The following is a 72,089-nucleotide window of genomic DNA, read 5'->3' on the forward strand; positions in this document are numbered from 1 at the left end:
TTTTCTCTTTTTTTTTTCTTTTTCTTCGATCGGTTTTTCCTCCATATGATGTGCTGTTTTTGAACTTGATCGGTGTTATCATCGGGGTTATAGTGCAAAATACTTGTATGATGTATCTTTTCTTCGTACTAGTTTGCTTGTACAAAATGGCAGGTGGATAACTGTCCATAGTATATTTTGCTTGAGAGAAAGATTCATGTTTTTTAATGAGTCTGATATATAGGCCACATTGGACCATGGCCGATACCCAGATATCACTATTAGTTCAATATATTGGCTTGTATACTTTTTTAATTAGGGTGGCTCCCCCATTTGGTGGTAAATGCAAAGCAGTCAAAAATTATATATATCAGGCTGATATGGCCAATAAATCGGTCTGACAGTCATTTATCAGTTGATATATTTTTTTTATATCAGTTGATATATTTTTTTTATATCAGTTGATATATATATATATATATATATATATATGAGAAAACGGTTCCTACACATATGTGTAGAGAGTTCTCTACACACTAGCTTAAATTACTGTGGGGGTCCACATTGTTTGGGTGATCCAAGCCATCCATTTTAAAGGCCCTCACATAGATTGGGTGTCTACAAAAGAATCAGATCCATAGGATCATCCCAACCCTATGATTTGTGGAGGTAAAATGGATGTCTTTAGACCTTCACAAATTAGTCCATTTTTTGCTTCCACAATTCGAATGGTTAGGATGATCCTATGGATCTGATTTTTTATGGACACCCTATCTATGTGAGCGCCTTAAAAATGAATGGTTTGGATCACCCAAATAATGTGGCCCCCACTGTATTTTAAGCTAGTGTGTAGATAACTTATCTACACATATGTGTAGGAACCGTTCTCTCATATGAGAAAACGGTTCCTACACATATGTGTAGAGAGTTCTCTACACACTAGCTTAAATTACTGTGGGGGTCCACATTGTTTGGGTGATCCAAGCCATCCATTTTAAAGGCCCTCACATAGATTGGGTGTCTACAAAAGAATCAGATCCATAGGATCATCCCAACCCTATGATTTGTGGAGGTAAAATGGATGTCTTTAGACCTTCACAAATTAGTCCATTTTTTGCTTCCACAATTCGAATGGTTAGGATGATCCTATGGATCTGATTTTTTATGGACACCCTATCTATGTGAGCGCCTTAAAAATGAATGGTTTGGATCACCCAAATAATGTGGCCCCCACTGTATTTTAAGCTAGTGTGTAGATAACTTATCTACACATATGTGTAGGAACCGTTCTCTCATATGAGAAAACGGTTCCTACACATATGTGTAGAGAGTTCTCTACACACTAGCTTAAATTACTGTGGGGGTCCACATTGTTTGGGTGATCCAAGCCATCCATTTTAAAGGCCCTCACATAGATTGGGTGTCTACAAAAGAATCAGATCCATAGGATCATCCCAACCCTATGATTTGTGGAGGTAAAATGGATGTCTTTAGACCTTCACAAATTAGTCCATTTTTTGCTTCCACAATTCGAATGGTTAGGATGATCCTATGGATCTGATTTTTTATGGACACCCTATCTATGTGAGCGCCTTAAAAATGAATGGTTTGGATCACCCAAATAATGTGGCCCCCACTGTATTTTAAGCTAGTGTGTAGATAACTTATCTACACATATGTGTAGGAACCGTTCTCTCATATGAGAAAACGGTTCCTACACATATGTGTAGAGAGTTCTCTACACACTAGCTTAAAATACAGTGGGGGCCCACATTGTTTGGGTGATCCAAGCCATCCATTTTAAAGGCCATCACATAGATAGGGTGTCTACAAAAAATCAGATCCATAGGATCATCCCAACCCTACGATTTGTGGAGGTAAAATGGATGTCTTTAAACCTTTACAAATTAGTCCATTTTTTGCCTCCACAGTTCGAATGGTTAGGATGATCCTATGGATCTGATTTTTTGTGGACACCCTATCTATGTGAGGGCCTTAAAAATGGATGGTTTGGATCACCCAAATAATGTGGCCCCCACTGTATTTTAAGCTAGTGTGTAGATAACTTTTCTACACATATGTGTAGGAACCGTTTTCTCATATATATATATATATATATATATATATATTAGTTGAGTTGAGTTGAGCTGGCGTCAGGTTAGCAGCCGGCCGTAAACTTTGCCACTCTAACCCCAACTAGTTTGGGACAAAGGCATAGTTGAGTTGAGCCTGACGCCCTTCAGTTTGGTCCGAGAGTTGTTTCTGAGTTAGGTCTTTAAGAAACAGAATGCTCTCTTTCGGATCCGTTGGTGATGAATTTTCTGGTCATCATTCTCATGGCTGGTTGCTTCCGTGATCGATCACAGCCTGCAAACCTTTAGCAAATTGGTACACAATGTCTTGGATGAAGTTTATTGATCTTTGTTGCAGATCAGTCCATGGCCCGTCATATTTTGATCAGTATATTTACAGTTTATTAAAAAGGTCACAGGGATTATCTAAGCTAGAGTGAAAACTGGATTTTGGGCCTCAAAGAAATGCAGAAAATCTCAAAGCCAGAGGAAATCAAATGAGAAATCTTATGCACCGTCGTATTTTGATATAATCAGCTTCTCGTGTGTAAAACAAATGGGTTTATGCTGTGCACCTTCGTAAATATCAACTTCTCTTGCATGCATAGTTAAATGACCAGGGTGTGAAAAACAAAGGGGCTTATTGTGTTTATGCTATGCACCCTCCTAAACATCAACTTCTCTTGCCTGCATAGTTAAATGACTAGGGCATTTACCTGGGGTTAAAAGAGGCGGAGAGAGAGAGGCTTTGTTTTCCAACTTTAAGATTAGAAGTTCAATCCAGCTTACCTACCAAAAAAAAGAAAAAGAGAGGGATCTGTGAATTGAAACTCTACTGACTGACAATCTGAGTTAACTCTCGGGGATTCTGACCCAGCCCTCCAGCCCAAAAAGGTTCCAATTCCCGCAAATGTCAGCTAGACCTGTAATTCACTTATTAGGTCCAAAGGGGGTGAATAACGACTGAAAAGGGGTGAATTTATCAGCGCCCATTTTATTTTCACTGGTGAACTCAATTCTCTCCTTTGCTTTCCTTCTCAGCCCCTCACACAGTTTGGCCCATGAATATTCCATGGAATATTTTTTCATGGTTGCAAACATGGCCTTCTATGAATCTTTTTCTAAAGCGCTGAGTCTGTTTTGCTACCAGCTCTTTTCCAATAATACATGATGATCGTGCATATAAACGCTTTGAAATAATGCAGTGAAAGTATCAAGGGGGGGTTTGAATAAGGCTAGGTGTACTAAACCTCTATGGTACTGGTATAGCCCAAGCTATATATACAAGTGTTTTGACCAGATAAAAAATCAAGGGCTAGGTGGTTTGGCACCTAGCCCTTGCTATTTTGACGGTCGAGCATCATATAAATTCTCTATTGACAGATAATTGAAATAGGATATTTATAAGCAAATTCTAATCAAAATTATCTAAAAATAACCTCTCCGAACAGACATCTTCTGATCAATAGTTATCATAGTAGGTTCAGAATTTCACGCTCACAACAAGGGCATCTGTCAGAATAGTGCTCAACAATCACACAATCTCAAAGAGCAATGAGGTCTCCGAGTTCCTATAGATAATAAAGCTGGGTTAGCATGGTGCTTAAAGCTGGATGTCAATAGAGCTCAAAGCTCCTTTGTCCGGCCAAACATTAGCAACTATAGAGCTAGCTAGTTTCAAAGCTGGAATTAATTTAGAGTTGGAAATGGAGAGAAGAACAGATTCTGGACAAATGAGTGACGTGGCAACATCTCAGTGTGGCTACAGTTGGTGGTTGAACTTGCTATTGGAAAAAAAACGTAGTAGTGGCTTATATGCCATGAAAAGGCTTCAATTCCGACGAATTTTCAATGTTCTTGGAGAGCTTGTTGGTAATTTATCACTGATTTTCCAATATTATTCAACATGGGTATGGATAAAAACATTAGTGTGGATTTTTTTTTTATAGAAAGAATGAGAAAGTGTATTGGAGTGTTAGATTTACAATAAATTTCTTCGACTGGGAGGTTTGACTTAGGTACAGATTTTTTATCAAGGATTTAATCAAACTTTATTGGGAGGATTGATGTCTACAAAAAAGTGTGGAGATGGTCTTTAACTGGCAGATTTATGTGCATTCTTTCTATATCCATCATTCTGGACAGGCCCGTCCCTCCTCCTTAGAGAGCTTGAAATCCCCAAGCTCCCCCCAGTGTCGAGGCTTGTATTGGAGATGGTCCTTAGTGTGGACCATTCCGGCATAAACAAAGGATTCCAGTTAACCATTGTGTGTTATGTTTCGAAGATGCTGAGTGAGTTGATCATTTGTTAATTCAGTGTAGGTTCACTAGTGCGATTTGGTATTTCGTTCTTAGCTTGTTTGGAGTAAGTTGGGTTCTTCCTAGTCATAAAGCGGATTCATTTGAAGCTTGGGTCTTCCCACTCAAACCTGTATAAAACTAATCTTAGATCCTAATTATTTTGCCTTAAGTGGTAGCGGCCATTCAGGGACATTACAACAATTGTTTGTAATATCTTATGTGGGTAATCATTCATCTAAGATCGAGATTTAGATTTAAGAAAATGATTATGGGGCCGTTTGGATATGTGGATTTTAAAATTCGGGATTTCTTTAAAATTGTAGATAAGAGACAAGAGAAGAAGCTGACCAGCTGATGCAGTGCCAACATGTCAGCCATGTCATGCCTAGATGGTTTTGGTGGAGTTCCAAGGTGCAGTCCCTCATTAATGTTGCTGGCCCGTTTTGAACCTGATTTTTGAGCTTTTAAATGGAAGAATTATGGAAAGTGGTAAACTACAAAATTGTAGGTCTCTTTGAGATCTTTCCAACAAGCATTTGTGCTTGAAAATTAGACAAGAGGGTAGAAAGTTATGGCAGTTTTTTATGGACTATGTCTGTGGGTTTCCAAAACAGTCAAAGTTAGTGAGTTCCTATGCAATTAATATTATGTTTGTCCCTAAGCTAGCTAGTGGGGGAGCTTGAACGAATTTGCTTTGGTTTTCTTTTATATAAAAAGTTAGAAACTATCTTGAGAGGAGATTTTGGATGCTGATTAACTTATGTAATTAATGGAATATCAATTGGGTTGAGCTTTGCTCCTATTTTCTTCTTCTTCTCTTGTTGTGTTCTTGATTTTTATTTTTCTTCTTCTTCCTTCTTAAGCACCCGCGTTACCAGCCGTCGTTTTTTACTCATTTTTTTCTTATCGCCCTTCTTTCCGTCAGTAAGAGAGTAGCATATCCTCCCATATTTCCAAGTTTTAGAAATCTCGGGATGTAGGAGAGATTTTTAAAACCTGGATTTCTCACTTAAAATCCTAGAAACCCTGTCAGGACAGCATACAACAGCTTGATCATAAACCCTCTTTTACATTGTTTTTAAACTAAAAACCTGGATTATAAAATCCGTGTATCCAAACGGCCCCTAAGAGTGAAATGGCTGGAGTTGTCCGTCGACTACGATATGAATAAATGGTATAAGGGTAATTAGTGCATCTCAACCTCGATGGTTAGTGTGTAGCCCAAATTCCACTACATTAGTTAAGTCAATACTATAGTTGGTTGAATAAATTAAGCCAAAATAGAGTTTTATTGTGGGTCCAACTTTAGGAGACCTTTTTCTATAAATATGAGGTTGGTCTCGAACATGTCGGGGACTGCTGCCTGAAAAAAAAGAATGATCTCATTTATATAGTCAGACAGCAGTACCTTCGGGATCAATCACGATAATCAATTTTAAGGTGCCACCTGGGTAGATGTTGATCTTGTAGAACAACGTGAAGTGACTCGAAACTAAGGTCATCTTAAACTAGGGCCACTTGGTTAGCATGGCCTAAGGTTATCTAAAGATAGGGCCCACCTTTGACTGAGTTGCTAGCTACTTTTTTAGGAATGCTCTATCCACTCTAACCCTCTGTCTGACTGTCTCTCCGCCCGTCTGTTATAACGAGGACGAATATTCCATGAAACAAATAATTTTTCCTAGTTTTGTTAAACATGACCTAATGTGCGTTGTTGGTTGACTTTCTCGTTACCAACTGCTGTTAGAAAACTCCGACGTGTCTCGCCAGCAACTCTCAATAACAAAAAGCAGATGATAAATTCGCACCCCTGTAGGATAACTCGCATCCCTCTTAAATGTTAAACTTAAAAGGCACCTTACAAGGGGTGCGAATTATCCTACAGGTAGTGTGAATTTATCATTCCTCTAAGAAAATTGATTAATAAAGCGACTAAGCAGGGACCAAGGAGTGGCATTATCAAACAAACAAGTACAGACACCCTTTCATTTGTTAAAAATAAAATAACCCTTTTAACGCGTGCCAGAGAGAGAGAGAGAGAGAGAGAGAGAGAGGAGTTGGTTGTTATTCCAAAAAATTACGGTTACGAAAACCAGAATATCTCCTCCTCCTCATTCTCCCCCTACCTCCTTTCCCATTCTCATTCTACGCTAAGGAAAATATAAAAACAAAAAAAAAACCTAAGGGGGAGTAAAAACTAGGGTTTCTAACGAGAGATGGGAACGCTCCAGAGCTGGAGAAAAGCCTATGGAGCGCTCAAAGATTCCACAAAAGTTGGCCTTGCTAAGGTCAATAGCGAATTCAAGGTCCGAATTCTCCCTCATTCTTTCGAATTTTTTCCATTTTTTTCCTTTTTATATCTTTGAATTCCATTTTTTTTAAAAAAAATTTGGTGAAAGGATTTGGATATTGCTATCGTCAAGGCAACGAATCACGCCGAACGTCCGCCAAAGGAACGGCACATTAGAAGTGAGTAATTAGGGTTTGATTTTAGTTTTTTTTTTTTTTTTTTTTTTGTAATTATTTCTCTTGATTGATTTTATTTTCTTTCTGAAATTTTGTTGAATTTGGTGGTGAGGTAGTAGATCTTAGCAGAATTATGGATCTTTGGATCAATGAATGTGATTCGATGCTGGATTTTAGTGTTTATGGATCTAATGATTTTTATTGTATCCACTGATACGTACCTCTTATGGTGTATGTGCTGTAGTTACAAAGTAGTTATTAGATGGTTATTTATGTTAGGGTTATGGGTGTTACTTTGTTTAGGAGAGTCATGGCTCCTCTTGAATTGAGCCGTTAGGAGGTCCGGTTGCCTCCAATCAACCATCCTCTCATCTTTTCTTTATTTTTTCCTTTATTATTTGCGTTGCGGCCTATTAGGCACTTAACAGCCACATTCTTCACCATTTCTGGAGGAAATGCAATTTTTTTAAGCTATGCCGAAATGCAATTTTATTTACCTTAATATATATATATATATATATATATATATATATATATATATATAGAGGAAAGTGTTTCTACTCGGTCCCCTAGATAAGCTTATCTACTCCTCCCTTTAAAAAAATACAGTGGGCCCACGCTGTTTGGATGATCTAAAGCATTCATTTGATAGGTCTTAACATAGATAGGGTGTGCCCAAAAAATCAGCACCAAAGGGTCATCCTAGCCCTTCGTTTTGTAGTGCCTTGTGGTGCCCAGAATGGACACATATAAACGTCCACGTTTATATGCGTCCATTTTGGACACGGTGTGCCCAACAAAACGAAGGGCTAGGATGACCCTTTGGTGCTGATTTTTTGGGCACACCCTATCTATGTTAAGACCTATCAAATGAATGCTTTGGATCATCCAAACAGCGTGGGCCCACTGTATTTTTTTAAAGGGAGGAGTAGATAAGCTTATCTAGGGGACCGAGTAGAAACACTTTCCTCATATATATATATATATATATATATATATGAGGAAGATGATTGTGAGCTTGAAGCTCATATAGCTTATATGAGCTTGAGGGCCCAAACACATGTGGGCCCACATTGTTAGCATGATCCAAAGCATTCATTTGAAAGGCCCTTACATAGATGGGCTATGTACAAAAAATCAGCTCCATAGGATCATCCTAACCCATCCAAAAGTAGAGGGCAAAATGGACAGACACTGTTTGCCACAAATCTGCCCATTTTTGCCCTCCGCTTTTGGAGGGGTTAGGATGATCCAATAGAGCTGATTTTTGGTACACACCATATCTATGATGGGGCCTTGCAAATGAATGGTTTGGATCACCACAAAAATGTGGGACACATGTGTTTGGGCCCTCAAGCTCATATAAGCTATATGAGCTTCAAGCTCACAAAATTATATATATATATATATATATATATATATATATATATATATAATTTTCTGGTCCTTTTTTCGCTTATTCATGAATTTCTATTTTTTCCTTCACTATGGCCTTGTTTGGATTGCAGGAATTTCGTGGAAAAGTTTGGAAAGTAACATGTTTCTAAGATTTCTTACTTGTTTTTTACTTACTAAAAAAGATGACATGAACCAATCCTAATCAATTTTTACTTAGAGATACCTTCACTTTAAATTAACCATAATCGTATTATGGAAGGAAAAAAAATTTCCCTTCAGCTATGTTTTTCTTTCAATCCAAACATGGCCTGTGTTCTTTTACAATTATTTGGTTCTAACTTTGGTTATCGATTTTTTTCTTTTTGCAGAAATATTTGCTGCTACCACTGTAGATCGTCCACGTGCAGATGTAGCTTACTGCATACATGCACTTGCAAGAAGATTGGCCAAGACGCGTAACTGGACGGTATTCTTTCACCTTCATATAAATATTATTGACCTGCATATCTTTGATTTGATAGGTTAATTAAAGCACTTCCTTCATTTTCATGCCCCTTCTTGATGTTTTAAATTTATAAGGTTTTAATATGTCTAAAACAGCATACATACATACATACATATGTTAAAAGATAAAAGTGTAGAAGATAGGCTCTGTTTGGATAGGCTTTGCTACCTTGTAGATTACTGGTGTAAGTAGTCAATAGGGAGGAGACAAACATTTGATCCCCAGAACTTACCTCGTAAAATAGTGATAAGTAGTGTTTGGTTGCCAACCTTGTAGAGTAGTGGGAGGGGGGGGTGTCATTACCAATATAGAATGAGTAGAGAAGAGAAGAGAGAGAGAGAGAGAGTAAAATTTTCCATGAAGAATTCCACCATTTTTTTAGAAATTTGGTGTGGAAGGTATAAGTGGGGAACATGGATGCCTCGTCACCAGACAAGAAATAATTACCTTTGACTCTTGTCTGGTAGTCTCTAGGGACTGTGATGCTAAATTGGCAATCAAACACCATAAAGTTACCCAAAAAAATGCATTTTTTTTGCTTGGGACATCCTTGAGGATGCCATGCATGTGGCAACCTAACAGTCCAGGGAAGGGAGGAGTGGAGGCAAGAATTTCAGATTATAACTTTTCTTGTGTTTCTTGCTTACTTTGATGAGCAACATTAACAACTATTTATAGACTTACAAAACCCTCTTTGCCATACAGGTGAAATCTCCTTATAATTGTTAACTCTTAAACTTCCTCATGCCTTTAGACACTTAGACTTCTACTTATCTCTACACTCTAGGTTTTCACATCATCCTAGCATCTTTTTATGAAAGCATAATACAAGAATACAAAAGCACACGTATTTGGAAACTGAAAAACACTTTTTGAAAGAACATTACATTTCAACACTCCACCTTAATGCACGTTCCTTGCACTCCTAACTGATGTCTGGTACGTAACTTTTCTCTCATCAATGCCTTTGTGAAGATGTCCATCGATTCATCACTATCTTGCAGTAATTTAATTGATTTTCGTACTGTCATGTACTTTTTCGGTCATCAATGGGAAAAGCCCAATCATTGTCAGTGTATCTAAATAACTTTGCATCTAATGTAGGTACTCTTTTTGCTGCTTCGAAGTGGATTTGACTATGACTGCATATATATATATATATATATATATATATATATATATATATATATATATATAAGAGAGAGAGAGAGAGAGATCACTTATCTCCAGCCAAACCTCTTATGACATAGCAAAGATTCATCACATACTTATTCTTTTAAAGAAAAATCTCACGCTTATCTATATTCAATACGAAAATTCATGTTATTCTTCTCATTTACTTTAATTGTCGTCCGAATTTTATTTTCCTTAATCATATATGATACATTAGTTATTTTTAAAATTTATATCCATTTTGAATGGTAACATCAGTAGCACATCAATTTTTTTTTTTTTTTGGAATGGTAACATTAGGAGCGCTTCATCTATAACTAATATGGATTCATAGGCAACAGAATCCGTAGTCCTTCAGCAGGCTCATGCTACACATTGTTTGCATGGATCTGTATCAATTATTATTTGTGTTGGCCCTGGTGTCATATTTATCTTTGACAATGTTGAACACTAATTTCATGGTCAAACTTAAGGTTTTGAGTATTGAGATTGCTCACTAATATCTGAATCTGCCTTATTTGTTAATTGCCCATATCTGTTAGGACTCAAGATATCCAGTGTTCATTGTTGTCGTAGACTTTTAATTTCTTTCTGATACAATTCCACAGGTTGCATTGAAAACATTGATCGTTATCCACAGGACATTGAGAGAGGGAGATCCTACTTTCAGAGAAGAGCTATTGAACTACTCATACAGAGGACATGTTCTTCAAATCTCTAATTTCAAGGATGACTCAAGTGCTCTTGGTAATTCATTTCTGCCCAAATATTTGCACAGAAACTTACACATTCCACCATATATTGAAAAATGGACATGCTCCTAGAAATTTGGATTTATTAGGACTTTCTTCTCAGATGGGTTGGATTTTATCCCATGCAGCTCGGGATTGCTCTGCTTGGGTTCGCACATATGCACTTTTTCTCGAGGAACGACTTGAGTGTTTTAGAATTATAAAATATGACATCGAAACGGAGCGTTTAAGAAAATCTGCATCAGGCGCGACCAAGGTGTGCATCCCTTGTCGTCATTGTATCAGTGTTATATACGATCCTGTAATCGTGGTCACTGCACTATCATTAATGTTTCCTTTCTATTATCAGGGACATAGTAAAACAAGGGATTTGGGTGGGGATGACCTATTGGAGCAGTTGCCTGCATTACAACAGCTATTGTACCGACTTATTGGATGCCAGGTAATCATTGATGTTGAATATTTTTTGCCATTTGCATTTTTGTATTAAGAATCAGCCCGAGCATTCTGCAATTTATTGATTGCCGGATTGCCCTGTTTTCTAGATTGAGCCTCCTAATTCTCTTCATATTTTGCAGCCCGAAGGAGCAGCTTTCCACAACTATCTTATACAATATGCCTTAGCTCTGGTATGCTTTTATTTATGTCCCTATGGCTATAATTCTAGTAATGTTATATTTAATATTGTGTATTGCTTCACTCTCTAGATTTGCATTGCCGTGCTGGACTTTTCATAAAACATGTATTCCAACGTGCTAAATAAAAATTTGTATTTCAGTTACAACCTAAAACATTGAAGAAAGTTTTGGGGCTTGTAAAGCCCAGCGACACTTTAACCTTGTTCTTTCTTGAATTGGCAACTAAATTGACTACTAGTAGCATAGGATTCAGAACTGAGTAAAGTGGAAAGGAACAAATGGAAAATTGATTCATGAAAGTTTTTAAGTTTTTTCTTTAGGATTGGGGACTGATAGCATTACCGGTGTAGCGGCAATGTCCTAGAATGAATGTAGAACCTAATAGTTGTATTATCTTAAAGCACGCACTCCAAAATCTGCTTGAGATCGGGAAGGCCTCATTACCCCAGTGTCCTAATGTTACAACAAGCTCGCCGCCACTTCATGCAGTCCCTCTGCCTACTAATCTCAACATGATAGAGAGGGCAGGTGAATATGTAGATCGGGTCTTATTCTATCCCAGTATCCCTCATATGAGGAATCCACCGGTTGTGGTAAATCTAACCCGTCTACAAAATGGCCACATGTACCCTTATCTCATAGAAAATGACTGTAAAATTTATGATTTTCTAAAAATATCATAAATCTATATGTAATGCAGATGGATTTTTGCAGTGTTATATAATTTTACATCCAAACAAAGCTGTAAGTCTTGATTTTTTTTCCTTGTATCATTTTCATGTGCATGAACTCAATTATTTTACAATACCTTACATAAGTAAAATTTGTATGTATATTCAATGGGTTTGTTTGGTTACATCAGTGCATTTTGTTGAGGGTCAAGGCCTGATTCCTATTTCCTCAGTTTCTTATTCCGACCTACAACAGGAAGTCACATAAGATCACTAATTTTGTGTTTGTATCTATGAATCTGGGTGCAACTTTTATATCAAAACCCATTTTCCCAGAAACCATTACATTCCCTGTAAGGCTTTCCATTTTTGGTTATGCAGGTATTGAAAGAGAGCTTTAAAATCTATTGTGCCATCAATGATGGCATTATCAATCTCGTGGATCTGGTATGGTGATCTTGACATGCCATTGTCCTACTTGACTTTTGAAGTGGGATTAAGATCTTAGCTTTCAAGCATATTTAATGGTTGGTGTACTTCGCTGCAGTTCTTTGAGATGTCAAGACATGATGCTGTCAGAGCCCTCAATATCTATAAAAGATCTGGCCAACAGGTTTCATAATCTTTCACTTTTATATATATATATATATATATATAAAGGAATATGTTCGTGCGCTCAAGCTCTATTAAGGAAGGGTGCGCTTGAGTGCACCAATCACATGGGTCCCACAATTTCTGTGAGGATCCAAACCATTCATTTGCAAGGGCCTATCATAGATAGGGTGTGTACCAAAAATCAGCTCCATTGAATCATCCTAACCCCTCCAAAAGTGGAGGGCAAAAATGGGCAGATTTGTGGTCTGTCCATTTTGACCTCCACAAATGGATGGGTTAGGATGATCCTATGGAGCTGATTTTTTGTACACACCCTATCTATGTAAGGCCCTTTCTAGTGAATGCTTTGGATCATCCTAACAATGTGGGCCTCAATGGTTTTTGAGCTCAAGCTCACGAATATGTTCCAACGCTCAAGCTCACAATCCTTTTCCTCATATATATATATATATATATTGAATGGTTTTAATCCTTCACTTTTGTTTGGAATGCTTATTTCTGAATATAATGATTCTCAGCAGCTAGCTGTTTTTTTTTTTTTTTTGAGAATGGTCTAGTCTTTCACTTTTGTATGGAATGCTTATTTCTAAATATATTGATTCTCAGCAGCTAACTGGTTCGTTCTTTCATCAGGCCGAAAATCTTTCTGATTTTTATGAGTTCTGCAAAGGTCTGGACCTGGCTAGGAACTTTCAGTTCCCAACTCTCAGAGGGGTATCTTTTTTTCTTATTTATTCAAATTTGGTCTAATGTTGATAATCTTTTGATATAGTTTCTATAGTTCTTCGTACATTCTGATGGTTTTCTACAGCCACCTCCTTCATTTCTTGCAACAATGGAAGAATACATAAGAGAAGCACCTCAGGCTGGTTCTGTTTCAAATAGGAGATCGGTGAGTGCTCCCAAATTCATTCATGGTATGCATTTGTTGGGTCTTTGAGCACAATAGAGTTAGAATTCACACTATAGAGTTGTGGAAAGTTTTTACTCTAAGACTACAACATGCCTGCATTTTGTTTTTATCTTTTTCGATAGGTAACAAGGATTGAAACCCAAAATCTCTGTTTCTTGTTGGTGAAAATGAATCAGTAATGTAGATATCTCCATTCCACTTGTTGCATTGTAATAATTTATATATCCACTAGTTAATCTTGGATGCGAGTATTTGGACTGGTACTGGTAGGCATCAAGTTAGTTTCCTTAACTGGGGACTACCTACTAAAATGGCTGTTGGCTAAAGTCATCTGCAATTTTTTAATGGCTCGTCATCATAATTAGTGGCTGCCTGCAATGGGCTTTGCCTAAATACCACACGAAAGGGTATGGATTCAGAGTGTGCCGTATAATTTCTTGCTTTAGTTTTGTTTAAAATTTATACTTCTTAGATGGGAATCTTTCACAAATAAAGGGGACATGTTGCAATCATATCAATGTTGATGACCATGTTAAATCCTTACAATAATGAGTTGTATTATCGAATGAAACAAAAGTTAAATGAAGACTGTTACTCAAAAACAGTTTACATGACATGGGCTCAATTATCTTAATAAGCAAGTCCTGCACATCGAGCAATGAACAAAGATACAAATCAAAGACATAGTCAAACCATGGAAGAGCGTACGAAGGGTATCTGATGCCTTGGAGATAAGGAGGTAACTACAATGAGCTGATAATCCTAAGTATAAAAACTTAGCTTCTATTCTTCTATCTTTTGAACAGATATGGCTCTCTTTTGTAGAGCCCAAAGCTAGTTCTGACATTTTAACCTATTGAGAATTAGGACATAAGGTTAAAATGTGTTTGGTGACACTGTTCAGACCTGTGCTGTGGAAAAAGAACCATCAAAGTCTCACTTCCTAGATCTCTCGTTGAATAAGAAGGATACAATGGTCACCTATTTGTATATAGATGGTGATGTTGATTATGAATAACTAAACGCATGGGATCAATTATCAACAAGTGATAACATGGAGTTTCAAGTGACCTTGGGTAGAGCCATGTTCCCAATTGGCAGGTTAAAAACTTACAAGTATGGACTAGCATGACCTAGAGCTTTGATGGGTCACTCCTTTGCCTAGCATTGATTGGAGGACATATCCCCATGGATATTAAAATATGCTTTGGAGGAGGGATTTAAAGTTCTATCATATTTTATAATTCAATTTAAAAAAATCATATTTTATAATGCAGGGGTAAGGCTGCATACATCTAGCCCTCCCCAGACTCCGCAATGGCGGGAGCCTCGTGCACTGGGCCTCCCATATTTTATAATACCTTAATTGCATTTTCTCTGGATATTGTTTCTCAACAATGAGAATCATCCAATGTATTATGCACTTTTTACATTTTGTAGATACAATGTATCCATATGGATAGGGACCCTTTCTCAATAATGGAAATCATTGCAATTTGCAAGTGCATCGTCTGATCTCTCATTCAGTTTCTAGAAAGTTTGACCCCATTTGGACTCATTGTTGCATCAACTCTAAGAAATTTATCATCTTCTGCTGCGTGTCAGTGTCCAATCAAAATTCTTCTTCATTTTAGTGAATTCTGAACAGGTTTCTTTGGACAACCATTTTCGTCCTTTATTGCGAAAGGACAGCCACATCTTGGAAAATGATATTGGAAGGATTGACCATCAACAATTATCTGTATTGGAGGTAGTTAAATCATAATTTTGAAGAACCATTCTGGCGTCTGGTGTCATCCCCTTTTTTGCTCACTTTCATGTCCTAGATAGTTGTGGGGTCGTAGGTGAGGTCATTCAGAGCCATCTACCGTGCTACTTATTCTTATCATATTTTGAATGCTCTGAGCTGAAGTATTTAGCTTTATAGGTTGTTTATTCTAATATTTGAGGACCTTATGGGTTAGTTTACTTTCATGACTAATGTTGTTTATATATGTGGCATTTGCTGTGCATTGCTATGGGCATTCATTCTCATTTCATCTGCCAAGATGTGATTAGGATGCTAGAAAATGTCTCTTCTATCATGGTTAGTTGATATACAAAATAATCTTGGTCCGGAAAGGAACGAGAATAATGATCTTCCTCCAACTAGAACCAACCAAACCTATAGATTTCTCGTAAAGGTTGTTGGCCAAGAATCAATAGAAGGAATTGGTCGTATCATGGGATCGCTTTCTCCCTTCTCTAGGTGGAGTGGGATCAATATCGGATCATCCTTGAGTGGTTCCTTCCCTTTTCGACATTTCGGTAGGAAATTGGTCCCTCCAAACCGATTGATTGTTGGGCTGGTCACCCATCAGCTTCAGCAGGTTTGCGTATTTCTCCATTCCGAGAGGCAGGAAATCTGCACTCCCTTTTTTAGTTTTTCTAACACTCCTTGAACCACCAGACAGCACCACTTACCAATAGGTGGTGGGTTATTGGTGGGAAGAATGGAGGGGAGTTGGGGCGGCAAAGGGAGCCACACTGAAGTGGGCCTGCTTGAATGTCCGAGCAGTGGTTTAGTTGTTTCCTGTCCCTACGCGACCTCGTCCAAGCTTCCCTCAGAGTTTTCCTACTAAAATGGTCTGAACTTTGAACAAGGAAAATACCAATCAGTGTATCTAAGCAAGTAAAATACCATTACTTTTGTTTTGGCCTTAGAAACCTATCTTTTGGCTCTGCATATCTCTTTATGAACTGGTTTCTTATTGCACAGTCAGTATGGTTGGGTTCTCTATTGTTGAGGCCTGGAAATAAAACTCAGCTCTAGTTGGGTATTTCCTGATTTGGTCGTTTCTTAAACCATGAGTATCAGGAGAAGAACCTATTGTTGGACAAACCAAAAGAAGCTTCTCCTCCGGAGAATCTAAAACCTGCTGTAGAAGCTGATGTAAAACCAGCTGTATATACAGAAGAACCTCCTCAGGTTGAAAGCAAGGTTGCATCTGAACCTCTGCCAGCCGCAGATACTGGAGATTTATTGGTGAGTTCCTACGCGTCTCTTAGATTAACTCCACGCAGTTGATACTTCACTCTCTTACTCTCTTTGAATTCATTCTTGTCATAATTTCTGCAGGGTTTGAATGACATAAATCCCAATGCCGCTGCACTTGAGGAAAGCAATGCATTGGCTCTAGCCATAGTTCCACCTGGTAGGATACATAATGAATGCTTAATTTACTGATTTACTAATGATTTGTGTTTTGTCAACCTATGTCACAAATATCATTCTCAGGAATTTCTTGGCAAGGTGAAATCTCAGGATATATATTTTGTTTTCCTGGGTTTATATCGGGAAAAATGATAAAATAAAATAATTTAAAATATATAAATTAAGGAAAAATAAAAAATATCGTAAAAATATCTCGATGTTATCGTGATATTATCATCGTAAATGAAAATACCGCTATATTTTTTAAATTCTCAGGATTATTTCTGGATTTTGTCGTTTTATCAAAATATTTTAGTGGAAAGATTATTTTTTTTCCTGATTGATTCATTGTTCTGGAGTGAACTCAAGATCACCATATTCTGGTCTCCTTTCTCATCAGAACTGGTTTTCTTTAGTGCTTATTCAGCAGATGATCTCTATTTCATTCCAATTACCATTTTTATTTCTTTACAAAAAAAATGTTTAAAATTTTTTCAGGGGATGGCTCAAATTCCTCAACAAACGGTGGATTAATGGGAAGTGGGACCGGTACTTCTGGATGGGAGCTAGCACTTGTTACTACTCCTAGTAGCAATAGCAGCCACTTGGCTGAAAGCAAATTGGTTTGTGTTTTCTCGACAATACGTAGTTCTCTTTATTTTTTTTCTTTGGTTTCTTATTATTTGTGAATTTACTTTGCATCCATTGTATTTCTGAAATGCTATAAGCACCATTATCATCCTCAATGCACTATTGCAAAATCTCATAAAGGAAAATTACACCGCTGGCATTCATAGGTAAATAACATGTCCTCTCCATTTGGCTGATACAATATCCTGTTTCAGCAACAAAGAAAGTTCTAGAAAAGTTTCTTAGACCTTCGTAGTAGTAACTATATACAGATAGAAACGCAAGTGTGCCATTTTTGCTGGTATGCACCTATGCATCATTGTTCTGAACTCCAACCAGCGCGATGTCTCTCTCTCTCTCTCTCTCTCTCTCTCTCTCTCTCTCTCTCTCTCTCTCTCTCGCATGATTTGCTGCACATGTAATAAAGTGGTTCCATTTTTGCAGAAGATATTGTGCCAAAGACACAAACTTAGTGATTTTCATGTTTTGTGGTAATATTTAGATATTTATATGTACTTCTTCTGCATTTATTTTTATCTAGATATATTTGTCTACGTTTCACACTTGCACGAGCCAATATTCATACCCATATCTAACTGCTGCACTTCACACTGGCCTACTCCTACACTGGGCATGGGGTAAGCATCAGCCTACCTCACCATGCAAAGGTTGAGGGTTCAACTTCTGACCTTTGCAACTCCTTTCCTTTGCATGCCTAGGTGGCCGTTCAATTCCCACCCATCAAGTTCTACCATTACACTCTAGTACTAGGCTTCCTCCTGGATGAAAGTTACTTGTCAATGTCTTTCAATGCATATTTTACCATTACAGTCTAGTAATCTGACATGGACATTAGTGGGCCTAACTGGGTTGTGGTGGATAAAGCACTTTTCTGTTACATCATTAACAATGACTTAGAAAACTCGTGGCTACTTTTAATTGAAAAAATAAAAACGTCGCCGACCTCCAAATAGCACTTTAAAAACTCCCCAAGTCAATCATTAACTTGCCCGCGTCGACTAGGTTTTACCCTGGTCAAGTTCTCATTCAAGTCCTGGTTTTGCCATACCGATTCAATCGAAAACTCCTTTGAATGCCCTGAGTTTGAAAATTCCAAGTTTTACCTTGTCCGACTTCTCGTCTGAACCCGAGTTTTTAAAGACTTCCATCTACATAATCATGCGGATAATTGTTTTTCCGTGTTTCCTAATGGATTTTGATTGTGGCTTAGGCTGGTGGATTTGACAAGCTGTTGCTGGATAGTTTGTATGATGACGCTGCAGCGAGGAAACAACAGAATGTAGGGTATGGAGTTGAGATGAATGTTAATCCATTCAACCTCCATGACCCATTTTCCATGTCGAACAACTTCGCGCCCCCACCTAACATGCAAATGGCCTTAATGGCTCAGCAGCAACATCAACAACATATGATGTCAATGATGATGATGCCATACCAACCTCAATATCATCATCAGCCACAGATGGGAGGATCAAACCCATTTGGCGACCCGTTTGGCGGCTTCTCGCAGAATGCCGCCCCTCAGGGAAACCACCCTAGCTTGATCTGAAGTAATTTTTTCTAATTTACATAGTAATCTTTGGTTCTTTTTCCTCTGAGGGAGGCTTTGGGAGTAATTTTTTCGTGTAAATTTTTGTTGCTCTCTGTATTCTGCTTTTGTGAATGTATTCTTTGTCTTGGAAATACTGAAGATTAGTTGGATAGTGATTCATGTATTCTTTTCTCATTCTTTAAAATGTTGTTATGCAAATTGGTTGAACAGCCATTCATGTATTCTTTGCCCATTCTTTAAAATGTTGTTCTGCAAATTGGTTGAACAGTTATTCATGCTCAATTCTTTAAAATGTGATATGCTCTCTCTCTCTCTATCTCTCTCTATCTCTCTCTCTCTCTCTCTCTCAGAGACAAGACAGAAAACTTCTGCCTTTGATTGATTGGATTTTATTCTTTTGTGTTTTTTAGTTTATCTTATTTTACTTTTGTTTCCTTTAGAGTGATGCACTTTGTTGTGGGAGGGCCTAAACACTTTGACTGGCAAGCCTAGTTGGTGTAGGTGGTGGATCCAATCCCTTTGATCATAATCTTAACCATTTGATATATGCATCCTTCCAACATCGATAAAGAAAAGAAAATTATATGGGAATATAAAAAAATTCTGGATCTACTAGGTTTGCAATTTTCCTTGAGAAACTCAAGTCAACTCAACTAAGCCTTTGTCCCAAACTAGTATGGGGCCGGCTAATTTTCCTTGAAAAACATGGAACAAAATTTAATTTGCGGAAAACATAGAAAATGGGTCTAGCAAATGCTGGAAAACTCACTTTCCATGGGAAAAAAATTCCCAAAAAACTTATTGTAAAAAGGGAATCGGTGGCGTCCGATTTGTCTCCATTCACGAGGTGGCTGGTCTGACTTGCGACATACCAGCCGCGATCCCTTGTAAAAATATATCCAAAATGACATACTTTTATTTTACCCCCATGCTATCTTTATGTGGGTAGGCCTACCAAGCCACATTAAAACATTATTTTATTTTATTTTTTCATTTGAAGAAAAATGGTCATTGTACAGTATTAGACTTAGAGAAAACAGTTCCTACACATATGTGTAGAGAGTTCTCTACACACTAGCTTAAAATACAGTGGGGGCCCACATTGTTTGGGTGATCCAAGCCATCCATTTTAAAGGTCCTTACATAGATAGGGTGTCTACAAAAAATCAGATCCATAGGATCATCCCAACCCTACGATTTGTGGAGGTAAAATGGATGTCTTTAAACCTTTACAAATTAGTCCATTTTTTGCCTCCACAGTTCGAATGGTTAGGATGATCCTATGGATCTGATTTTTTGTGGACACCCTATCTATGTGAGGGCCTTAAAAATGAATGGTTTGGATCACCCAAATAATGTGGCCCCCACTGTATTTTAAGCTAGTGTGTAATTACCCATTCCTCTCTTGTGAAAAAGTCTTGCAGGCTAATTCAAACCCAGCTGTTGATTGTGGTCCCACCCACATGACCCTTGATAAAAGTTCTAGAATTATCCGATGGTAATAAGGGCGAACTCGTGATGGCCAATAAAAATCTACACATAGAAATGGGTCAAAAAATAAATTTTTAAAAGCTTTTCTCAACTAATGAAATTGTTTTTTTTTTCTAATGTGGGGAATCGGGTACAGTGGGGCCCACCAATTTGGATGATCTAAACCGTTAATCTGTTGGTTCTAAGGGTAGCTAAAATGCGCCCCAAAAATAGGATGATCCAAACCGTCCATTTGATGGGCCACAACATAAATAGGTTGGGCCCAAAAAGTCATTTCCATAGGATGAACATAGCCCTTGGATCTTTTTAGGAAATGCATATTATGGAAAGTGGAAACCTTTATAGATGGGAGGGTTGAGGTCATCTACATAAATGATTTCTTGGGCCCAGCCTATTTATGTTGTGTCTTGGGCCCAGCCTATTTATGTTGTGGCCCATCAAATGGACGGTTTTAATCATCCTACGGTGACGGTAGTATTTAAAGAGCTGTCAAAACTCAAAAGCTTATTACATTTCCCAAAAGGGCAAACCTCTGTAGCCTGTAGGACTTTCCGATCCGGAAATTAAAGAAAGAAAAGACAGCTGGGTTTGTGCAAATATCAAAATTATGGTTGTGCAGAAAACATCCACGACGCCAATATGACACGTGTCACACGTCATCTCTCTTTCTCTCTGTCTCTGTACAGACCAAATAAATCTATAAATACCCCCCCTTCCCAGTTTCCGTTCAATACATGTTTTTTTTTTTCGTCTCTCAACATCTTCTCCATGGCTCGAATTCTCTCACAAACCCTAATCCGAGACTCATCTCTCTCTTTCAAATCTCCATTTTCCCCTTCCTCTCGCCTCGTAAGCCACCGTAACCTCTCAAATCGATCGGAAAAAGCTCACCTAATAGAGATCGATCTCGAATCAGAGAGCAGCGATATCGAGATCTTAGGATTACGGAAGCTCGAAGACACCATTAACGGGATCATGGCGCAGAGATCGGCTCCGGAATGGCTCCCCTTCCGGCCAGGCTCTTCCTATTGGGCTCCGCCACGAAATCGCCCCCTCGGCCTTGTTGAATTGGTCCAGAGGTTGGCTAATCCGCTTACAGAGGAGGAAATCCTATCTTTCTCCTCGATCCGAGGCTTTCCTTCTTCGTCATATTTCGTTGAAGGTATAGAATTTGCCAGATCTGTTTATGAATTAGGTCAATTGCTTGCTAAGCTTGAGGTTTAGATGCATTAGGTCAATTGGTTGCGCTTGAGGTCTAGATCTGTTTACGCATTAGGTCAATTGCTTGCTAGATCTGTTTCGAGCTTGACGTTTTGATTTTTTGTGTTTTGGTCCTTTTCTCTCTTTGCAATTTAGGATTTTTTTTCTTGTTTTGTCGTTTGATTGCTAGTTTGAAGACTAGATTTGTACTGTTGGCTTTTGGATTTCGTTGAAGATATTAGCACGCCAGGTCTGCCATTCCTAGGGTTTGCTTTTCTTTCTTTTTTTCTCTTTTGGGGGGTTTTATCGATGTTTGGTGGTTTTGATCTGTTGATTCGTATTATTTCGCATTTTAATGTTGATTTTCTTTGGAAGTGCTAAGATTAGTGTCGGATTTGTTTGATTGATCTGTTGGAAGGTTGAAGATTAAATTTTTAGTGTTTTGGTCTGTTCTATATGCAATTTTATGTCTCCGAATGTAGGTATACAGTACACCAGATCTTCATTCCTAGGGTTTTCTTTTCGTTCTATTTTTTTTTAGGAGGAATCGTAGATGCAGATGCAAAGTTTGCAGATGAAGCTTGAACACGCTTATTCATGTTTTAACTTTTAAGTGACTTTCTTGTTTGATATGTTGCAAATTTGAGGTTAAGGTTTTGAGTGATTTGGTGTTCTGTGTGTAGTTTTGATGTTTATATTGTTTTGGATTGAAATGTTCTTGCTGAACTGTTGATTTTTTATTTTATTTTTTTTAATTTGCAATTTTAAGTTTTTATGTAGGATTCTTAATGCCGTTGTTGTATGGCAGTTTCAGGGGATTCATTCATTGGTTTGTTAAAAATGTTTGTCTCTTGAAGGTGTTTCCGGTTTTCGTTCTGTGGAAATTTCATTCCTTCTGTTCCAATTTAACTTCGTTGTTGGATTAGTTTTTATGTATCATGATTTTGCCAATATATTCATCCCAAATCTCCTGGCCATTGTAGATTTTTTGTAGGACTTTTCATGTCTATTATCACATTTTAGTGAATGCTTGCTGCCTGTTATCTCGTGATTTAGTCCATGGGCATTTGGACAAGGTTTTGTCTTTTACGTAGATTGTCATTTGATTAATAAAAGTCATATACTCGTAACAACCTTGAGGTTTTGTTCCAAAAAACATACTCTTCTAAACAGCCTTGATGCCCTTAACATGTGAACGTCTAGTGTTGGTTCATGTCTTTGTGGAATCTTCTCAAATAGATCAATCTTATTGCCTTTTACTTCTATTGGCGTTGATAATGAATTATTTGGTGGTATTTTTAAAATTTCGGTGGAAATTTGGTAAATAAGGGTGAAAACCGTGGAAATTTTCGGCGAAATCCTGTATTTTTCCGATTCAATGTACTTTCGGCTTCGGTCCAAACCGACACCGAAATATTTTGCCCGAAATTTAAAATTATGCTTGCAACATCATTGTGCTATTAAATATATTGATGTATGCACATTACCCTGAACAAATTTTCTCCTTTAGTCATTTTCACCATAAATTCAAAACGTCTTACCACATTTTCAGTCACTGTCGGTTTCGCTATGTTTTTTATTTTAGGCACATGACAATTGTTTGTTTTCTTGATGTGCAATTGCACCTATGAGAAGAAAAAAGGTCCGTTTGTGTTTTGCAATAATTTATAATGTACTTTCTGTTTTGGCTGCAGTTGCTCCTCCACAGCCTGTAGAGACAAACTCAAAGAAAACATCAACAGAATCCGAGGATGAAGAAGGATGACTTCCATCTCTTGACAAAATGGCATCACGGGTGAGTGAGATATGTTTCGGTGCTAGCCACAACATCTAAATGTTTATGCTGCATTGTTTGAACTCATATGCTGGTGATTAGACGCACATTCTCTCTCTCACTTTCTATCTTTTAGGTAAGCAAGATTTTGTTTCCTTACAGAAGAAAGTGTTTGAGCGCTTAAGCGCACCATTTTTTTGGTGCGCATAAGTGGTTATAACGCCTCCCATTCGTTTAAATGTTTGGGTCCCGCTTAAGCAAACCAATGGGAGGCGTTATAACCACTTAAGCGCACAAAAAAAAATGATGGGAGGCGTTATAACCACTTAAGCGCACCAAAACATTTTGCGCTTGAGGCGTTATAACGCCTCCCATTGGTTCATGTATGTGGGACCCAAACATTTAAACCAATGGGAGGCGTTATAACGCCTCAAGCGCACAAACATTTTTCTCATATATATATATTCTCCATAAGAATAGTGGAATTATAGACTTCCCATTCAAATGGTGTAGGACATAATCGTTACCAACACATTTTGTAGCCCCAAAATCCATTTGTATAGAATTCATAAAAGGAAGTCCAAATCGATCCTTAACTTGTCAAAAACCCATTAAAAATGTGCGCAAAATTTGGACTTTAGATAAGTCTCTAAAATTAGATTACAGCCAACCCTTCTCTATGCTTCGAAATTCACACTTACGGTTAATCTCACCAAAATTAAAAACAATCCAAAGCAACTGTTGGATGTTGATGGCTAGGATCAAATGATCGGGCCATTAGATCCAGGATCAGACTCAATCATATTACTCCAATCAATGCTCTGAATAAAACCCTTGAATCAAATAAAAAATCACACTTATGGGAAGATCAAAATTTTCGAACAAGTATAGAAGAAGGAATGGTAGGGATATTACCTCGACAAGATAGAAAGAAGGATAATTGAGGGCTTCCTAGCAACAGGCTATCAAGATATCCAATCAAGATGAAGAAGAGAAGATAATATCTCCATAAGCAAAGCTTTCATTCGTATCATATCATCATGGTCATAAGAAAAGTTATCCAAGGCTGGGTATGTATAAGAAAAGAAAATAGTTATATTTCTTCTTGATTCTTGTGAAGGATGCTCCCCAATCACCCTCCGCTGCATAATGGAATGCTCATATGTGGACAATTTCTGTCCACTCTCAAATCCAACTCAGTTCCTCGGAACCATTGTGTTTCCTTCTGATATTTCCATCAAACATTATATTTCTTCCATATGACTTTATATTTTCTTCAAGTACTACTGAATTTGAATTTACTCAAGGAAATGAACTTTAACCTATAGATCATATTCACTCGTAAGGAAACATCATTGTTGCATTTACACCAAGCTAATACATGACATGAATGTACTTTAGCCATTCAGTTGCTGCAAACCCTAAAGGCAGATGATTTTAACATTCGAGACGGGCTTGATTGCGATGTCATCTATATGTTAGAATGTAACTATTTGTCTGTTTATATCTTCTCTTCCAAACTTGGTGTGGAGCTGTGAGAACCCAAAACCCCTCATTTATTCTAATATTTATTTTTTAATCGACTCACTATCCTAATTAAGCAGTTTGAGCTTCTTGACACCTATTTCAAGTATTTACTTTAAAATTTTTAATAATCTAAACAGTGGTTTTTAACCATTTTGGAATTTGCAGGCCTCTTTACTTCTGTAGATATCCAAACTTATCAAGAGCAAAACAGATGGGGAGTTGTACAGATGCAGCTCTAATGGTGTAACATGCTTTCTCCCAGAGAATCACACCCTGCCCATCAAATAGTACTTTAGTCTGTCTTTTGCTGTATGACTATGAATGCATTTTTATTTCACTGGTAAATACTCCATATTTGCTTGTTTTCATTCATAAACAGATGATTAGGGCTCATATCACTCTGGTAAACTGCATTGTGGAGTTATGTATATACTTGAATCAAAATGGTTCATTTTCTTATTAATATTTCCAAGAAGTGAGCAGTTTTTTCTGTGATATTTGAATGAGACTGGACCTCCAATATACTCTATATATCCCTTTTAAGGAACCCTAATAGACTCAAAACAGCAGCAGCACACTATTTTTATACATTGTACATGTGGCCAATTTTACCTCTTCTCTCTGATAAAGAAGCACAAACAAAAAAAAACACTCTATGGAATTCACATTTGCAGCTATCAACAAATGAAAGGACGCAGCAGCAGAGAGATCATATGCCTCGCATTGATTTGTAGAAAGGTACAGGCTCCTGTTTCTGCTTCTGCTTCTGCTCAAATTATTCGGATTTCAGTGCACATGATAAATACCACCACCCACTCTCAGCAAATAAAACCCTACAGCAAAAAATAGAGATTTCAAACTTTCAGCAGCTTTAATTGGAAAGACCTGGAATGACAGACAGAGTTTAACGATGGAGGCAAAAGTTGTCACAAGCAAGTTGGAGGTTGCCTTAAAAATGAAATAAAAAGAGAAAACAAGGAGAGAGGACTCTTTGGGACAGAGAGTTGAGTTAATATTAGAGTTGAAAGAGAATTTCTAAACTCTATCAAAATAAAGAGCTGAAAATTCATCCCCTGTTGGGATGCAGCAGCCCCATATCACTGGTTGGGGCGTGCAACCTCTCTCTCTCTCTCTCTCTCTCTCTCTCTCTCTCTCTCTCTCTCTCTCATACCTAACCAATACCTTCCAGAGCAGATGGAACATGTTAGGGTAGGCCTTTTAAATCTGTCCCATACCAGGCTGGGTCCCATACATAGGCAAGCACAGGTCCCCCACTTGGGACTGTAACAGCCTCTGTGCACTATGTGAGTAAGCCCTGATCCTTGCCCATTCAAGCGCGACAATGTAGCTAGGTATTTGAACAGCCGCAGTGGAAACACAAATTCCTGAGCTGGGCATGTGTAACAAGGGCTCACTAAATGCATCCCTGGTTTCATATGGACAGAGTGGTATAGAAAATGGGGAGGCAAAATGATGATATAGGCTCTCCTTTTTTAAAGGGCAAAACATCGGAATACGAATTGCAGCACAACCTTTTCAGCCATTAGCAAATGTGCCTGCATGGTTTCTTCGATTCACCAATCGATGGCCCAGGATAGCCACAGGTTCAAACTGTGTTCTACCATCTTCATTCATGGTGGGAAGAGTCCCCTGTGAGCTGACTGCTATCTAAGCTTCTTCTTGAGGCAAGAAACATGGAAGACAAGGTGTATTATATCTTCCTCAGATAACTCCATCTTATTGAGTTACTAGTCCAATAAGTTGAATTACCTTACAGGGGCCATAAAATCGTGGTGATAATCTCATGGAACTATGGACTGCCACCATGGTTCGCATATAAGATTGCAACCGAATATAAACCGTGTCTTCCACATGAAACTAGCATTCAGTCTGGTGCTTGTCTGCCTGCTGTTTCATCCTATGCCGAGCATGTTGCAAATTCTCCCTCAAGACACGTAAAATCTCATCCCTCTCTGGGGGCGGGGTGGGTCATATACTGCTTCGTATGAAGTCATTTCTGTTTGGTCATCCATTTGGGGATGATAAGAAGCACCCCTCCACCGCTGAACACCATTGAAATTTCTGCCCAAAAATGCTGGAGTCTGCAAAGACTGCGTCAAGTCCGACGATGTGACAGTATCCCCTTTATTTTGTTGGCAAATGTCACATTCTTCCATTAACCAATGAGCGTCTTGTTGAAGCCCCTTCCAATAATAAGTATAGCTGACACTCTTCAATGTATTGTACACCCCGGAATGACCTCCCGTGGGGGTGCTATGCAGCTCACGCAACACAACATCGCTCAATGGAGATGTTGCTCTACATATAAACATGAGTTCTGTTTTGTTTTTGTTTTTTTTAATTTATAAACATGAGATTATAATTCAAAGATTTTCTTATTTTTTTCAATTTTCTGCTGTTACACCCCTGTATTACCATTACCGACCTAAATTCAAAGTAAAGAAAGACTCCTAATTTGACTCGATCTTTCTATGAGATAATAAAAACAACTCAACTAGATAAATATGGTAACTAATAGATTTAGTAATAGTAAAAATAGCTAGTAGATTATTCATGGGCCTCTCGTTTTGTTTGATTGGATATGAGATATGCATAGTTGAGTGCAATGTTCTGAAAATCGGAATCGTATCGTAAATCGCAAGAGGGGTCGAATCGGTTCTCAAAATCCAAAAGAAACAGGGCCAAAAGATTATAACTGGTGTTGGGCTCGCAATTGGTTGCAAAAATCTTGAACGAACAGGGCCCAAGGCCCTGTTTGTTTTGGATTTTAAGAACTGATTGGAGAAAAATCCAAAACACAGGGCTGAGGAGAAAAAAAAACAGAAAGGAGGGAAAATAGCTTACTCTTATCTTCTTCTTGCTTGGACGGTTTGTTGAGAAACCCTAAAGATCAAATGAATCAGCAAATTTGAACCCTAAAACTGATGTTTTTTGGGTGTTTTTGAGCTCTCGTAAATCCTAGAGTCAACGAAAGAAGGCAAAAGTTGAGAGAATTAAAAAAAACTCGTGAATGCCTTTCCTATTAAGTTGCGGGGCCCACTCTTTATAAAAAAACTAGGTAAGAAATTGAATCGTACGATTTCTGATCTGAATCGTACGATTCAATCTCGAGTCGAACTATTCATTGGAAAAACGATTTTAGGGGCCGATTCAAATCGTTGAAGGTACGATCCGATTTGAATCGTACGGTTCAAATCAGAAATCGTACGATTTTCAAAACACTGGGTGAGTGTGCTGGAGAAGGGGATGCAATGAATGCGAAAGTGTAACGGGGAGCTCCACAACCCTAAGAAGAAGTGAGGCACTGCCAAGGCAAATGCAAAAACTAGAGCAATGGAAACCCAACCCTTAAAAGTACGTGATGGAGATCCCCAAGCCTAAGAAAAATGAGGCAATGCCAAGGTAAATGCAAAAAGTAGAGCAATGGAAACCCAACCCTAAGAAGTACGTGATGGAGATCCCCAACCCTAAGAAGAAATGAGGCTCTGCCAAGGCAAGGCCCTTCCCTTTCTAGCTAACAAACCTGTCCTTTCGGCTTTCCTCTCGCTTCATCGCCTCCTAGTCCTTACTTTGCTGCCACTGGAAGGAAGGATAGACTAGCCCTAAATGAGTAAGCCCAACAGCAGCCTGTGACTTTCCTGTCCAACCTGTCACTTCAAGCTTCAACTCAAGCCGGCCAACCAAACCAACTAGCTAACCAATTAGAGCAATAGAAACCCATTTCCCTTCCTCTGACTTCTTCCTTTTTTTATTCTTTGTTACTTTTTCTTCTCATCTTGGCTCTTTCTTATAATTTTGAAAGAAATTCTATGGCTTCTGATGTATGCATAGGATGGGGGTTGGGGTTACCGCCACCAACTGGAGATAGGGGTGGCCAATAGGGGGTGGATTTATCAGCTCCCATCAAAATAGTGGGAATTAAGAAATCACCAGACAATAAGTAACTACTGAAATAGAAAGGGAAAAAAGAAGGTTCATTATGTCCATAAGAGATTAAACTCGGAAGACTTGCACCAGAGATCCTCTAATCACAACGAACAACAAAATTAGAGGCTCTGTAGGCTCTAATGGGGAAGGTTGAAGTATCCATTGTTTAATATATTGGTTGAATGTGACATAATTTGAGGCTGAAATGTGCAATTCTCTTCTTTTTCTTTTCCAGAAAACAGACACACAAAATTCAGGTAAAGCCAGGATAACTAGCAGAAGCAAGGCAGAAAGATAACATAAGAAATAACTAAACGTTAAATCTGAGCCTTACATTAAAGGAATCAAGAAAGAAACCCGGGTGCTCCTCAAAAAATCAGAATCCGTTGGAGGAATAACAGAGAAGGCAGCAAGATCTGAATGAACAACAAGCAGATCTAAAGTTTTCTGGCACTGAAACCTGAAAAAAGGGGATGAATAAATCTCACTGTGACCTCTTAGGGAAGAAAATAATTTGTATATTTTTCTGTACAAAGAGAATAGGATCTACTCAGGTGAATCTAGCGGTTGTTACAGTAATTTGTTGGATTAGACTGAATTTTGTCAGACTGGTCAGTTCAAAAGCAGTCAATTACCATCATAAAAAGGTATGCATATTTTTGGGAACCATGAGAAGGAAAGAAAGTAAATTTTAAACAGAAAGTGGAGTTGTGCGTTCTCATCTTTCCTTTCGGAATAAAGAAAAGGTGGAGACTCAATAGCTGAAGAAAAATGAGTGGTATATTAGTAGTATGTCGAAGGAAACCGAAGAATGAAGAGAATCAATGACTTGACATGTAAGTTTTTTATCATGCAAAACGAAATGAGATGCTGAAAACAAATATGCATGAAGAATCTGCTTACCAAAGAAGATGATAGAAGACACTTACTTCACTTAATAAAGTCCCAACATCCTTAGCTCTGTGGCATGACGAGGATCAAGCTCCGGAGGATTCTTGTTATCTTCTCGACTTTCTACCACATACTCCTGCCATGAAATCAATTTCAGATTCCACTATCCAAGAACTCAATTAAACTTTGGGTATCATGATCTCTAAATATCTACACTGAATGTTGATCAATACAAAGACATGTTATGAGTCAGACAAGATGACTTCTGAAAACAATTAATGATGTGTGTGTGTGTGTGTGTGTGTGTGTGTGAGAGAGAGAGAGAGAGAGAGAGAGAGAGAGAGAGATTTGAATGGTAAGAGAGAGATTTGTTCATCTTGAAGAACATTTCTTTTTACTAATAACAGATTAAACCTTCAGTAAAACAAACAAAATTGCGAAAGAGAGGATATAATTTCATCCCAAAAAAAGGAGAAGAAAACACAATAAAATTAAGGCTAGGGCAGATTACATAGTTGCACTGTCACCCCCATTACAAGCTCACATCAGTCCACACCTTGTCTTGCCAACCCCTCATTGGTGCTTCATGTAATAAGCTTGAATATCAGAGACGGCACTTTAATAATATCAATTGTCTCTAAAATGTAAGCTAGTTTAGCTCCTTAAAAAGGCATTCTCAGCAAGGTCATTTGCAGGCAGATTCTTTTGGATATCCAAGGTGGATGGTTTGGTATTCCTCACATGCTTTACTCAATTCAGAACATCAGGGACATCAACTTCACATGTGAATTAAAAAGTAAAAACAAACCGAAAGGGGGGTGGTGTTGGGGGGTAGACCATTATTATCCTCATAAGGTCTCCTCAATCAGAACTAAGTACTCCTCAGTTGCTCATTTCATTCCCAATACAGCCTCTCATAATCAACTGCCAGTCCCCTTTTTCATAAATCTACTACCAACTTTCCCACTGCTGCTTCATCCAGCTTGTCCATGGCATCAACAAACTGAAAGCTCTTCTTTCAATATGTTCAAATTTTGGAAGGAAATATAAGAAGAGACTGAAGAAATCTAATTATATAAGGTAAATCTGAGAATGAAAGACAACCGCCGGTGTCATTAAAAAAAAGACAGAAAGACAATCACCGGTCCATTCAATGCCTATGAAAAAGGAATGAGAAAATGCCATACTAATAAGGGCAGCTTACTGGATACATATAGCCGCATATAAAGGCGATAGGGACCAATCGAGTTCTAAGGATCGATCTAAGAAAAGAAAGATGGAAGAAAGAACCAAAAGTCACTGCCCAGAATTTGTGATGTAATGCACGTAAGTAGGGAAATTCCAGATATGGACAAGGAGCTTAAAGGCTCAATTTCCGGATGAAACAACGACTGAAAAAAGAACACTACAAGCCTGAAACAATATGGTAGACATACTTTGCTTCGAAGATTCACCATCATAACCTATGGTTTCTATTAACTGTTAATGTTAATAAGTGGACCAAAAACAAACCAGGAAAAAAAGGCAGGCAACACTTAAGAGTTAAATAACAATTGTTAAATGAACTAAGGGTATAATGGTCATAATATGACTATTATTAAAATAATATACATCATATGGGGGAGGGAATGCTTTAACGTATTCCAGACTCACGCCTCTTCTCCTCTAACTCTCGCACTCTCTTTCTCCCTCTTTCACTTCATCTCCTTCTCTCTATTTCTCTCTCAGCCATCATGTAGAACATCAACATGGTATCAAAGCTGATGGTGTGAGAGATCCACATCAACAAAAAGGTTCATTATTCCCTTCTTCAATTTATTTATTTTTTTGGGTTTTTGATTTCAACCCTAATCATTTAGCCATACTAACCCAAACCCTCGTCAAACCCCATCCCTCTACCTCTCTTGGATTTTCGCCCCCCCCCCCCCCCCCCCCGCCGCCCCCCCCACTTCTCCTTTTTTTGTCTTATTTTTTTATTTCGCCTCTTTTTTTTTGGGTTTTCTCTTCCCATCTCCGTCGGTCGTCTTAACCTAACCCTAACCCTAGCCGCACCTTTCCTCTACCCCTCTTGTGTTGTTCCCTCATTCCATACCCTACACAATCTGACTAAAACTCTAACCCTAGCTTCTCTATGTAATTGTTTGAGACCTCTACAATCGAGGTGGGTGATTCCTTTCAATCATCACCTCGCTTCTTTAAAAATCAACACCTTCCATACCTTTTCTTTATGATTTAGACCATTTTTTTTCTTCGTATGAGTTCTTGGTTCGTACTTATTACGATCAATGTGCTGGTGGTGTTGTGATTGGTCGTAGATGATTATTGGAGGGTACATGTATTGCATGTGTGGTTGGTTGTTGTTGGTGTTGTTGGCGCACTTGTGGTGATTGTCTTGTGGATGGTTTGCTACATATGTTATGCCCGCTGTGTGGTTGCTTGTGTTGGGGATTGTGATACTTATTGGTGGTGTTAGTGTAGCTGTTGTGGTAGGTTGTTGAGTGCGGTGTTGGAGGCTCTCTTTTTGTGTGTTGTGGTTGGATTATATTTGTTGGTTGTTCTGTTGTGTTGCTCTTGGTATGGAATCTGTGGACCCCTCCGCTCGGCAACTATCTGCTCCTAAGGTTGATGAGACTCGTCCTTCGTCATATGATGCTCAGTCTACTTACTCTCATGTTGAGCCTCCTCTTTTGATGACGTCCATTAAATTGGATGGAACAAATTATCCCCCGTGGAAGATGGCTATCTCTACTTATCTACTTGGCCATAGGAAGATACGTTTTCTTGAGCGGCCTCCTCCGGCTAGTACTGACAAGTCATATGAACTGTGGCGTGAAGATGATGCTGTGGTTCGCTCATTTCTATGGAGTTGTATGGAACCCCATATAGCTACTTCCATGATGTATCTTCAGTCCTCAAAAGAAATCTGGGAGCAGGCATCTACGATGTATTCCGGCATGGATAATCTGACCCGTATCTGTGATCGTTTTTCAGATTGGTTTGGTCTTCAGCGAGGAGACAAACCGGTAGCGTCCCATTACAATGATTACCTTGCTCTCTGTTAGGAGCTTGACTTATCGTTGCCCTTTACTGTTGATCCTGAGGCTCTTAAAAAGCGTCAAGAAGAGATGAGAGTTGTTCGGTTTCTTGATTCTTTGGGACCTGACTATCTCCAGCTTCGTCAGCAGTTTGTTAGTTCTGGTTCGCTTCCCACCCTGGCCGATGTATTCTCCCGTGAGCAGCGTATGCGAGAGGTTCAACATGGTGACCCTATGGTGGATGGGTCAGCTCATGTGACATATGTTGGGGCCGATCGTGGTCGTGGTGGTGGTCATTTTGGGCGCGACCGCGATGGTGGTGGACGTAGTCGTGGCCGAGAGATAGGGGTAGGCCGGGATGGTGGTGGCCGTGGACGTGGGCCCCGTTTTTTGCACTCATTGTCGTATGGATGGACATACCGTTGATTATTGCTATGATTTACACCCTGAGCTTCGTCCCTACAGAACTGTGAATGCTTCTACTGTTGTTTCTGATGGAATTTCTTCTTCTGATGCTCCATCTGTGACGCCTGATACTCTGGTTGTCCCTTGTGCGGAATATGAGGAATTTCTCCGTATCCGGGACAAAGGAAAGCAGCCCACTGCCACACTTGCGCATTAAGGTAGCCCCTCATGTTTTCTCTCTGGTAGTTCTTCTAGTCCATGGTTCATTGATTCAGGAGTATCACACCAGATGACTGGTAATCCTAACATTCTCTCTTCTTTCCAGTTTGTTCCGTCTATGGGTCCTCGCACTGTTACCTTGGCTGATGGATCCCCTGTTTTTGGCATGGGTGTAGTCTCCATCTCGACGGGTCTTCACTTGTCTTCCGTTCTATATGTCTCATCTTTGCCTGTTAATTTATTATCTGTTCATCAATTAACACAGTCTCTTAACTGTTCTGTTTCCTTTTTTCTTCTCATTGTGTTTTTCAGGACATGAAGACTGGGACGAGGATTGGCTTGGGCCATGAGATTGATGGCCTTTACTACCTTGATCAGGCTAGTGCTAGTGTTGCTCTTCGTACTTCGGTGGATGCCTATCAGTGGCATTGTCGTTTGGGTCATCCACCTGTGGATATGCTTCGGAAGTCTTCATTTGTTTCAACTCCAATTCCATCTTTTCATTGCGAGTCCTGTGAGCTGGGAAAACACCATCGTGTGTCCTTCCCTTCTCGAGTTAGTAGTCAAGTGTCTCGTCCATTTGAGCTTATATATTCTGATGTTTGGGGTCCAGCTAGAACTACTTCGTTAAATGGACATAAATATTTTCTCATATTTGTTGATGATTATTTGAGGTCCACGTGGTTGTTTTTACTTGAAGATAGATCTCAAGTGTTTAATGCATTTCGTAATTTTTATTTTGAGGTAGAAAATCAATTTAAATGTACGATTAATTGTTTGCGTACTGACAATGCTAAGGAATATTTTTCTGTAGATAATGGCTTTCATGATTTTCTTTCCTCTCATGGTATTATTCATCAGTCGTCCTGTGCACACATATCACAACAAAATGGTGTCGCTGAAAGGAAAATTCGTTATTTGTTGGATATGATTCGTACGATTATGTTTCAGATGAAGGTTCCTAAGATTCACTGGGGAGATGCAGCCCTCACGGCATGCTTCCTAAGTAATCGTCTTCCTTTGTCAGTTTTATCTGGTCAAACGTCATTTTCTGTTTTGTATCCAAATGGAGATCCGTTTCCTTTAGTGCCACGTGTCTTTGGATGTGCGTGTTTTGTTCATAAATTGTCTCCAGCACTTGACAAGTTAGACCCTCGGGCAGAGAAGTGCATTTTCTTGGGTTACTCTCAAACCCAAAAAGGTTATAAATGTTATAGCCCTCACCTTCGAAAGACATGTTTCCGCGGATGTTACAGTCTTTGAGGACCAACCTTATTTGTCTGGCTCAGGTCCTCAGTTACATGTTGACATCCCTAGCCTTCCTGTTCCTTTAGTGATGGGTCATTCCCTGCCAGGTCCTGGGGGTGCTCCAGATGTTGCCACAAGTTCTCCTGTGGACCCTAAGGATTCTGAACTGAAAACTTTTACCCGGGGACCTCGTCAGGTCGTTCTTTTGATGACTGGAGCGCCATCTCAGCCCACTGATCCTCTTCCACAGCCGGATTGTCAACCTTCAGGTATTTGTTCTCCTACTCATGATTCACCTATTGCATCTCGGACTAGATCACGTACTGTGGCTCATCCTATTTCTAATTTTGTTACTTATGAGCATCTCTTACCATCTTTTCGGTCCTTTGTCTCTAGCATGTCTTCGATTTCTTTGCCTAAGTTACAAATACTCTCAATCATCCTGGATGGAAGGCTGCTATGGATGCTGAGATGGCTGCAATTCACTCCAATAAAACGTGGCAGTTGGTTTCTCTTCCTTCTGGTGCCCAACCTGTTGGCTGTCGTTGGGTCTTTGCCATCAAGTACCTTCCAGATGGGTCTATTGAACGTCTCAAAGCCCGCCTTGTTGCTAAGGGGTACACTCAGACATTTGGCATTGACTATCAGGAGACTTTCTCACCGGTAGCCAAAATTCGATCGGTACGAGTATTAATCTCTTTAGCTGTTAATCGTGGTTGGCCTCTATATCAACTTGATGTTAAGAATGCCTTCCTTCATGGCGATCTTTGAGAGGAAGTTTATATGGAGGAACCTCCTGGGTATGTTGCTCAGGGGGAGATGTGTTATTCAGTATGCAGCCTTCAGAAGGCAATTTATGGTCTGAAGCAATCGCCAAGGGCTTGGTTTGGACGATTTAGTGCTGCCGTTTTGCGTTGAAGCAGTGTGCTATTGATCATTCAGTGTTCAGTCACAAATCTGATTCTGGATATATTCTCCTGATAGTGTATGTTGATGACATTGTAATTACGAGAGATGACAAGTCTGGCATCCAAAATCTAAAGTCCTTTCTTCAATGAGAGTTTTCCACTAAAGATTTGGGCCAGCTCAGATATTTCCTTGGTATTGAGGTAGCAAGGTCTCGTCATGGACTATTTTTGTCACAAAGAAAGTATGTGTTGAACATCTTAGAAGAGACAGGCTCAATGGGGGTAAAACCTGCGACTACCTCTATGGATCCAGATGTTAAACTTCTTCCTGATCAAGGAGAGTTGCTGAATGATCCATGTCGATATAGAAGGCTGGTTGGGAAACTAATCTATTTGACTGTCACCCGTCCAGATATATCATTTGCAGTTGGTATGGTTAGTCGTTTTATGAGTGCTCCACGTACTTCCCACTGTGCTGCTGTCATTCAGATTATCAAATATTTAAAGGGTACTCCAGGTAAAGGTCTATGCTTCAGAAAGTATGGACATGAAAAGGTAGAAGGTCTTAGTGATGCAGATTGGGCAGGATCTCCTGCTGACAGGAGATCAACTACGGGATATTGCACGTTTGTAGGAGGTAATTTGGTGTCTTGGAGAAGTAAAAAGCAAGATGTTGTGCCCAAGTCAAGTGCAGGGGCTGAGTATAGAGCCATGTCATATACAAGTGGGGAGCTAATATGGCTTTGATCCTTCTTAGCAGAGATTGGTTTTTCATCTACATCTCCAGCACGGTTGTATTGTGACAATAGAGCTGCAATTCATATTGCAAAAAATCGAGTCTTCCATGAACGGTCGAAACATATTGAAGTTGATTGTCACTTCAGTCGTCATCGAATTCAGAGTGGCGAGATCTGCACAGTGTTTACTCTATCTGCAGATCAACTTGCAGATATGTTTACGAAGCCATTGGGTAGTGCAAAACTGAAAGATTCTTGTAACAAGCTTGGAATGTATGATATATACCTTCCAGCTTGAGGTCGAGTGCTAAATGTACTAAGGGTATAATGGTCATAATATGACTATTATTAAAATAATATATATCGTATGGGGGAGGGAATGCTTTAACATATTCCAGACTCACGCCTCTTCTCCTCTAACTCTCGCACTCTCTTTCTCCCTCTCTCACTTCATCTCCTTCTCTCTATTTCTCTCGCATCCATCATGTAGAACATCAACAACAATAACAACCATCTACAAACATATTTAGCAGCTAACAGCTACCTCATTATCCTCTCTTGAATTATGGAAAAATGAACCGTAGAAATTGAAACCATGTCAAAAACAACACATCAAGAGCGGACAAATATTACTAGAACCGGTCTTGTCCCACCCAATCACATTAGATGAATCACCCTTCGCAATGAAGGGGAGAAACAGAGGAAAAAGAAAAGCCATAAGCCCTCTAACAAAACACTTGTTTCCACTTTAATAGTCCCTAAATTCCACTATACCCTTGAAACCCAATCTTTTTTTCTTTTTTTTGAATTGGATACCCTTGAAACCAAATCTAATCTTCTCATGATTTCTCTTTTAACAGCACAAATGTTTGTTTTTGAAAAGTTATTACTGCTCAAACTAACTTTGACATTATCGAGTTTAATGGTACCCCTTGGACGTTTGAATAAAAACGGAACTTTCCATTTTCCCACTCATTTTAAATTGAGCTTCCCCAACCAACGTAACATATCAAGGCACTCATAGGAATTATCATTCTTTTGGCATCTTAATGACATCAATAACATGAAAGAGGGAGAGTGGCTGGATTGTTTGACTGTTTCGTGTTCCTCAATTCACTTAAAAAATTTTCTATCACAAAATCTTTAATTTTAACATTTTTACCCACTATTCTTATTTCTACCACCTAAAAAAGGAGAGATAATTAGGGAGGTTAGAGATAAGAAAATTGCATTAAGCCTCTGTCTTGTTTATTCCCCCTTTTGTTTCCTATCTCGGAAACAAAATATCATAGGAAAAGAAGTGAGAGGTGAACAAAGATGATACCTCTAACCATATTTTATGTCAAAGGTCTTATTAGATTTCAAACATGGTGTTTCTTCTTTTCCTCTAAACTAGAGCACCCCCTATCTAACATGTTCATAATGACAATTCCACCTTAAAGTTACTAAATAAGCATTTTAGTTCCTTCTTTGTTTCTTTTTCCCTTTGTTAATGGCAAAATAGGGAGTCTGGTGCAGATCAATTTTCTTCATCTCAGAGTGGCATTTAGTGGGTTTTGTCAACAATTTTTTTGTGAGTCACATGGGACAATAATGGATGAGCCATTCCATGTATTCCAACATCCTTATTATGTAAATGAAACACGATCTGGAAAAGAAATTGATGCAGTAGGATCCAATTCTGGAAGATACACATCCACAAAAAAAATGAATGGTAAAAGATTTCATTAAGACGAAAGAAAAGACCAAGATGGTCGATACAAGCGAATTAAGAGGAACATCCAAAGACTACAAGCTATAACCTGTAGGGCAAGGAAAGAAAAGAGAAACGTCAAAGGGGAAGAAAGTCATACAACTCCAAACCCTCAGAAGAGACACCCCTTCTGCCTCACCTATCAGCATCTCCATTTGCCGACCTTCTTATATGGATTTGATTCTCCCACCCTATCTTGGATCTCATCGAATAAAGAGGCGAATCTCCACCGGTAGGGATGGGACCCTCCTAGCCATCATATTACATTGTAAGAATCCCCTTTCACCACAAGTCTATCCATGACTACGTTTTCAAGGAGCTTAATTCCTTGATGTATGGCTCGAACTTCCACTTCACTTGAGTCTGCCTCCCCGATTGGTCCCGCAAAGGCCCACCTGATCGAACTGTTTTCATCCCTAAGTACTCCCCCAATTCCAGATGGTCATGGATTCCCAAAGCTGGATCCATAAAAAATTGGGCTTCAACCATACGAGGGTATGAGGCTTCCAATCCTGCACAACCTTGATTTCCTATTCTGAGCTATAGCAAACCTCCTTCCATCCATTAAGTCATAGGCCGAAACGAGCCTAAACATGGAATAGTCTTCACCCATGAAATTGTAAGGGCTATCACTTTATCGTATAGGAATGTGGGTCTTTTGGAATGCCCTTTGAATAACCACGCATTTCTCTCTTTCCATAACACCCATATTGTTGCTAAAGGAACTACATTCCATAGTATCTTTACTTTTTTCCTCCAAGGTACCATTGGCCAACATTCCAATAAATCTATGAGTTTGGCAGGAAATACCCAGTATATTTCAAATCTAGCCAATATGTTACTCTACACTTCTCTTGTCAATTTGCAGTGGATGAATATGTGATCAATTGTCTCTCTGTCCTCAATGCAAACAGTGCAATGGTCTATGATCAACATCTCTCGCTTTCCAAGCAAGTCTGCCGTCTGAATTCTTTCAAGGACGAACACCCATCCAAATACGCACACCCTAGGCGACGCTTGGATAGTCCAGACTTTGGCTGCTCTAGAGGGCATAGGGCAAGACACAAGATGAGTGTAGAAAAACTTGACGAAGAACTCTCGAGATGAGTTCTAGATTTAAACCCTCTTATCCGCACCGGAACGCTTGATATAGCACCCTTCTAGCATCTCCAAAAGTCTATCCAGCACCTCAATCTCTCTATCAAAGAAGTTCCTTCTAAATGCTAGCCTATATCACTTTACTGTCTTTGCGTTTGAAACAATTTCTAACAAGCGACTCCTTATGCGCTGCCATTGCAAACATATCAGGGGAAATCTCCTTCAATGGGAGGGGAGAGCACCACTTATCATACGAAAACCTTGTCTGATCCCAGAGTAGATCCTGAATCGGATTCCTTCTTGAAACTTGTGCTTAAATTGCATTATATCCCGCCACATCGTCACCCCTGGGTATCTGAATTTATCCTCCTACTCCCGGTGTCCTAGAGCGGATCCATACTAGCTTTCAATCACTTTAGCCCGTAGTTGTGACTCCTCTGCCCCGTATCTCCAAAGCCATTTACCCAAAAGTGCTTGATTCACCTCCTTAATTTTCCTTATGTTGAGTCCTCCTGCCTTAATGGGTTTACATACTTCTTCCCAACAAACCAAAGGAATTCCCCTTTTCTCATCCGACCACCCCCCCCCCCCCCAAAAAAAAAAAAAAATCGCCTTTGAATTTGCTCCAATCTTTTTATAATGCTCATAGGGCACTTGAAAATTGATAATTGGTAAATTGGGAAGGTTGATAGCACCGCCTTTATGAGCGTCACTCTACCACCTCTTGAAACTAAGTTTTGTTTCCATATATATATATATATATATATATATATATATATATATATATATATATATATATATATATATATATATATATATCCAACCTCCTTCAACTCTCTCCACAATAAGATCCCAATTCGGCTTTTTTAGTCTCTCCGCTCCGATGGGCAAACCAAGGTAGGACAAAGGGAAGTTATCCACTTTGCATCCCATAATTCCAGCCAGATCTTGCACCACATCATGCGCAATGTTGATGTCGAACACTCTATATTTATGAAAATTCGATCTTTGACCTGTTACCATTTCATAGCATCTTAATATGGCTTTAAGATTCATAATCTTCATCGGCTCAGGGGAAATAAAGAGGAGAGTGTCATCCGCAAACTACAAGTGAGAAATCTATGTTCCTTCCTGTCCAATTTTAAATCCTTCTAGCAGCCCTCTAGCTTTGCCTTTTTCCACAAGCCTGCTCAAGGTTTCCGCCACTATCAAAAAGATGAAGGAGATAGAGGATCTCCTTGTCTAAGCCCCCTCGAGGTTTCGAAGAATCCTTTGGGAAATCTATTAATCAACACCGAGAACCATGCTGAAGAGACGCACTTCCTTATCCATGACCTCTACCTGGACCCAAATCCCATTCTGCCTAGTAAGTAATCCAGACAGTCCCATTCTACCCGATCGTACACTTTTTCAATGTCCAATTTGCATACAATCCCCCCTTTGTCTATTTTAGAATAGTAGTCCACTGCCTCGTTTGCTATGAAGGAACAATCTAAAATTTGTCTATCGTGGATGAAAGCACATTGGCTTGGAGATGTGATTTTGGGCAACATCTTTTTCTGGCACTCCACCAAAACTTTAGCTAGCACCTTATACAGACACCCAACCAAGCTAATCGGGCGGTATTCATCTATACTTGCAGCCATGGTTTTAAATTTCGACACCGAAATCACACTTACCCGAAACGGTATTATTTCGGCCAAATTTCAGAATTTCGGTCGAAATTTCGTTTTTTCTGAAATTTCACCCAAAAAACCTGTTTTTTTTTAATTATTTTAATATTTTACCGAAATTACCAAAATTTTATATAAACTAAAATACTGTTTTCTTTGTTTTGCCAGATTTCGGCCGAAATTTCGATTTCCGGGGGGTCCGAAACCGGTATCGAAACCAAAATTTAAAACCTTGGTTGCAGCCCTTTTACTTTGAGAATCAACCCTAAGAAAGTTGCTCTGGCTCCCCTACCAAGCTCCATTCCTTCATAGAACTCTTTAAAAAATCTCAGTATGTCTTCTTACTCCCAACAATGTTGGAAAAATGCACGGTGAAATCGAGTACTCCTCTTTCTACTTCTTCCTCCGTGAAAGGGGTTTCAAGCCTTTTTTATCCTCCTCACGCAGACAATCAAACTCCACCTCCTTTGGGACCGGACGATCAGTCCTATCCGAGGAATATAGGTGCCGATAGCATGTTCCTAAATTTTATGCATTCCAACATCCTCATCATCTAAATGAGACGATCTGGAAAAGAAATTACTGCAGTAGGATCCAATTCTGGAAGATAGACATCCACAAAATTTTGCTTAAACAGTTGCATCAAATCCAATAGCTTGTTCTTAAATTTCCATGTATTCCAACATCCTCATCATGTAAATAAAACACGATCTGGAAAAGAAATTAATGCAGTAGGATCCAATTCTGGAAGATACACATCCACAAAATTTTGCTTAAAAGGTTGCATCAAATCCAATAGCTTGTTCTTAAACTTCTCAATAAAAAGGGAATACAAAACACAGGTGATACTCTTGATGCAGTTCACCTAATTTTGCTACTGGTGCTGAAATGTTTCTACCTTAGTCCTGCCCTGACTCTTACTTACTGAATTTATATGATGGCTTCCACATACTGAGAATGCCCTCAGTAGTCAGATGGCAAGGACAGCTCCCTCTTTGTGAGAGAGGTCACGAATATAGCCCCGTTGAGCGTCTTTTGTGAAACAGGTTTCAATCTGCCTAAATCAACTTAGCAAGCAAAAAGAAAACGCTTCTACAGTACTTTATAGCCACCTTGTCCAACAAATTTCCTAAGGGTGCATAACTTCATAAGAAAATGTTCAACTTTCTAGGTGTATACACACTTGTGCTCTTCAGGTAGAATAAGTCAGGGCATTCATTGTACTATGGCTCATAAAATTTAGTCACTATCTATCTGAGAGCGCACATGTGAAAAGAACTAGACTACACTGCCATTTCGAGTGTCGGTATGGTTTCAATCAATTTTTTGAGTAGGGAATCATCAGAAGTTTTCCATAAAGTTGAAGCATAAATTACTGAACCTTTGTTAGCTCTTGTTTCGCCAGAACATGGTAGTGGCGTTCATTGATCCTCTGCCCACAGATTATGGCTATGAAGAATCCATAGAGCAATCCCACCAAAATAACAGCCAAGACTGAAAAATTCAAAGAAAAACAGATAATATTAGAATCGCAGTATAAGATAAAACATGAATGAGTAAACTGAGAGGCCATCAAAGAACACTACATAGTACGTGAAACTCTCTATAAGCTTCCAGGCAGATAGGAGCCAAAGCTATTTTATATCTAAAGAGTGAAGCAATGCATGGAACTAATCCAAGATTATGCCCAACTTGATTAAAGACATCATAAGGGGCTAATTACCTCTATCTTCAATCAAAATGCATTTATGAATTCTCATCAGCACAATAAGTATGCAGAGAGAGAGAGATGATAATATTTACCTCTATCTTCAATTAAAATTGTTTTATGTGTCAAAATGACCTAATTTTTAAAAATAAGCATTCAACGTCTATAAATTAAGTGGTAAATCAAAATGTTTGAAAACTCCTAACATTTTAAATCATGATGACCAACCGTGTTACAAACCAGCTAAAAGGATAAGAGGTGAACATGTCAATATAAAGGGTCAAATACCCTTCTTTAAGGGAGGTTTTGTCATTTGTATATGCGCGTATATAAGTTGCAGTAATAGCTCATTTATGAATGAATGAAAGTCGTTATCTTCCCACAATTTTCTTCTTTCCAGATTAAGATCACATAAAAAGGCCAGGATTTAAATCAACACATATCTTTCTATTGTTTACATTTTCTTGCATTTCAACAATCTCAGCTCAAATATTATAGCATAAAGGGGTAAATTTCATGCATGTGCATGTAGAAGCAGCAAATTTTTATGCATTTGCAAACTTTCAAACAAGAACATTCAGCTCAAATTTCAGTAACTCATGGAATAAACACAAACATAGCTATAAGCATATCCATATTTGCATGATATTGGAAGCATCTATGTACGTACACAACTAAGCATGCATACACATGTTCTATTATTCTATACACATACAAACGCATGGTGGCTGTTTGCAGAGATAGAAAGAAGGATAGTGGCCAAATGCAAGCATACCTGCCACGGTATAAAATCCATATGGATGCTCTTCATAACCGAACATTTCACGCAACTCCTCTCCATAGAACTTATAAACCAGCAAACCCAAGAATGCCACAATCTGTAAGAATTCGCAAAACATTGAAGTTTTAAAAAAATGCTAAAAAATCCTCACCTTTGACAGTAAAAACTAGAAGATGCACGCTACTATCTAAGCAAAAAATTCTATTCATAGTTTTAAATTTTGACCGAAACTGATACGAAATGACCAAAATGTTTCTGTTTCCATCTCCACCGAAACGCATACCGAAATCAAAATCATAAGTTTATTAGTGGTATACTATATTAGTGTGTTACATAATTATAATTATAATTAGGATTTGCTAGGGACCATCGCAGAAGGCATTTCGCGGACCGGCTGTTGCATGAGAGGGCAGCCACATATGATGAATTAAATGAATAAGACAAAATCTGTGAATAAGACAAAATCTGTTGCTATGTGGCTGCCCTCTCATGCAATAGCCGGTCCGTGAAATGCCTTCTAAGATGGTCACTAGAAAATACCATTATAATTATATCAATTGCATGGATGTGTGGTGTATGTGTTGTTTATAAATATTTATATGTATTATATATTAAATAAATGTGGAATGTATTGAATTATCATACATGCGCGACAACGAATGTCACTAGGTGTTTGATGTTGTTAAACCATTATGGATAGTGTTCGGGCAACGAAGCTTACACTCATTCACATTGGTTCATCCTGCAAGTCTTGCTTATGTGATGGTTTTTAAGTGTGTATTTTTGCTTATTCTAACATTTCCTGAAGTTTTGACTTAAAACTCTCTCATTTGCATATGTTTCCATATGTTTCCGTAATTGTACAGGATTTCCACCAATATTTTCCATTTCCGTGGCGACCGAAAGCGAAATTTAAAACCATGCTTCTATTTGATGCAGCTGGATGATGTGAAAAAGTTATTATGCATGCAATGACTGTTAACCAGTTGCTCACAGAGCTTCAGAAAATGCAGGGATTCTAAATCACGAAACTGCTTATTCCAATGTAGCTACTGAAGTACCCCCTTCTACATTGCACTTATATTGGGTTTAAATTCCAATCAGAGATGGGGCCAAGGTTTTAAATTTCGGTTTTGGGGGGAATTTCAGTCCTCACCGAAACCGAAATTCGGTAGAAGGGCTCGAAATGTCGGTGTTTGGGGCCGAAATTTCAGTAATTTAGGCTGAAATTCTGTAAAGAATTAAAGAATTAATATTTTATCCAAAAGTTCGCCGGAATTTCCAAAATTTCGACAATTTCGGTTTCAGAACGTTTCAGTTTCGGTCCTGACCGAAATCCGAAATTTCAGATTTCGGACGAAATTCAAAACCTTGGATGGAGCTACTGAAGCTCTAAAAGTAGGATCCAATTACCATACAAAAATACAGTTAAACAGAAATTTTTTAGAGGGCAGAACTGGACACTGTCTCCATTGCATATTCAAGAGTTTGTAGATATGTTATGAATAAATAAAGTTTGTGACGTTTTGAATGAGATTTGCAACAGCTTCAGAAAATAACATTTACATTTAAGTAGTGTAAATTGTTTCTGTCTTATGAACTGTAAAATATTGTAATAACAACTAGCCCAAAACCTAATGTTTCCAGTAACCTCAACAGAATAATTATCAAGATAACTCTGTGAATATGAAAAAGTTTGTAGTCTTACCAACTGAACAATAAAAAAAATTAATGCATGGTCCCTAACAACGAGGAACTGGAACTTCAACCTCAACCACCAGCGATCAGGTGGCACATTTGTGCGTAAAATGAACACAGCCTTACACTCAGTACAGTGGGCAAAAGCAAAGCCCTCCTGCCATCAATGAAGCAAATCGCAAATGAGTTAATACAGTCAAGGATCAATGCCAAATTTCTGAAGGCTTACATAGGGTGAAAAGAGAACATAAAATAAATAATGCTTCCCAACTAGTCAAACAAACTCTGACTGGTAGGTTTCTAGGTCCCAGCCACTAGCATCGCAAAACTCAATGAAGAGCCATAGCCATTACCTTAGTCGATCTCCAATTATCGAGACAGGATCGATGCACGTACTTCTGAGTACCTCTACAATGGCAGGGCGCAATCATGTCATCACCTATGCAAAGAGAGGCGACTACTTCAATATAACCAAACAGTGGAAAAACTTCCCAGCAACAAAAAATACCAAAATGTACAGCAATTTATCCCATAAAGACTTTTCTTCAACGAAATAAGATGTTCCACAGCTGGTGATGGATTCCAGTGAGAACTTAAAATAGCGAAGGGAATACGGGATAGGTGGTAAGGACCTCCAATATCAAGGCAAATACGACATTGTGGTTGGTCGTCATTCACCAAATTGCAACATTCATCAATATCAAGGCTTTGACGATCATTTTCCACCACAGAGCTATCATCAAAATCAATTCTAATTTCACATGAAGATTGAGATTCCTTGGATTTGAGCACATTAAAAGGTAAAATGGGTGCAGTCTCTGAAGTTTCTTCTTCTTGGTTATCAGTTTCTTCTTGGCTATCAGTTGATGCCAACTGCATTGCGAAAGATTTCCAATCACGGTATGACTGTGCCAGACATCACTGAAGTGGTCAATCCTGCTAAGCATTTAAAAGGAAAAGATAAATCCTGCAAACAGAGAAGATGGAACAACATTCAGGAACCAAATTTCACACAAAATACTAAAGAAGATGTTTATGTATAAAGTAAATTTTGAAGAGCACAAAAACTAGATTGCTCAAACAATACCTGAGTTTCAAAATTAGGTCAGAAGTCAAAACACAGGCAAGTTACTTGTAATTTTGTAAATCATCATTTACATATTACAAGAATGCTTACCAAGGCTCCTAATAATATAATTCATCCAGCATATAAAAAGAAATGAAGATTGTAAACACTCATGATCCAATCATAGTTTTAATTTCCTCCGAAATCGACAAATCGAACGAAATGTTTCCGTTTCCATCCCCATCAAAACACATACCGAAACCGTAAGCGTATTAGTGGTAAACGATGTCCCTATGTGTTACGTAATTATTTTTATATGAATTGCATGCGAAATGTGGTGTATGTAGCATGTATAAAAATTTATATGAATTAAATGCAAAATGTGGTATGTATTGAATTATCAGACATGCACAACAACGCATGTCACGAGTTGTTCAATGTTGTTAAACCATTATATGTGGATTTTTTGTTTATGTGATGGTTTTTTAGTGTCTATTTATAAATTTCCGTCATTTGCATATTTTTCCATGCTTTTCCGTAATTTTGCAAGATGTCTACCGAAATTTCCACCCAAATTTCATTGACATCATGACTGAAACGCATACTGAAACCGAAAATTGAAATCTTGGATCCAGTTCCTAATGTCAACCTCCACAGCAAAGGATAACTGGCAGGAGGGCTTGAAAATGAACGTAACAGAGAGCACGTGTCATCAGCTCCAAGATTCAAATACTCATTGATTGTCACTTTCTTAGGGAAAAGGTGAAGGCCAAGATTATTATTGTTACCTACATCAGATTGGAAGGTCATCTCGTCCAAATTCTCACCAAAGTTGTTTTTCGAAGTTGACTTCAAGACATTCTTCGCAAGCTGGATATGTTCAACATTTATGCACCAGCTTGAGAGTGAGTCTTGAAAGATACATTAGTTTCGTGTTTTATTTCTAGCCCTCTTTATGTGTTCCATATTTATGTCACATGACACATACTATCACCTAAGAGCATTTAATTCTTTTTACAATCTCATGTAAGAAATAAAACAATGATGCTCCATGATGGATGCATGCCCAATTCCATGACCTTCCTTTCATTCTCCTCTTATATCTTTCTTTCCTATTTTTCTTCTCCTCTATCTCTCTCTTATTCTCCATGTTCAGTTTCTACAACAATGCACCTAAAATATCTAACCAAGTACTCTGAGCATTTTTTTTTATAGGTAAGTTGGGGTTAGGCACATCCTTACCAGTTCATTTGATAGAAATAAAAGAATTAAAAACTTTTATAGCATTCTCCATTTGCATCTCTAGATACAATTTCCAAAACTGGAGCAGGGATAAGGGGAAGCGGGATGTCCTCGCCGTTGCATGGGCAGTCAAACTTCAAGAGGTAGTCGGCTGCGGCATTTGCTTCTCTCCATGTATGGGATATTGCCCGTTGCCTAAAGTGGGCGAGGGTAGTTTTAATCTCATCCAGCATGGGAATCTTTCTCCAGGACAAGTTGAAAGTGCCGTTTATAACATTTACTGCTATCAGCGAGTCTGATTCCACCCAGATGTTTGCAATTTCCTTTTCCTTTGCTAGAAGGAAGCCTTTGTGTATGGCACCAATTTCTAATTCGTGAATGGCTTTGGGGGCGGTGTTGATGGAAAAAGTGCCAAGAATGTTTATATCGCGAAGGATGCCACCTATTGCTGCTCGGTCATCCCTATTTAGCTTTACATAACCATGGTTTGGCTTGTCCCGGGTACAAGATCGAAGGGCGTTCTGCTTTTTGGTAAATGGGACAACCAAGGTTAGAGGCGATTTGGCTGTTACGATCATTCGTAGATATGAGAGTGAATTTACACGCTGATGGAGAGAAAGTCTCTCCCATGCACAGGGGAGCAAAATATTAGCAGATATGGGAGTCAATTTTCAGCTCTCTCTCTCTCTCTCTCTCTCTCTCTCTCTCTCTCTCTCTCTCTCTCTCTCTCTCTCTCCAAATTAATTCCTCAAAATGAAGAAATAACCTATTCCTTGTACATTCTTGGCTTCTTTGACTTAGTATGCATATTAGTTAGGGACTAAGGCAACAAAAGTACACAATTCAAATGCTATTTCCCATTTCTCGATTAAAGAACATGGCGAGAAATCCAGATGCCATCAAACAAAAGAATTATACCATCATTTAAAGAACAAGTAAAACCAAACAATAATAGCAATAGTAAGAATAAAAAAAATCCGATTCTCCGAACAGAACGCATCAAATACATATTTGCAACTGTATTCAAGGACCTATGATCAAAATGTCCACATTTATTACCCTTGATTCTCTAAAAACGGCAATATCATTTCCCTCAGTCCAAAATTAAGGCAAAACAGGAAATTAATAGCGAACAGTATCGGTTCGTCCTTATACCTATCCCAAACATGTAGTGAAAGTAAAGCAAATCCAAAACAAACAAATCCGATCTTAGAACTACAAATCAGGTAACTGAAGGCCGAAGCTACGATCATAAAACTTGAGAAAAAAGCAAAAAAAATTGATTTTAAAGAAACAAGCACTGCAATCTGATTATGAAATCGAAGAAAAAAAATGAGATAATTCTTGAAATTAAATGAGATTGATTGAGAAACTACCTGGTTTCAGGAAGAATTCGAGGGTTTTTGAGCTTTCCACGAGAAGAACATTTTAAGATCTGGAGAGAAACTTTTTTAAGGAGAGATTTCTCGGGTTTAGTCTGTGAGATTTCTGATTTTGTTTTGAAGAGAATGAGGAGAGAAAAAATGTGAATGGGAGCGTGGACGGCAGACTCCGGACCGGGTACCATTACCAACCGTGTTTAATAATCAAAAATAAATAAAATTATATATCTATTTTATTTTAATAATTAGATAAGATTTTTTCTAAGATGACGAAAGGCTGTAGTTTCTGATGTACGCATGATGCGTACTACGCATTCTGCATTTTGTGGGTTATTATGGATAAAGCATGAACAGGGGCAGGTGAATGTACTTAGGAAGGTAGTATAGACTATTGAGCTAATATATATTTGCTTGGTTTGGGTTTGGGTCTGGGTCTGGGTCTGGGGTTCAGCACTATTCCCTTTCTTTTACACTTTTTTTTAGGAGTTTTTAAATGGTGTAAGCCCTAAGAGTCCCATATGTTTCAAAAAGTACTGTGCATACCACTCTACAGGATGATCCAAACCGCCCATTTAATGGACCACAACGTATATAGGTTGTGCTCAAAAAAATCATTTCTATAGGAAGATCCCAACCCTCCGATCTATAGATGAACTGCATATTACGAAAACCTCTATAGAGAGCTAGGATAATAGGATTTCCTGGGTGGAAATGAATAGGATTTTAGAGGGTGGAAATGAAGAGTTGACTGGGAAAGTGTTGTTGATTATGGATAAGTATGAAGAGGGGCAGGTGAATGTATTTAGGAAGGTAGTATTGAGTATTGACTAATGAGCTGATATATATTTGCTTGGTTTAGGTTTGGGTTTGGGTTTGTGGTTCACACGCAAGCCTATTAGTCAAATTTTAAATGATTAAGAGGATTGATATCCGCACTACCATATTTTGACTATGGCACTATTCCCTTTGTTTTACACTTTTATTTTAAGTGATTTGCTAGCCTCCTTCACGGAAAACACCTCCGCGCCTGTCGTCTGACCGGTGGTGAATGAGACAAAACCTATCAAAAGTAAACATAGATAGCTGTCATCACATGCAAAGGACGGTCGCGAAGGTGCTTTCTGCGAGGGAGGCTAACAGATCCGTTATTTTAGAACAAGAATTTTAAAGCAGAGCTGAAATTAAAACTAGTCAGCAGCCATCGCTCACATAAAATGCTGACCATACAGAGTGCAAAAAATATGTAATATCTAAATTAGATTTAGATTTGTGATCCGGTGGTTGGCCGTGTTAAACTAATTAAATTTATAGTGTCTAATTTGATTACCACATTACTAATTAAAATTTTCTTTATTATTTAATTAAAAATAATTGGAATTTATATCAAAAACCTCAATTTAAATAAAACTAAGTGAACCCTCCTTCTAGAAGAGTTAGTCATCCGACCTAACTGTGGGTCTAATGTGGGCCACACAATTATCGCCAACAGGCCGGCCGCCTTTCGGAGGGAGACCGGACTTTCCCTTTGACAACATATTCGTGTAGCGTAGTCCTTTGGTTGCTTTCATTCACCGAAGGTCGATTGGTTTTACTTTAAAATTTGGACCTTTAAATAGAGGTATGTTGGTCATATTAGTAGGATTAAATCTCAGTTCTCTCTTATTTTTCTTAACTTTTATCAGTTACTGTACAACTCGGGTTGAGTTGTGTGAATTTGGGTTTAGCTTTACCATAAAATCGGGGTCGGGGCTGGGTTGATTCCAATTCATTTTTTAGCAAAATCTCAACCAGACCCGACCCAAGTTGCAGCAGCCCTACTTTTTCGCATGCCATCAACATTCAACAAAAATTATGGTGCCGTAATCAAAATATGGTTGTGCAAATATCAGTCCCTCTATATTCCTAATGTAGGCTCCAAACAATGGGGTAGAAAAATGCATGTGCGAGGTGGAAAAAAGAAAGCTGTAAGTTGGCCACTCGCTTTTCATGTCGACTGGTAAAAGGAAAATGGGAAGTTAAAAATAGAGATGGGAAGGGGAAATGAGAAAGAAATTGGCCACTTGTCTTTCATGTCGACTAGTAAAAGGACAGTCCCCCACAATTCACGCCTGCAAAAGAGAGAGGAGGGCGATTAATTTTTTCTTAAGTTGACTCGTTTTGTATTTATGTTTGAAAACGCGTAAAGATGTCCACCTCAACAAACTTAAAACTTTGGGTTATCCTTTCTATTTCCCCATTATAAATTAGGAGGGGGGATCAATTTATCAATGTTATCAATTTCTAGCTACAAAAGGGAAGGAAAGAATGGTTTTTTATATGACACTCCTCTTCACTATCATCCACATTTCTAATAAACTTACTAATATAAACTTAGTTTTGAAATTGCATTTCTAGTTAATCCCATAACTATTATGGTGTTACAAGAGGGACAAATTGGTCATTCGATGTGACAATCATAAGTTCATAACTCAATCTCTTATTCCAACTGTTCTTTCTCATATTCCTCAGAAGACAAAGCATCTGCTCCGTAAGGTGTGTTAGTATATGTCAGATCTGGTAATGTATTACCCTTGGGTCATCTAGTTCTAGATTAAGTAACTATGCTAGATTAGGCCACTAGATTATACGGGCATTATCTCTTTCCTTTCTTATCTTAATCTCTTTCCATGTTTTATATTGGGATTGTCTCTTTCCTGTCTTATTTTAATCTCTTTCCATGTCTATCCATTAAGCACTCTATATAAGCATTGATTAGAGGCATAACTTCATTCGATGGAGATCATCGTCAACACACTGAGCAACCCCTTGAGATTTATGTATTTTTTGTAATGAGTAGAGACGTTGAAATAAAAATTCAGAGGGGGAGAGTCAGATGTTTTACCTATGTCTTGTGGACGGAATGACTTGAAATGTTGTTTCAACTCAAATATATGTTTGTAATTTAAATAGAACCAAATATAATAATGAATTTTGAGAGATTTTAAAAGGTATTATATAAAAATCAATAATGAAGTCGTAAGTCCAAATTGTAATGGCCGGGACCCAGATCTTTAGTTTTCTATAAGGCCACGTTTGGATACCCACAAGATTAAGATTTGGATTTAGTTCATATTTTGAACTCATCAGATCCTTTAGATTTCCAAATCAGCTATGATAGTGCAAAAAAATCCGATTTTCAAATCTGTTCTGCGAGACATTATTTGGATTTAGTTCATATTTTGAACTCATCAGATCCTTTAGATTTCCAAATCAGCTACGACAGTGCAAAAAATTCCGATTTTCAAATCTGTTCTGCAAGACATCATTTGGAAATCAATATTTGTGGCAACTTCCTTCACCGTCGCTGCTCCTCGACGTTGCTCCGGCAGCAGCGAGACATCCCTCCCTCTCTCTCTTAAAACATGATCATGAAAATGATTGATGTTGTTTGTATCCAAAACTCAAATCCAAATCAAAATACAAATGCATGAGTTATCCAAACGGGCCCTTAAGAAAAGTGTAAAGTTAGTGGTTAAAATCATCTATGAAGGATATTGGCACGGCCAAGTGAACCTTGTGTGGCCTTGTTGGTTCGATCTCTCATAAAAACATGGGTAGAAACATAAAATTTATAATTTTAACATTCCTAATGAACACTCGATTTGCTACATAAGTGGATACATTCGGCCATCAACTACACCCATCGTACTCCTTGAATGAACAGTATCACCTTCTCCTGTATGCTTAACCACCTGTTACAACTCCTAAAATTTGTAAGCAGCCTTTGACAACTGGTTAAAGCATAAGCGACAAGTTGAGTTCGTGCCTATTATAAAAACATGGTTGTGCTGATATCACTTCCCTTCTTTTGTTCAAATGATACTTATTGTATAAGGGGTGCTTTCATGTAATTTCATTTTTGCATTAGAAGATGCTTAGGGTGCCATTTGCAATAAATTACAGTGCCTACTTAGGAGTTTTAGAGTTGTGTTCTCAATTATCTCCATTGGTGTGTTTCGCCTAAGTCTTGGGCATCCACGATTCAATACTGGTTCTCAGGTGCAGCCATTAGATAAAAGGAGTGAACAAGCATTGTCTTTTGGGGACTTTATTTCCGTGTTAGCCACTTGCAACGATGAAAAAATAAAACTTTTAAGTATAGAGATTTTAGATTTTTGTGCTCCAATTTGTTGTTTTCATAATTGATTTGTGGAAGAATGCTTTAGTAGGGCATGACATCCTTGTAATATCTATGCGAATCATTTAGTCCTAACATCCAATAATGTGTATTTTTAATTGTTCAATGTGAAAAGCGTAGGGGGGAGAGCATACGAGGGAGTGAGCGAACGTAACGACTAATCTTTAATGAGCTCCTCTCTTTCCTAGAGAGCTATATGAGCTACAGAGCTACTAATGAGCTTCATAGCTGTCTTATTTATTCCTTATATTAGTGTAGTTCGGTTCCTCACCCGAGAACCGAACGTAACGACTCATCTTGTTTTTTCTTTTTTAGCTGAGATGAGAGTTTCTTGGTCTTTCTGAAAGTGATGAACAAGTGAATCTCATTCCTATCCTTCCTAATGAGCTCCTCCTATTAGTGGAGTGAGGTCCCTACGGTTAGGGACCGAACGGAACGATCTCCTCTTCTAGAGAGAAGTCTAAGTGAGTGAAGTGAGGGACCGAACGGAACGACTAAACCGCTGCTGAAGAGAAGTGAGGCTTCACCGATTGAGAATACAGGCCTTGCCGCTTGAGAGGAATAACCAATCCTATTCCTTATTTTTTGACCATCCATATTTAACAGCAAAATACACATTATTTGAACAGGTATGCTAGACTCACATACGTCTTTTCAAAAAAGGGGGTAAAAGGGTGCCCCCATTGGTCAATATCCATTTATGACGGCTATGATTGTAATTTTCCATGCCATCCTAAATAAATATTGACCAATGAAAGCACCCTTTGCCCCCTTTTTTCGCAAGGTCGCCTGTGAGTCTATCATTCCTCTTATTTGAAATTACAATTATAGTTGGAGCTCTCACAATTAATGCTCCATAAATTTATAATCTCGTATGTCCTATCCTCAGACATGGGACCAACATTGTTCCTACGTACGTTGGTAATTTATAATCTCTTAATTTCAAATATCTAATAGAAAAATCTTATGATATATAAGATATAAGAGAGTACCTTGTAAGAGAAGGCTGTTCAAAGTACGAACATATACTTTACAATACTATATGTAAACATAGGAGAGGGAAGAGAAGAATTAAGAAAATAATGGAAAAGAAAACAGGTGTCAAAATTCACAAATCCTTATCGAAGTTCATACTAACAACACTATGAAAGGATTGGAGCGTGTGTATGTATTGTATTGTATGTTTCTATCCAAAAGTCTCATATGTTTTTTGCATCAATAGTATTCCATACCACTGACATGACTTTGATCATCGCATGTCTCAACAACCTTCTGCACAATATAGTTTGCGGACTGATTCTTCATCCTGGGCTATAACCCTTTATTTCCATCTGTGGAACCAAGCATCTCATTTACCAAAAGTTGGCATTCACCCAGTTGAAGGTGATATATTGGCCTTATTACTTGGGTTTGAACTGTTAGAAGCAGTTTAAGTTTTGCTCATCATTATCATGTATCCAAGCCTAGTTAAGTATAGATGATCTTCTTTCTAAGTCAAACCATCGCCATTGTCACTAGCACAAGCATTGAGGTAAATTAACCGTAACTTTCTGCTTCCTTATTGTGGAGAATTTCGGATGATGGAAAATTTCATAACTATTATAGTCATTAAAACTTTGGTTAAATCATCCATATCTTCGCCCATATAACTTGTAACACAGACAAAATGCCTTTGTTAGAAACAATCAAAAGGAAATATCCATTTATACGCAATCAGAAGGGAAACTAAGGGTGTCTTCGGAAAGGCTTCTAATTCCCATCAATATAGTGTTTGTGGGAATGTTGAGAAGATAGATTTCTCTAGAGTTGCTTCAAGGTGCATAATCGCTTTCCTTAAGACAATTTTCGCCCCCACCAGTTGTGTGCAAAGGGGATTCGAGAATTGCCTCCAAGATACGATGAAGCCTTGTAGGAAGATCCTACAAATGTTTGACGACGTCTCGCACAAGCGGAATCAAAACCTAAAACTCCTTTTGAGAACTTCTAGCCTTAGAGAAATCACTAAAGCTGTTTCTGCATAAAACAGTCTTTAGTGCGCTGTTTTATGAAAATCTTATCTTGAAAAACAATAGAGTAGGAGATTGCTATAGAGAAAGAAAAAATACAGCAATAACTAACTGTTTTCTATATATGAAAAGATAGATTTATGCCCTTTTTATAGAGCATTTGATGTCTTTTCTTTGAGAGAAGCATTCCTTTAAAACATCCATTGGATTGATTTGAATAATGGTCATTCGATCGCAACTCTTTGCAATTCAACCATTTTGGATCATCAATAAAGTGTCCCTTGAGTTTAAAATCATCCATGACTGTTGAGTAGCAAAAGACATGAAAGAAGTTTCAAAAACGGAAGGGAAAAGTCATGTCTATTTTGCCCAACGGATATTTTTTCTAACAGCCGCGGTCGCCCGCCAATAGGCTTCTTGACTTTTATTTATTTTTATCGATCCAAAGAACCACGGCTACCGCAGTCGACCGTCCACACCTTTCTGGAAATAGTTTGCATTTCCAGTAATCAATCCACGATCGACTGAGCACCTGCAGTTGACCAACCTTGTTTGGAAATGGTTTATTCTATTTTAAAAATAACTTGTGAAAATTCATTTAATTTTCCAATATTAATTTGAGAATCTCTAACATATAGTATGGCAGAAACAAGTTGATGAGAATCTGTGGAAGCGACTATGAGTTGCTCCGCGAAATCTTATCATCATTTATTCGTGCAAAGAGGAGAAAATTCATTGGAAATGGGCTTTGTGGGTCATGGCTTCCTAACAATATTTTGGGTTTCTTTTGCTTTTCTCATTTATGCACCTAAAAAATCGTAGGAAACCATTTTAAGAATGGTTGCCAAACACATTCTAAGTGTTTTAGGAACAAAACAGGGCAATAGTTATAGACTTATTTGTTCTTGTTTCAAAAAAAAAAGTTATTGACTTATTTTTTCTAATGAGTACTATTGTCTAATATTTTATGTAAAAAATTCCACCGATACATAAAATATAAGAGCACCAACTCTGGTTGATTTAACTTAGGGAAAATGACCAAATCGAAGGGGTTTATACTGAGTATGACATTTCAAGAGGGGTGTTTTCTAAATCACAAAACAGAAGTGATGTTGACTGGTCTGGATGCGTATGTGACAAAAATACCCTTAGTAAAAAAAAAAAAAAGGTTTTACTCTCTCTCTCTCTCTCTGTTTTTACTCTGTTTATTTTTTTTTACTTTAAACCATTGTTTACTCTCTCTCTATCTCTCTCTCTCTCTCTCTCTCTCTCTCTCTCTCTCGCTCTCTCTCTCTATCTCTCTCTCTATCTCTCGGCCTCTCTCTATCTCTCTCTAGGTAAATCTGAGCGGCAAATCTCAGCGGCAAATCTCACAGGTTGGTAACCCATCTCTCTCACTGTCACTCTCTCCCTCTCAGTCTCTATGTGGTTTTGTCATTTAGGGTTTTGATAAGTCAGTGATTTAGTCGTTTTCTCAGTTAGGGTTATGAAGAATCAGTGGTTTAAACCAATCTAAGTGATTTAATTGATAAATGAGGGATTTTAAGTAACTATTGATGGTTATAATCCCCTAATTTGTTAGAAAGCAGTGGTTTAAACACCTAATTTCTGAGAAATCGGTGGTTTAAACTCCTAATTTCTGAGAAATCGGTGGTTTAAACTCCTAATTTCTGAGAAATTATTTGTTGAAACACCTAATTTGTGAGAAATCAGTCGTTTAATTGATAAATAAGGTGTTTTAACTAACTATTGATGGTTTAAAAACCTAATTTAGGAGAAATTAGTGGTTTAATTGAGAAATTACGCGTTTATTCTCCATAGTGATTTGCTCAACACCCTAATAGGCTTGTAATAAAATGAATGGACATGTCATTGCTCTATAGGGGCTGAATTTGTTACAAATCAGTTGTTTAAACCCTTACTTTTTTATGTTAACAGTGATTTAATTGATAAATTAGGGGTTTATTCTCCGTAGTGATTTGGTCAGCACCCTACTAGGCTATTAAAAAATACAATAGACATTTCACTGCTATATTGGGTTTGAGTTTGCGAGCAATCAGGTGTTTAAACCCCTAATTTTTCATGTTAACAGTGGTTTAATAGATAAATTAGGGGTTTAATTCTCCTTAGATATTTGCTCAACACCCTAATAGGCTTCTAAGAAATTAAATGGATATTTGTTAATTTGTTTCCTCACATTGTGTTTGAACAGGTCCACATCTGATTATTTGGATTCATATTCATCTTTTGCATATAGTAATCATCTCGTGAAATCATGGTAATGCCTCCTGTTATTCTTTTAAGTATTGTATTTCTGCTAATGTGCTATATATCTAATAATGCTTTATTTTCCAGCCGTCTTATGTTACGTCAAGATGCTGTCCCTCCAAGTTTTACGACTTCTTCCAGTCCCTGCAGTTGAGGAATGTACATACTGATATCCTAAGTAGAAGCCCATTTGGAGGCTTGCTTAACCTAGAAGGTGTAAAATTGCACAAGGCAATTTTGACCACCCTCGTGCGATCCTGGATACCCAAGTCCAGGGCATTTAGAGTAGGCGGCATCGTAGTCCCCTTTGAGGTTAAGGATGTAGCATTAGCATTAGGTCTAAGCCTTATAGGGGAGAGAATAAGGATAGACTGGCATTCGACAGAAGAGGTCGAAGGTTGGAGGCTTGGCAGTCCAACGGCAAGATTCGCTGAGATGGCGAAGGTTATTAGGGCAAAGTCTATGTTGGACGAGATTTTATCGATCCAGGCGACAGTCAGACATGTCTTGCTACTCCTCTGCTGCTCTGTGCTTTTTACACATGCCGACTCCACGGATCACAAGACGGAATCTTGCATTTTCCCCTACTTAGAAGCAGAGACCATCAGAAGAATTGGTTGGGCATGCCCTGTCTATGACTTCCTCATAGAGTCATTGGATTCATATTCGAAGAAGGGGATGGGATATATCAACGGTTGTGCTATTCTGCTACAGGTAAAGAGTACATATAGTATGTACCATATAAGCGATATGTAAGTTAAATTTTTGTTCTCTAATCATCGTACGTCTTCATTCCAGGTGTGGCTATTCGAGCATACTACCCTGTGGGAACCTTCAGTTCCAGATGCGCGTCCACGCCTATTGAAGTGGATCGCGAGGATCGATACACGGATGAAGGAGCAGACAACCCTCATTACCCTGATCCGTGATAGGAAGCTAAAGAAGAAGGAGGTGAGACCTAAAGCTTATGTACTCCTCTAGGTCTCACTTATTCTAACCGAAATTAACTATTCGATTTCAGGTTCTAAAGTGCCTACTACCTATTCCTGAAGAAGAGAGTCTCTTATCCATCGTAGCAGATGATGTAGACAATCTCGATGATCCTCTTCTTCCTCGAGAAGAGGGACAGCGGCAGTCCGTCGTAGAAGATGATGTCTTAGATGTCGACAATGTTTTGATCGCAAAACGTTCTACTCCGATATCAGTGGTAAGGAACATCACTCTCTTGCTTACATAGGGTCATTGTATTCAAGTTATCTAAATTTCCTTTAATCTTCGTAGGTTTATAAGAGAAAAGGTGTTGGAGACAAGGATCGTCTCCAAGACATTCACTTTTCAGAGGAAGAAACGATAGCGTCTCTGAGTCTACTGGTACGGTCTTTATAGTTCATTTTCAATAACTATATATTTCATATGTTATTAACTTCACATTTACGTTTTTCAGAGCAACGTAGCTGTTAAGAGAAGAAGATGGACAAAAAAAGAAACTGATAAGGAAAAGAATAAAGTGGATGGAGAAGAGAAGCCTATAAGCAGGGCTGAATTAAATTTCATAGTGGGGAGGTTAAGACAACTTGAAGATGAAGTAGCTGAGTTGGAAGATGAAGTAGCTGAGTTGAAGAGGAAGCTGGCTGAAGGGGACCAGGAGGCTGAAGGGGAGCAGGAGGCCGAAGGCCAGGATGGAGATGGAGGGGGGAGGTGGTGAAAGGAGGGGATGACCGACAGTTGGTCATCATTCCCAGCCAGGATACACCGGAGGTGGTTGAAGGTGAAGGTCCGGATGGAGGGGACGACCAGCAGTTGGTCGTGTTTGGAAGCCAAGACCGGCGGGAGGGAATAGAGCCGGTAGTAATTTCCATCCACGACACTCCAGTAAAACCTATGGGTCCGAAAGTTTGGAGTATTGAGAGAGTAGTGAAGCTGGGTTTAAGAAGGAAGAAAGCCTCTCAATACACTAGTTCGCCGTATAGAGGTATTGGGCGTAAGAAGACGAACAATAAACAGACGGTGACAGAGCCGCAAAACCATCGGTTGCTCGGACCGCTTCTTGCACTTCCCAAAAGGTAAATTGGATTGAAGCTCTTCTGTAATATAGTTATCTAGCCTTTGTAAATGCTAAACAATCCGGAGTTTTGCAGCCACCGAGTCATACAGATCAACAACGAGTACATGTGTGCGGAAGACTTGGTTATTCTTAACGACCCCGTAGCGTGGTTAACTTCTCCGGTAAGTGTTTTGGTTATTTTTGTAATACTGACTTCTTTCACTAGTGATATTCGTCTCTAATATCTATATGTTATCTTACGTAGCTTATGAACGTATACGCCGAGTATCTGAACGTCCGGGATGAACGGAATAGAAAACCTGGAGAAAGAGCCTGTGTTTCCATCAGCACCTACCTCTACGTAAGAATAAATCGTTTTTCATTCCCAAACTTGCTTTTTATAATTTTTTAGGAAGCTTTGAATGTATTTTGCTCACGAATCACTTTGCTTGTATTGCTTCTGTAGGATTGTTTAACTGACAAGGGCTACGCCGGCCCCGACTCCGTTGTGAAGTACGTTTGGCGCTTGAATCAATGCCCGCCGGATAGCCTAAAAAGAGTCATCTTCCCGGTGCATGTCCCTCAGCATTGGATTCTTCTGGTCCTTGATATGGTGGACGAAAAGTTCTACATCTACAACTCCTTGAAAGATGTGAAGTACTGGACAGAGGTTCTACCATTGGTGAGTTCGAGTCTGACCTTCCTTCCTTAAATTTGTAAGTATATAAAACTGTTACCCTATAATGATTGTTTCATAGGTTCGATACCTCGAGGGGCTATACTTAGAAAAGTGGAAGGTGGATGTAAGTAAGTTTCTAGTGGAAGAATTTGACAAGAGGCCCATACAGAGAAACATGTACTAAATTTCATTAGAATCAGGGGTTAGGAAACTTAAATTCATTGTGCCTCTTATTTGCACTCCACGAGCTTGGTCGATGATGTCTTCTTCTTTTGCAGCAATGATTGTGGGTTGTTTGTGCTGAAGGAGATGGATTGCCTGGCACATGATATGCCGCCAAAGTTCAGTCAGGCAGAGATCATGGTCATGAGAAGACAACTACTGGAGGATTTTTTAGATGGCCGGTGTGGCACGATTGTCAACTTATAGGGGCTGTGGTGGTGGTGTTGCAGGTGATTGTTACGGAGGGAACCATTGAAGGGTTAGGCACCTTATGTTCCACTTTTAGAAGGCAGTGATAGTGATTGTTATGCTGATTGTGAGGCCGAGTGCTTATGGTGGGTCGACGCTCTCGAGACATATCATTTTGAAATTGTAACCTCTGTAAATTGTAATGTATTATGGTGATTGTCAGACCACTTATTCCATTTCTTCAGTTCCAAATTCTAATGTGTGTAAATTTGTCCATTGTGTAAGGATCAGACAGTCTCTTCCATTTTCCAACTCCAATGCAGGTTCAAATCGAATGTAACTTTTAAGACCTTGGCATCTAATAATTGGTTGGATTAGGATTTGATTGTTGCGCATGGTCATGAGTTCACATATGCTGCTTGCAGTGAGATACACTATTCGAAACAAATTCAATTTATTTGTTTTCATGGGGATAGGATGGATGGAAAAGGCTCCAAAATAATGGACATAATGGAGGCGGTCAATCAAATCCAATATAGCACATTAGGGTACATATGATGTTTATCTTAGGAAAAAAAAAATTAGTACTGGTCGGAACTCCGAGATTTAGTCGGAATTCCGCAGGAAAAAAAAAATTTGTCGGAATTCCGAGAATTTATTTCGGAATTCCGCAGATACTATATCAAAATGTTTTGTTTTTTCACAATTCTGGTCGGAATTCCGAGAATTTTTTCTCGGAATTCCGCGGTAAACTTCGAATTTTTTGAAAATGTTAAACCTATGTGGTCGGAACTCCGAGAATTATGTCTCGGAATTCCGCAGCGACTCTGACGGTTTTAAAAAAAAAATTCGGAATTCCGAGACATAGTCTCAGAATTCCGACACTTATCTAACCGCTTTTAAACCCTCGAACATGCATTTTTTTTTCATTTCCCTCTTCTAATTTTCCTTCGTTTTTCGTTCTCTCTGAAAACCGTTTCCAAACCCTAACTCCATTAACCATTCTCCCTTACAATCCCTTCAAATCTAACCCTAATTCATCATCTTCATCCTCCACAACCCTGTTTTTTACCCAAAAACCCATAAAATGCGTCATCCCTGCTAAAACCCCCAATTTCTCTTCCTATTCCTCCATTTCCTCCTCCTTTTGTCCATTTTCTTCCATTCACACTCCTTCTCCTTCCATTTTCTCTTATTTTTCTTCCACATTCCTCATTTTCTTCGTCATCTCTTCCATTATAATCAATTTCTCTTCCATTTTCTTTCATTTTCTCCATTTTCAGAAATGTAAGGTTTCCCATCTTCCGTTTTACCCTCCATTACAACTTCTCTTATTCCCTAACTGTTCTCAAGATGCCTCGAACCAAAAATGTCCAAATCAGAGGTTCTACCCAACGCCAGGACGATGAAGGACCATCGAGGAAGCGGTCTAAGAAAGCTACGGCTCCGGCTCCCGAACCGGAGCTTATTCCAAATTCCTACTTCTCCTCTGCACAAGCGAAGAAGGCATGGCCGAAAATGGCTAATCATGGTGTCCGCACCGGACGCTTCATAGAGCCCGACGTCCTCAAACACTTCGACCTTCAAGCTCGGTTTGACGCTCTTGGATGGACACAATTTCTTCATCTTGATGAGCTTATCTATCCTAGATTGGTACGTCTTTTCTATGCCAATCTCACAATCAGTCATTCGTACTTCGAAATTGAGTCTTGCGTCAAGAAAACAACGATTCGACTCAATTATCATGAACTTGCTGAGATGCTTCAGATTAGTCCCGATGGTTTTGAGCATTACTTTTGGCCTGGAAATGAGATCCATTCACTTAATGATCTTGATCACGACACTGTGTATGGTCGGATTACCCGGAGTTATAGATCCAACATGATAGTGAAAGCCTCCCATCTCATTCCTGAAGCTAAGATGCTTTACAACTTCATGTTCAGCAACTTCACCCCTCGCGGGAGCATGACCGATGCTCTAAGGCCCTTAGAGGCCTACCTCATCTATTGTATTCTTGAGCGTCGCAAGGTTTGCCTACCCTATATCATCTTCCGTTTTATGTTCCAAACACTTAAGCGGTCCAGAGCCTCCTTGCCATATGGCATGCTCCTTACGTGTATCTTCCGCAACTTTGGCATTGCTCTGGATAGTGAGGCGACCATCATTCCTACCGCTCCATTTGATGATAAGTCTTTCTGGCGCATGGCTCTAAACAAAGAAGTAGTTGAAGTTGCAGCTGGAGAAGAAGACGGAGAAGGAGAAGAAGAAGGAGAGGAAGAAGAAGAAGAAGAAGATGAAGAAGAAGAGGCGGATCAGGATACTGAGGCACCTGTGGCACCACGGGCATCTCAGGATTTCACCGCTATGCAGGAGGCCCTTCAGCTATCCATGGCTTCTCAGTTTGAGAAGCTCACTACTCACGTTGACAGGGAGATGACCAGTCGCTTCGAAACGCTCACTACTCACGTTGACACGGAGATGGCCAGTCGCTTCCAGGCGTTCACTACTCACGTTGACACGGAGATGGCTAGTCGCTTTCATACTCTTACTACACACATTGATGAACAGTGGACCACCTATTACCAGTACCTCTCCGGTGGTCAGTGGGGTCAGCAGCCTGCCAGTTCCTCATATCCTCCACCACCACCTCCAGAGCAGTAGATGGCTTCAGTTCTCTGATGATGATGGATACTTTTTTGCTCAGACGCTTTATATATACTGACATATGATGTATTAAGCTTATCTTTTTGGATGATAATTTGGATAATGTAGTTCGTATGCTGGCCAAGCACCTGATAGGTAGATTCTATGATCAGTCGCTTTCAGGTTTTGACAATTCTACGTGCTCCTTTGCTTCGTAAAAAAAAATTTCTCATTAATTATAGCACCCCATTACAGAAAACATACATGTACTCCAAAAAAACATACAATTATTCCAAAACAATTATTCCAAAAAATGTTTATGTATTCTAAAAAATGCCGGGCTTGCAATTCATACTTACAGAAAAAACGGAGGCAGGCAGGATAGACCAGGCCTGCAATAAAATTTGCACTAATCGATTAACGCCAGCATGGGTTGTATCGAGGACTAGTAAAAAAAACATGTTAGATTGATCATACCTGTTCTCCATTGGTGCGGAAGGCCCGATTGGAGCCTCGTTTTGCTGACGATTTACGATGGGAGGATTCTTGCACGATCTCTTATTCTGTCCAAGTTGCCCGCAGGTACCGCACTTATGGTGCACTCCTCTTTCCAGTCCTCTCTCCACTGACTTTTTTTGGTCGCCCTGGATGTCGTCTTACTTTTGGCGGCAATACCAACGTCAAAGTATGGGAAGGATCTGGCCATTGCGATCGATCTAACGTAGGATAAACTCCTCCATCATAAGTCTTCCGATATGCATCGGCCAGATACCAATCCTGGCAGTAACAGTATGGATCTTGGTGGTTTAGTCCCATAGCTGCTATCGCATGCCCGCACGGAATTCCCATCGTTTGGAACATACGACACGTACATGTTTGCTTAGCTAAGTCCACCTGGTCAACGTGATAATTGGACGTTACTTGAAATTCGGTTCAACTACACTGCCACGGCGTATCCCCACCTGCTTCTTTACGTGCTTCCGCCAACCAGGATTCCGCTTTTGGTGTCAAACGAGTCGTCCATTTGCTACATGTCTTCTGACGGAATTGAAAGAAGTCACAAACTTTCCATCTTGTGTGTTCGACAAGTGCTGTAATTGGCAACTCCCTTGCTCCCTTTAAAACGGCATTGAAGCACTCAGCTGCATTAGTTGTCAACACGTTATATCTGCATCCTTCAAAATACGCGCTCGCCCAATTTTCTTTAGGAATGTCCGATATCCATTGGTGTGCTCTTTTACTCTGACTTTTAATACTCTCCATCGCATCCTTATAAGCACCCTCCCTTAGGGAATATGCAGCTGTCATAAAGAGTTTCCGGAGCTTTTCATTTTTAAAGGTTGAATGGAAGTTGGCACTGAGGTGATGGATGCAATAGCTATGGTGTGACATGAGCAAAGCTTCAGCTACGGCTCTAGGCAACCCCTTCATCCGGTCCGACCCAATCGTGATGACATCTCGGCCCGCTGAAATGAAATTATGACGGAACAAATGCAGAAACCATACCCAGCTTTCATACGTCTCAGCCTCGACTACTGCAAATGCTAGCGGGAATAACCCACCGTTGCCGTCTATCCCAGTTGCGGCTAGTAGAGTCCCCCTGTACTTCCCCCGCAAATGGGTCCCGTCAATTAGGGCGAGGGGCCTAACTGTTCGGTTGAATGCACGTATGCTAGGGCCAAATGACCAAAATAAACGGGCGAAAGTATCATCCCCTCTTGGCCGTAACTCTCGGGATCGGCACAACCGTATTATTGTGCCAGGATTCCTTCTTACCAACTCCTCAGTATACGCAGGCAGGATGCGGTAAGACGCCTCGGCATTTCCGCACTTAATTTCGTGTATAAGCTCCTTCGCCATGTGGGCTTTTCGATAGGACAATGTTATACCCCACTGGACCTTGATGTACTCTCTTATCAAAGTAGCCTTCACGTCTTCTGGTCGGGGGAATAAGGCTACACAATTTTCAGCAGCCCATTTTGCAGTGGCCATGGGATGATCGTTCCCTTTCACTGTGCCTGAGCATGTGTGCTGGGAGATAAATGTTTTTACCTTAACATAATCTGTGTAAGTGGTCCCTGTGATACGCCACGGGCAACTACGCTCCTTGCATCTAACGCCATACTTTGTGGGATTTTTCTCCTGTGGGACAAACACAAAATGATGCTGGATTGCATAGTCTCTGACTTTCTTTTCAAAGACTTTAAGATTTGGGACCATTGCCCCAACCGTGAACTCCTCAAGTCGCACAATCTCATTTACTTCATCAGCCCCTACAACCATTTCATCTGCTTCCATCGGCTGCCTTTCATACGTATTTCCCAAAGCATTGCCTAGATAATTAGTAGGTTCATCCTGCTCATCACCCATGTCCTCACCGTCACTGAAGTCCTCTTCATCATCACCAAAGTCATCATCATCGTTATTACTGCCATCGTTCGGTCTAATCAATTCATTAGCATGAACATCACCTCCAAAATTCCTAGACAACTCCTCGTATTGGCTTGGGTGGGTTGTCTCAAACTCGGTCTCAGTGGTGTCGGTCTCATTAAAATTGGGATCATCAAAATCCTGATTCAAGTCCACTTCGTAGCTGCACATCGGGTAGCAATTAGAGATAAAATAATTGATTCATAAATGAAATGAATGAATATGAATAGCACTTGTGGACCCCGATCCGAGAGAGAGGCGGGGAACGGGCCCCACACTAAGTCTCAGGATCATCCACGTGAATGGAGAGCTCTACCAAGGAACTCTCGAAAGAAGTGCCTCTCACAGCATGAGTGGCGATATGAAAGGTGAGATACCTCTCGATTCGGGGACTAGCCCAGATTCGAGGCGTACCTTAAACAAAGAAGAGTCGCCATCCAAGGAAAAGGCAAATGGGCCCTGGATCCCATACTATGCTCTGTTGCAACGGATAACCAGAGATATAAAATAAGGTTCGTGCCTGGTTACGAATTCGGAAGGTCTAAAGAGCACCTCATCCGCCCAAGTGCAAACACCTGGTCTCTTATGCCATTTACTTAATAATTTTGAAGAGCTTTGGGCGAAAATCATATGGAATGAGAATGAATATCTCCGAGAAGACGTCTATCTAATCATGCATGTCTCGGAGATGAAATCAAAGGCACACGAGATAAAATAAAAGAAACATGTGTCACCTAAGCATAGCTAGGTTATAAGTGACATGCCTAATGGGTGTCTAAGTTCTGATGAACAAACACATGCACGACACACCAAAAAGTATAAGGTCTGCGCAATAAAGTAAGAAAACACTGCAAAACATAGAAAAATGACTCGATACTATACAACCCTAAGACTCTAATCTATACCTAGGCCCGAGTCTTTAGATGATCTGATGTTCATCCAAAGAAGCCTACGTATCCCCGCCTCCACGAGAATCAAGGCAACGTAGTTCTTCGCACCTATTCTAAGCTATGATGCCTAAGACATCTAGACCTCTATCCTAGACTCGATCTAAAAGACCGGACTAGTTCTTAAAGCTTCTTATGTGATTATTTAAATTCCAATGGATTGTAGATTTTAGGACACCCTATATGCCTTAACTAAATGCAGGTTAGCCCTAAGCTAATGCAGGTGGTTCCTATAATCTATGTGTAGCTAGGCTGTATATCCTAAGGAAAACAGTAGGATCTATCGCATCTTAGACCTAGTCATCAATTGGCGATGTGGATCGCCAACTGACCGGACGGAGGCGCTCCTATAACTCTAGGACAAACTCCTAACTCTAACACAAACACAAACAAACCACACAACACATCAAAGACAAATTCAAAACTCTAAAACTCTTTATCTAGGACAAACTACTAACTCTAGAGGAAGATCTTGTTGAAAACAAGGTTTTGAAGATTTTTGGTATTTTTTCTTAAAATGGGTAAATGATTTATTTACAAAGGTTTGGCTGGACCTGAGATAAGAATCTCAAGCTGCACTACGTACCTCGTGGAAGAGGATCAAGCCAACGTAGTTCGAAACAGATTTCCTAACTACTCCTAATGACTCAAGATTTTTGAGATTTTTGGTTTTTCAGATGTTTTTGTTGTTTTTAAGTGTTTTTGACTCAAGGGAGACAAATCCTATCATCATAAGGGGAAGACAGACTCCTGATATCCCGCAAAGGTTGGACAGCATCCTATGCTTTGCGGAGGGAAAATGAACAGAATAACAACTCTGCAAGGGTTGGACAGCATCCTATACCTTACGAGAGCGGATAGAAAAAACACAAGATTTGATGAGAGGTTGGATAAAATCCTAACCCCTATGATGATAGGACTGACTCCTGAAAGAAAAACAGACTCTCTAGCTAAGGACAGACTCCTAGGCTAAGGACTGACTCTGAAAATAGGATTCTTAAGAAGGAGGTGCTAATGAGACAAAGCCTGTCTCCTAAAAGAAAAAGAGATAAAGAAGGGTGCTAGTGAGACTATCAAGCTGAGATAAAACTCACAAGTAATAAGGAAAGACCTTGTGCATATTTAGCAAAGGTAAAACATCCAGCCGGGCCGGACAGCTACCTAGCCCTAGGGTGCAACAAATGTGCAACCAGATACCCATATAGGATAGGGGTATGAAGCCAAGCCGAGTAGGATGTTCTCCCAAAACCAAATGATACACAAAGAGGAGGTTTAGCAAGAAAATGAGACTAGGTAAGTCTCTTAGACACAGAGGTAGGATAGAGAAAAATATTAACAAGGAAAAAAAAAAAGACTTTGTGCATATTTGGCAAAGGTAAAACACCCAGCCGGGCCGGACAGCTACCTAGCCCTAGGGTGCAACAAATGTGCAACCAGATACCCATATAGGATAGGGGTATGAAGCCAAGCCGAGTAGGGTGTTCTCCCAAAACCAAACGACGCACAAAGAGGAGGGTTAGTAAGAGAATGAGACTAGGCAAGTCTCCTATATACAAAGGAGAGGTATGCAACTTGGACTGAGCAAGTCCCCTAAGGATGGGCTTGGGCTAGCGCCTTCATCGCCCTTGCAACGAGAGGGAATTCTAATATCTAAAGAATCTTAACAGAAATCTATAAGACTGTGTTAGTCTATCAAAAAGAGAAGAAAATGCTATCAGATAATCGCAAATTTTATTCTAAAAATAAATTAATTGCCAAGCAAAGAAAAATATACAATCTAATAGCAATCATAAAATGATAAATAACATTAATTAGTCCAGACCAGCCGCTGGATAGCCTAATAAAGTAAAAGAAAATAATATCAAACACTTCTATGCCCAACCACAAACACCACCCCAATATGGGGATGAAATCAGATGATGCTAAAGTAATCATCTGATATCATAATACACATGATAATATTTCCACATCCCGCCTTGAAATCAGACAGTACTCATGTCGATAACATCGAATAGAGTAGTCATCTGATTTCCTTCTTCCTATTTAACAATTTATTTAAATAAAAAGAATGAGTATAATAAGCTTCGAGATAAACTCACCTGAACAATCCATTTATTATTGAATTTTAAGGTGTCCAAGAAGATTGTATATAATATTTTAAAATGATCAAATGAGACAATGATATAAAATAAAGACTGCAGGAAGATCTCGTTAATATAAAATGAACTATCATAAACATTAAAATAATAAGATATCAGCAGTCTATACTTTTCTTAAAGAAATGACATCATCTCAGCTTAAAATATTATCAATGACAAGTCTCTTTTAAAACATTTGAACAAGCATGAATTATTACCTAAGAATTTAACCACTTATAAAGGTGGCAACTATGTGCAATAATGGGCATCAAACAATGAACTACAATGAACATCAACTATGTGCTAGTGAAAAGAACCAATAGACAGCTTGTTTATACAAAATAATGGGCAGCAATTTATACAAGATAATGGGCAGCAAGCGGTGAATAAAAATGGACAACAGCTTTGTGCTTATGAACCAAATCTATGGGCAGCAGTTATACACAAAATGAACAGCAAGTAGTAAGCAAAAAATGGACAATATCTATGTGCTTGTGAACCGAATCTATGGGCAGCAGTTATACACAAAATGGATAGCAATTAGTGAGCAAAAAATGGACAATATCTATGTGCTTATGAACCAAATCTATGGGCAGCAGTTATACACAAAATGGACAGCAGATAGTGAGCAAAAAATGGACAATATCTATGTGCTTGTGAACCGAATCTATGGGCAGCAGTTATACACAAAATGGACAGCAGATAGTGAGCAAAAAATGGACAATATCTATGTGCTCGTGAACCGAATCTATGGGCAGCAGTTATACACAAAATGGACAGCAGATAGTGAGCAAAAAATGGACAATATCTATGTGCTTGTGAACCGAATCTATGGGCAGCAGTTTATGCAAAATAAGAGGCTTGGGCTATCGCCTTCATCGCCCTGGCGATGAATGGAAGAAATTAACTTCGCACAAATTATGAGAACGTTAATACTGATGGCATTTTGGACACATTCATATATACTAGTAGTGAAAACCGAGACCCACTTTTAAAGTTGAAGCTAACCCATTCTCATTCTCACCATCCAACAATCATCATAATCATTTGATTGTAAACAAAATCTAATCAATGCGAAAAATAAAATAAAATAATGGATTCCAAACAACATGAATTAAGTAGTAGAAAGAGATACAAGCACAAACATGCACTCTCAGCAATGGTGAAGGGATCTGTCATTGAAGTGATAAGGGTAAGCTAGGAATGTCCCATAAGAATGTCGACTGTGTTAATGAGATAAACATGCATATGAGCTGTCCACAAGAACTGATGAGTGCCAAATTATATAACAATGCTTTTCACAAGGGAGTAGTGTAAGTATCTACCTATAGTACCACTTTAGGACAGTTGCATCACCACAAATGAGGCTGCTATGGTCACTATTCTATTCCAAACAATAAAATGAGGGCTGCCAATATCATAGTGTAAGGACTGTACATATCAAAATGAAATGGGCTACCATTATTAAAGTGAAATAATGGCTGCTAAAACAAAAGTGAAAGAAGGGCGGCCATTATTAAATTGAAGTGAGGGCTGCCAAAATCAAAGAGAAGAGGGCTGTACATATCAAAATGAAATGGGCTACCTAATTTCAAGCTACATGACCTGGGTATAAGTATTGGTAAGAATAGTCTATATTCTAGGAAAATGATTTTAGCACCATCATGATTGCTTAAATGCACCAACAAATATGGTCTTTTGGTACTTTAAGTGTTGTTGGGAAATTCCAATGATTCTTATGAGAGGACCAAGCCAAATAAAAGGAGTAGATAAGCCAATTGGTGTAATTTAGCAAAACATGGCTGTGCGGGTATCACTTTCGTAGAACATAGAGAAAGAGATAGAATGACTTATAGCCCTTTAAACATCAAATCAACTACGAATGAAAAGAGAGTAAGAATGTTACTTGAGTTATTAGGAAGGGAAAAATAACACTTCAAAAGGATGCTACGACATCAGGTCTGATGGTATGTAATGGCGAGTGCAACAAAGTGCTGAAGATGACATGATGTCCAGCAAGGATAATGGCCAGACCCCTATCCTTCTATTTCTCTCTACTTTTCTAAATCTTTCCCCCCAAACCCAAAAATGGCAGCCCTCCCCCTTTCTCTTGTTCCAGATTAAACCCTAAAGACCTTCAAATGTCCTTTTTTAAAAAAATCCAAACACTATTACAAATTCCCCTCAAGCTCTACTTCACAAACTCAATTTCTTAACAGAGGGGGTAAATGTCATGGGATCAAATAGAGATAGATGTCAATGGAGACAAATGACAGGTAAACTTGATTTAAACACTTCAACTATACTGTATTCTACATGATTTCAACAACTGATCGTATATATAAAAAAAAAATAATACAGAATAAAGAATATCCAATTTTTACATGCTCTTATGACATTAACTCATCAATCTGGACTTTCTCTTTATGCACGGATATTTTAAAACTAAGAACAAATGAAGAACAGAATAAGAGATCAAATGATTGAAACATAAATCCATGAATCTAAATGAAAACAGAGCTAAAACTGAAACTTATAAATTTACTACATTTCAAACAATTTAGCCTAGGATAACACTAAGATCTAAACTCCAATTATACAACATATACTTCATAAAAAAAATAAAACATAAGTAAAATATTACCTGAATTACTGAAAATTGCAAACCGAGGTGAATAGATCTTGCACGAGCTTCTCTAATTCTCAACAGAAAACCGTCATTGAAGATAAAAAACTAAACATAGCTCACCAAAAATCTGCCGAATTTATTTCTTTCTCTTCCCTTTTTTTTTTAGCCTCCCTTTCAACAAAATACACAAAGATGATGATCCAATGGTGAAAAATGAATTTCCATCAGAGGTGGATTGTAATCGATCTACAAAATGAGTAGATCTAGGGTTTGTAATCACAGATCTAAAATCTAAGATAGAAAGTGAGCAAATGAGATCTAAAATTTGAAATTACAAAGAACAGATCTAAGGTTATATACGAGTTAGGGTTTCGGTTTAGCTTTCTCTAGGTTTTGAGTGACAGATCTAAGAAAAATGAGGAAAGAACTAGAGAAATCATTTGACCGGAACTCTACCGGAGTAAGGCCGGAGATTGACGGAGAAGAAGATCCAAAAAAAATAGGGTTTAAGGGAATTTGGGGAAGAAGATATCTTTCGTTCTCTCTCTCCCTGCAGATCAGAAGAAGAAGATGCAGTGGCTAGCCGGAGAAGAAGAGCCGGAGAAGAAGAAAAATAGTCGGAATTTGTACAGATTCCGACCGGAATCCCGTCGGAGAAGATAACAGAAAAGGGATTAGGGTTCGGAAAATTTGGGGAAATATTTCTCTGCGAAATTTTTCTTTTTTGTTTAAGCTTTGATTTTTCGATTTTATAGAAAATTTGGGGAAATGATATTGGCAACACTAATTGATGAAATGCGCAGACTTTTGATAGGCGCGCGAAATTGCGCGTCTTTTTCGGCCTAAATTGCATTTTCCAAAAATAAATTCGCCCCCATCTCGGATAAATTCGCCCCCTTTTCTGATTTACACAACGGTCTTTTCTTGGCTTGTTCGCAGGGCAAACGCACTCGGAATTCAACGAAATTTTGCAGGGAGCTAGATGGGACCTTAAGCTAGCCTAGGATGGAGTTTGGGATCCTAGCTGCTTGATTTGATGGGGTTTTTGCTCAAA

The 72,089-nt window shown here is 38.8% G+C and overlaps 4 protein-coding genes and 1 long non-coding RNA gene across 12 annotated transcripts in view; 3 read left to right on the plus strand and 2 right to left on the minus strand.

The window, feature by feature from the left end:
* The window catches only part of LOC143879791 (coatomer subunit zeta-1-like), a 7,554-nt gene extending 7,260 nt beyond the window's left edge, over positions 1-294 (plus strand). For all 5 annotated transcript variants that reach the window (XM_077382373.1, XM_077382376.1, XM_077382374.1 and 2 more), the window contains one exon: positions 1-294. This exon is cut by the window's left edge and continues 77 nt beyond it. The gene's annotated coding sequence lies outside the window, so the exon portion shown is untranslated.
* Positions 295-6,367: 6,073 nt separating this feature from the next.
* On the plus strand, positions 6,368-19,161 carry LOC143879792 (putative clathrin assembly protein At5g57200). Of its 3 annotated transcripts, XM_077382378.1 has the most exons (15): positions 6,368-6,658; positions 6,752-6,821; positions 8,585-8,682; positions 10,503-10,641; positions 10,775-10,902; positions 10,996-11,088; positions 11,225-11,275; positions 12,337-12,402; positions 12,503-12,568; positions 13,204-13,284; positions 13,382-13,462; positions 16,341-16,508; positions 16,602-16,677; positions 17,175-17,299; positions 18,538-19,161. In XM_077382378.1, the coding sequence occupies exons 1-15, from the start codon at positions 6,569-6,571 to the stop codon at positions 18,874-18,876; spliced, it is 1,671 nt and encodes a 556-aa protein (XP_077238493.1). In that variant the 5' UTR covers positions 6,368-6,568; the 3' UTR covers positions 18,877-19,161. The 3 variants fall into 3 exon arrangements, with proteins under 3 accessions (XP_077238493.1, XP_077238496.1, XP_077238494.1); XM_077382381.1 differs by lacking the exon at positions 6,752-6,821 and having other exon boundaries at positions 10,535-10,641; XM_077382379.1 differs by lacking the exon at positions 6,368-6,658 and having other exon boundaries at positions 6,747-6,821; positions 10,535-10,641.
* Positions 19,162-21,087: 1,926 nt separating this feature from the next.
* On the plus strand, positions 21,088-25,368 carry LOC143879794 (uncharacterized). Its single transcript, XR_013251391.1, has 3 exons — positions 21,088-21,532; positions 23,265-23,365; positions 25,037-25,368. It is a non-coding gene; the product is annotated as an uncharacterized LOC143879794 (long non-coding RNA).
* Positions 25,300-48,877, minus strand: LOC143879793 (RING/FYVE/PHD zinc finger superfamily protein). 2 transcript variants are annotated; one of them, XR_013251390.1, is made up of 9 exons: positions 48,658-48,877; positions 45,606-45,940; positions 45,327-45,412; positions 44,984-45,130; positions 43,270-43,372; positions 42,168-42,280; positions 29,749-29,846; positions 29,154-29,279; positions 25,300-25,704 (listed from the first exon to the last, which is right to left on the minus strand). XR_013251390.1 is itself a non-coding variant. In XM_077382382.1 (8 exons), the coding sequence occupies exons 2-7, from the start codon at positions 45,850-45,852 to the stop codon at positions 29,754-29,756; spliced, it is 789 nt and encodes a 262-aa protein (XP_077238497.1). In that variant the 5' UTR covers positions 45,853-45,940; positions 48,658-48,877; the 3' UTR covers positions 25,300-25,704; positions 29,749-29,753. The 2 variants fall into 2 exon arrangements, 1 of the variants encoding a protein (XP_077238497.1); XM_077382382.1 differs by lacking the exon at positions 29,154-29,279.
* A 14,947-nt stretch (positions 48,878-63,824) lies between these two features.
* Positions 63,825-65,492, minus strand: LOC143878744 (uncharacterized). Its single transcript, XM_077380988.1, has one exon. The coding sequence runs from the start codon at positions 65,490-65,492 to the stop codon at positions 63,825-63,827; it is 1,668 nt and encodes a 555-aa protein (XP_077237103.1).
* Between the last annotated feature and the right edge of the window lie 6,597 nt (positions 65,493-72,089).

Source organism: Tasmannia lanceolata, unplaced genomic scaffold (genome assembly GCF_043159265.1).
Source record: "Tasmannia lanceolata isolate RefF3 unplaced genomic scaffold, GAP_Taslan_0.1 ptg000006l, whole genome shotgun sequence".
NCBI lineage: Eukaryota > Viridiplantae > Streptophyta > Magnoliopsida > Canellales > Winteraceae > Tasmannia > Tasmannia lanceolata.

What these genes read in the sequence shown, in the direction of transcription:
- LOC143879792 (XM_077382378.1), top strand. Translation starts at nt 6,569, where the DNA reads ATGGGAACGCTCCAGAGCTGGAGAAAAGCCTATGGAGCGCTCAAAGAT. An exon ending in GGATGACTCAAGTGCTCTTG is followed by an intron (nt 10,642 to 10,774) that starts GTAATTCATTTC and finishes TATCCCATGCAG; the next exon opens with CTCGGGATTGCTCTGCTTGG. An exon ending in ACTTGGCTGAAAGCAAATTG is followed by an intron (nt 17,300 to 18,537) that starts GTTTGTGTTTTC and finishes ATTGTGGCTTAG; the next exon opens with GCTGGTGGATTTGACAAGCT.
- LOC143879793 (XM_077382382.1), bottom strand. Translation starts at nt 45,852, where the DNA reads ATGCAGTTGGCATCAACTGATAGCCAAGAAGAAACTGATAACCAAGAA. An exon ending in ATAATTGGAGATCGACTAAG is followed by an intron (nt 45,131 to 45,326) that starts GTAATGGCTATG and finishes CATTGATGGCAG; the next exon opens with GAGGGCTTTGCTTTTGCCCA. An exon ending in CGAAACAAGAGCTAACAAAG is followed by an intron (nt 29,847 to 42,167) that starts GTTCAGTAATTT and finishes ATTTCATGGCAG; the next exon opens with GAGTATGTGGTAGAAAGTCG.
- LOC143878744 (XM_077380988.1), bottom strand. Translation starts at nt 65,492, where the DNA reads ATGTGCAGCTACGAAGTGGACTTGAATCAGGATTTTGATGATCCCAAT.